A 72089-nucleotide genomic window follows, 5' to 3' on the forward strand; every position below is an offset into this window, starting at 1 on the left:
ATCTCCTTTTCTCACCAACCCTCAGACACAGGAAATAAGACAACATCCACAAAGAACAAGTATACCCATAGAAGCTATAACTTCACCCAGAATAGTTACAACAATAGTTTTCCATTTATCAAATATGTTATCAAACCAACCGTTTAGGGAGCTATCAATACCAGAGTTCTCAGCCAGTTCGTTCGTCAGCGTGGTGAGTCCCTGAAGCGCTTTGGTCACGGACCCGTCCGGTGCTGTATTGTTTGAGGATGAAAGTACAGCACATATATCCAAACAGAACACAAACTCCGCCCCGCTCAGCCAAAAGCATATCTAAAGCTATTTTATTCTGTCATGTCATTAAGCTAGTTGCCGCTGTCTGCTCAGCTAATCCCTTTATTGCATCACGAGTGTGGTTTATAAATCTTTGCTGGTTATAGTAAATATATTTCATCCAATCTACGTTTTTATTAATTGTTGACCACCAGAAAAGACTTGATTCAAACCCAGCTGCGATCTGATTCCTAGCTTTGAATTCTTCTGGAACCCCTCGAGGTACTCCTATCCCATCAATATATATCCTTTCATCAAAGGATCCCGGGAGGAGGTCCCACTTTCTACGTGACAACTCACCAGTCTCTGACACATTTGATTGTTTGCGTATGTAGGTGAGTTCACAATCTGTTATCACCACACAACCATCAGATGTCAGCACGGGCCTGGTTTTGGTTCCTAAAATCCTCTGGCTGCAACAAAGAGGAGAGATTAGTCATGGTCTCTTTAGTTGTGATATTCTCTGTGTGGGAGCATGAGCTAAGATGCCCTACCCTGTATCCTTTCTTACTAGTCATAGAAAAACAATTAGAATCCCCTGAGACTTCAAACGGAGGCAACCTAGGTCGGGGTGACTTTGTTATCGGGGGATACAGATAGTGCAAGTTACTACAAGACTCTTTCACCACATTCCCAGGTGGCTTGCATGGAGGATAAACCTGACAGAGAGTCAAAGCCTGTCAAGGGGAACAGAGTAGTTGTTAACCTTGGTTTGGCTGTCCCACAGGCATAACAGTCCTCTTTAGACATAGTTCTTGCCGTATACTGAACCCATTCCAACCCCAGGTTAAGATTTCTACACCCCGTCTCCACCTGTCCTACTATCTTCAGGTCTATAGTTTGCACTATCTTCACCACAGCCCCGGTCTTACTACCTCCCTCAGAGAGGTTTACTCTATAGGGTGCCCCAGTTGAAGAAGATATCTCACTTGTCAGGTCTGTAACCTGTTTTAGCGTAATTCAGACTTTCAGACAGTACCTACCCTTATATGGGTCGCACTGCCATTTCTGGTAATTCCCTACTTTCACAATACTACACCTGTCCCTAAACTGTGTATGGAGATTGACATATCCCCCCCCCCCCCGCTTGGTATGAGCAACTACATAGTCCCAGGATGTACATGGTGACATACATATGGTGATGTCCTTCCCTAAAGTCCCTAGTACTTCCCCTTTCCCTACGTCTAGCTGTCTCCTATGCCTTCGTAGACTGTGCTCAGGTATTATTTTATCAACTTGTGTTAGGTTAACTACTACTTCTGGCTGATCAGGAGGGTTTGAGTGTGTTAGGAATATGGCCCCCACAATCAGACAGCTACCTACCGTCGGGAGACCTGTGAATCCCCACCCTCGCCCTGAGAACATGTCAGACGCCAGAGGCCAACCCATTGCTTTACCTTCTATCGAACTCACACAGGGATGATCAGACAGGGTAAGGGAATCTTCATTAAGGAGCCAACCCCCGAGCCCTAGTGGTGATCGGTTCTTTCTCCTAACTCTGTGTTTGTTCGTCAGGTGTAACTGGGTTTACCTTTTTGCAGTGTTTTGCAGTGTGTGACATGCACCCAGGTGGATCTAATAGGACTTGATAGGGCCCTTCCCAACAGGCCTGCTTCCAGTTTTTCTTCTTTTAGGGACTGGATCCACACCCAGTCTCCTGGTTAGATAGAGTGGGTCACCTTCTCCTTTAGTTCACCTGTGGGGCACAAAACCTCTGACATACGGGTGTGGTTAATAAACTATCTTCACATATACATGTTCAGCTCTCAATTTCTGTTCTTGTTTTTTTTTTTTTTTTTAGTTAAGTATTTTGTCCTCTCCTTCGTATATATTTATTATTTAATCCTACCACTCCCCTTTTGACACATGATTTGCCCATGTGTCAATATTACCACCTACCTAAACAATCACTTAGGTAATATTGGTAATTCATTATCCAATTGCCATCCCTCCACTCTCTCTTCTGTTATTTAATGGTTCAAATCATATATATTATTACCAAATTATAATCTTCTTCACACTTTTTCATAAATTTTAGTTATCTCAAGTGTTCATTAAGTCCTCATGACATTCATTCTCATAAGAAATCATGTATACCCCAAACTCAGCCAAAACCTAAAAAACTCCATAATATTCACTGTGTGTGCTCCTCTAAGACCTATCACCCTTGACCTGCTGAAAACCCCCAAAAATTGAAACGACAAGGCTTTATAAACATCATACTAGGTGTGTTGTTTTTTGTTTGAAAAACCCAATTTGAAAAACAACAACCACAAATAGCCAGGCCTCACTTAATTTGGTAGCTCACTTTTATGACCTAAATACTGCCTAACTGAGATGAGCTAATCTCTTTCTCCTGGTTATAATCTAAAGATGGTAGTACACACAAAACATGATACAGATATCCCCAGTCTTAACCCATCAATAACTGTTTGTATCAATCTAATTCCTCATAACTAATCCATAAAACCACTCAAAATTCCCTGAGTATACAATGATTATTTAATTGATTACCCTAACTCTGCTACATGTGATCTCATCTGAAATTATCCATTATCAATTATTTGTTCAACCCCCTAGGAAAATCTGTCTCCCCTTCTATTGTTCCTGTCACCCCTGTAAATGTCATATTTGAGTTTTTAGCCAATACAATCACGGTTACATCAAATGTTCCCTCAGTTAATGGTATTTTCTCCCTAATATAACTTCCCTAAATGAGATTTAATCCCCTGCCTTTACTGTCCTTCTATCATTACTGGATCAATGATAATAACTGTAATAACTATCAATAATAATTGTAATAACTATTTCACATTAAATTGTGCCTTTTTTCTGATAATGTTATAATTGTAGCCTATTCCATCACTTTAGTTTAAAATATAAGTTTATGTAACAAATCCATAACCCACCACAGGCTGGCGCTATTCCCCCAGCACAACAGCCAATGCCACTTGCATCCCCGTAACCAAAATAAATTATCGTTCTAAAATGTACCAACAATTTATATTTTCCCGGCTAACCCATTTCAGTTCGCTATTCAATTTCTTTAACTGTTCTCTCTGATTAGGCCCTAATTAATAAAACAAATACTTGCTATCGTTGATAAGCATACATTTAATGATGTTCCTAACATTTGAACTCTCTCTCACTCCTCCTCTAGCTCCTTCGGGGAAAGCGCATGGGGACCTTGTAACATATTTTCATAGACCTTTCTAGAATACTTCTACTTAAGCTATCTAATTCAACCGTTCACATTTCTCAATCCACATAGTAATCTAGGTATATAGCCCCACTGCGAAAGCTTTACTCACTGTCCCTACCTGTTTTCGAACCAGGAACCATCTACATACATCGCCAGGCACTCCACACCATCTGCGATGCTCTCAAAGTAACTACTTCCAGTTCATAGAGCAAGTGACGTCACCAAATGAAAATCGCACTAGCTTTCACCTCAGCAAAAAACTCTCTCTCCCTTCACCCATTCCCTATTGAATAAGTGAGTTTTTCTATTTAACCCCAAAACACGCTACAAATAGTCCATTCAACGTTACCAAACTAAATACTCAGTAGCATCCGGTCACCACCCACACCAGCTGTTGAATTCACTCATACACACAGACTTCGCCTCATGCCACCGAAATGCCAAATAAACCATAATAGTTCAATGGAGCCCCCTATTGGCTCTCCACTATTGATACATTACTTCCATAACCACATTAGTTATGGTCCGATTACCCATTAAACCTTATCACATGATCAAACAACGGCACAACCTTAAACTCATATGGGGCGGCAGGCAGCTTAGTGACCAATAGCGCCGCGCCAACAACCGAGAGGTCGCCGGTTCCAATCCCCGAGCCGACCAGGCGAAAAATCTGCCGATGTGCCCTCGAGCAAGTCACTCAACCCCAATCGCTCCTGCAAGTCGCTCTGGACAAGAGCGTCTGCCAAATTACCAAAAATGCAAATGTAAATATTCTCTACTTTCTCACCCATGATGCACGTCTACGTTCGGGTGAGCAAGCCCATACATATATATCGTTATAAATTTATAGGTACCTCTCAAACAATCGCCCCGTGATGTTCCCAGCCAACTCCCAGTCTTTCCTGGCTCCAAAAGCCACACTTTTGCTCTCTCCAGCCCCTCCCCTCGCAACTCTCTCTTCAGTGTTCAGTGGGAGTAGGCTCTTTTGAAGAGCTGTTTTTCGTTTTAGTGTTCCCAATATTCTGCCGTTATTTAAAGTACTTTAGTCTATTTATTTAAATCAAATCATTCCCACCTAATTAGTTAAAGTTGGTGCATATTTATATTTCAACGATAAACCGAATTATTTCAGTCTAATTGTTTAACCAGTATTTTGCAGGGTCAAACATCAAACGTTACATCAAATAATCAACCAAAAAGCCTCAACCCAAGCACCTAAAACCAGTATTATGCTATGTCAAACATCAAACATTGAATCAAATAATAAACCGAATTGCTTCAACACAACTATTCAAAACCAGTGTTATGCTATGTCAAACATCAAACATCACAGTTCAATCATATCAGCTCAAACGTTTCAGTTCAGTCACACTAGCCATTCATCACTTTACATTTTATGTTTTCGATTGTCACTGACGGGTTATACGGTTTGAGTAACCACAAACCCAACAGTTATTCACAAATTATACAGTTTGGACAGCCACAGACGTCTTTTAATTCCCAATTAGTTTTCTATCAAGGTATACAGGTTTATCATTCACACTCTCATGCATACGACAACACTCTGATCTTAGCCGTACCTAGCCTTTGCTGATACGTGTCAATAGCGTCGCACTGCCTAACTATTTAAAGTACCTCCTATGGGTGTCTTTTGTTAACGTTTGCACAATTTAAACTTTATTTCCTAATTGTAATTCTCATTATTTACTGTTTTAAAATATTATTTGTATTCACAGCCAAAAATGGTACACAGTTATTACACAGTTAAACGTAGTATACAGTTATCACACAGCAAAAATAGTACACAGTTATCGCACTCACTCACAATACACAGTCATAATCCTATCACACAGTCAAATATGTCACACAGTCATAAATGACACACTTACACTCGACACACAATCTATTTGGGCACACAGCCTCCTCTGTTTGGACACACAGCCTCCTCTATTTGGGCACACAGCCTCCTCTATTTGGGCACACAGACTCCTCTATTTGGGCACACAGCCTCCTCTATTTGGGCACACAGCCTCCTCTATTTGGCACACAGCCTCTTCTATGGGCACACAGCCGCTTCTATTGGGCACACAGCCTCTTCTATGGGCACACAGCCGCTTCTATTGGGCACACAGCCTCCTCTATGGGCACACAGCCGCTTCTATTGGGCACACCGCCTCTTCTATGGGCACACAGCCGCGTCTATGGGCACACAGCCGCTTCTATTGGGCACACAGCCTCTTCTATGGGCACACAGCCGCTTCTATTTCCCATGGGTTTAACCATCAGAATTATCAAACATTTGCATGGTATCTTATAAAATTGAATTAGTATTCTATAATCGTTATTTATAGCGTAATAGAGTTCACTTACATCAAACAGGTGCTTCACAAAATTAATTTGGAAAAAGCCAATGTGCAGAACTTTAGTTACATAACAATAGGTGTCTGCTTACCTGTTTTAGAAGCCCGGGCACTTTGTGAAACACACCGTTCGGCGACAGCGATGTCCAATAGGCTGGATGAATTCCAGCGAAGTTCCGCTACCAGATCACAGTCGGAGGTCACCAATTGTTAGAAATTGCGTAATTCAAATCTGGTATTGGAATGAGAGAAAACATAATCAAGAGATATTCAATCCAAGCTAAATTTATTATATGCAAAATGTATGTATGATAAGTATGTTGGTTCCTATACGGGCTCACTGAAATACCACGCAGGGCAGACAGAGAACTGATCCATTGTTACAGGTTCTTCCTCAAATACTCTGACAGAGAGAGAGAGTTCCCACCTCTCTGCTGGCCAATCAGAGTAGAGACTGAGCGTGGTTTAGACTTACTCAGCCAATCCGTTGGCGCACGGGCTGGTCCCATCCCCTTGGCGCATCCCTGTTGCCAGGTGTCTAGTTGTTTTGCAACTTATACAGAAAGTCAGCACTTTTGCAGTACACGTCCTTGGACGGTTCACAGATCACAAAGAGAGAGTGTTCGGGTATTGTGAGACACAAGTTCTTATCTGTCCTACCCCCTAACGTTCCTTACATGAATCACAGCCTGTTATGTGAAACAATTTATATCAGTATAGTACAAACCTTCTATGCTTATCATTAATGCATTCCTTCTAAGCTATTCATCACATACAGATCCAATTATGAGAAAACAAATCCCAACACTACGGAAGGAGTGTTGTATGGCATTGAAGCTTGTTTGGAGGTTTGATAACACAGTGTCCAATGAAGGGCCAGATGTATACAAAATGGTGTTGTCTGCGTAGAGGTGGATCTGAGAGTCACCAGCAGCAAGAGCGACATAATTGATACAGTGGGGAAAAAAAGTATTTAGTCAGCCACCAATTGTGCAAGTTCTCCCACTTAAAAAGATGAGAGAGGCCTGTAATTTTCATCATAGGTACACGTCAACTATGACAGACAAAATGAGAAAAAAAAATCCAGAAAATCACATTGTAGGATTTTTAATGAATTTATTTGCAAATTATGGTGGAAAATAAGTATTTGGTCAATAACAAACATTTCTCAATACTTTGTTATATACCCTTTGTTGGCAATGACACAGGTCAAACGTTTTCTGTAAGTCTTCACAAGGTTTTCACACACTGTTGCTGCTATTTTGGCCCATTCCTCCATGCAGATCTCCTCTAGAGCAGTGATGTTTTGGGGCTGTCGCTGGGCAACACAGACTTTCAACTCCCTCCAAAGATTTTCAATGGGGTTGAGATCAGGAGACTGGCTAGGCCACTCCAGGACCTTGAAATGCTTCTTACGAAGCCACTCCTTCGTTGCCCGGGCGGTGTGTTTGGGATCATTGTCATGCTGAAAGACCCAGCCACGTTTCATCTTCAATGCCCTTGCTGATGGAAGGAGGTTTTCACTCAAAATCTCACGATACATGGCCCCATTCATTCTTTCCTTTACACGGATCAGTCGTCCTGGTCCCTTTGTAGAAAAACAGCCCCAAAGCATGATTTTTCCACCCCCATGCTTCACAGTAGGTATGGTGTTCTTTGGATGCAACTCAGCATTCTTTGTCTTCCAAACACGACGAGTTGAGTTTTTACCAAAAAGTTATATTTTGGTTTCATCTGACATTCTCCCAATCCTCTTCTGGATCATCCAAATGCACTCTAGCAAACTTCAGACAGGCCTGGACATGTACTGGCTTAAGCAGGGGGACACGTCTTGCACTGCAGGATTTGAGTCCCTGGCGGCGTAGTGTGTTACTGATGGTAGGCTTGGTTACTTTGGTCCCAGCTCTCTGCAGGTCATTCACTAGGTCCCCCTGTGTGGTTCTGGGATTTTTGTTCACCATTCTTGTGATCATTTTGACCCCACGGGGTGAGATCTTGCGTGGAGCCCCAGATCAAGGGAGATTATCAGTGGTCTTGTATGTCTTCCATCTCCTAATAATTGCTCCCACAGTTGATTTCTTCAAACAAAGCTGCTTACCTATTGCAGATTCAGTCTTCCCAGCCTGGTGCAGGTCTACAATTTTGTTTCTGGTGTCCTTTGACAGCTGTTTGGTCTTGGCCATAGTGGAGTTTGGAGTGTGACTGTTTGAGGTTGTGGACAGGTGTCTTTTATACTGATAACAAGTTCAAACAGGTGCCATTAATACAGGTAACGAGTGGAGGACAGAGGAGCCTCTTAAAGAAGAAGTTACAGGTCTGTGAGAGCCAGAAATCTTGCCTGTTTGTAGATGACCAAATACTTATTTTCCACCATAATTTGCAAATAAATTCATTAAAAATCCTTCAATGTGATTTTCTGGATTTTTTTTTCTCATTTTGTCTGTCATAGCTGACGTGTACCTATGATGAAAATTACAGGCCGCTCTCATCTTTTTAAGTGGGAGAACTTGCACAATTGTTGGCTGACTAAATACTTTTTTTCCCCACTGTATACACAGAGAAAAGAGTCGGCCCAAGAATTGAACCCTGTGGCACCCCCATAAAGACTGCCATAGGTCCAGACAACAGGCCCTCCGATTTGACACATTGAACTCTATCTGAGAAGTAGTTGGTGAACCAGGCGAGGCAGTCATTTGAGAAACCAAGGCTATTTAGTCTGCCAATAAGAAGTGGTTGACAGAGTCGAAAGCCTTGGCCAGGTCGATGAAGACGGCTGCACAGTACTGTCTATTATCGATCACGGTTATAATATCGTTTAGGACCTTGAGCGTGGCTGAGGTGCACCCATGACCAGCTCGGAAACCGGATTGCATAGCGGAGAAGGTACAGTGTGATTCGAAATGGTCGGTGATCTGTTTGTTAACTTGGCTTTCAAAAACGTTCGAAAGGCAGGGCAGGATGGATATAGGTCTGTAACAGTTTGGATCTAGAGTGTCACCCCCTTTGAAGAGGGGGATGACCGCGGCAGCTTACCAATCTCTGGGGATCTCAGACGTTACGAAAGAGAGGTTGAACAGGCTAGAAATAGGGGTTGCGACAATTTCGGCTGCTATTTTTAGAAAGAAAGGGTGCAGATTGTCTAGCCCAGATGATTTGTAGGGGTCCAGATTTTGCAGCTCTTTCAGTACATCATCTGTCTGAATTTGTGTGAAGGAGAAGCGGGGGGGGGGAGGGGGGGGGGGGGCAGTGTCCTTCTTGGTCAAGTAGCCCTTACACAGCATGGAGGTGTGTTTTGGGTCATTGTCTTGTTGAAAAACAAATGATAGTCCCACTAAGCGCAAACCAGATGGGATGGCGTATCACTGCAGAATGCTGTGGTAGCCATGAAGGTTAAGTGTCCCTTGAATTCTAAATAAATGACACAGTCACCAGCAAAGCAGCAAAGCACCCCCACACCATCACACATCCTCCTCCATGCTTCACAGTGGGAACCACACATGTGGAGATCATTCGTTCACCTGCTCTGCGTCACAGAGCCAAAAATCTCAAATTTGGACTCATCAGACCAAAGGACAGATTTCCACCGGTCTAATGTCCATTGCTCATGTTTCTTGGCCCAAGCAAGTCTCTTCTTCTTATTGGTGTCCTTTAGTATTGGTTTCTTTGCAGCAATTCAACCATGAAGGCCTGATTCACGCAGTCTCCTCTGAACAGTTGATGTTGAGATGTGACTGTTACCTGAACTCTGTGAAGCATTTATTTGGGCTGCAATTTCTGAGGCTGGTAACTCTAATGAACTGTTAATTGAAATGCATTCAAGGTGACTACCTCATGAAGCTGGTTGAGAGAATGCCAAGCGTGTGCAAAGCTGTCATCAAGGCAAAGGGTGGCTACTTTGAAGAATCTCAAATATAAAATATATTTGGATTTGTTTAACACTTTTTTGGTTACTACATGATTCCATATGTGTTATTTCATAGTTTTGATGTCTTCACTATTATTCTACAATGTAGAAAATATTAAAAATAAAGAAAAACCCTGGAATGAGTAGATGTGTCCAATACATTTTCCGATGCATTTTCCGATGCATTTAACATACAGTGGGGGAAAAAGTATTTAGTCAGCCACCAATTGTGCAAGTTCTCCCACTTAAAAAGATGAGAGAGGCCTGTAATTTTCATCATAGGTACACGTCAACTATGACAGACAAATTGAGAAAAACTAATCCAGAAAATCACATTGTAGGATTTTTAATGAATTTATTTGCAAATTATGGTGGAAAATAAGTATTTGGTCACCTACAAACAAGCAAGATTTCTGGCTCTCACAGACCTGTAACTTCTTCTTTAAGAGGCTCCTCTGTCCTCCACTCGTTACCTGTATTAATGGCACCTGTTTGAACTTGTTATCAGTATAAAAGACACCTGTCCACAACCTCAAACAGTCACACTCCAAACTCCACTATGGCCAAGACCAAAGAGCTGTCAAAGGACACCAGAAACAAAATTGTAGACCTGCACCAGGCTGGGAAGACTGAATCTGCAATAGGTAAGCAGCTTGGTTTGAAGAAATCAACTGTGGGAGCAATTATTAGGAAATGGAAGACATACAAGACCACTGATAATCTCCCTCGATCTGGGGCTCCACGCAAGATCTCACTCCGTGGGATCAAAATGATCACAAGAATGGTGAGCAAAAATCCCAGAACCACACAGGGGGACCTAGTAAATGACCTGCAGAGAGCTGGGACCAAAGTAAAAAAGCCTACCATCAGTAACACACTACGCCGCCAGGGACTCAAATCCTGCAGTGCCAGACGTGTCCCCCTGCTTAAGCCAGTACATGTCCAGGCCCGTCTGAAGTTTGCTAGAGTGCATTTGGATGATCCAGAAGAGGATTGGGAGAATGTCATATGGTCAGATGAAACCAAAATATAACTTTTTGGTAAAAACTCAACTCGTCGTGTTTGGAGGACAAAGAATGCTGAGTTGCATCCAAAGAACACCATACCTACTGTGAAGCATGGGGGTGGAAACATCATGCTTTGGGGCTGTTTTTCTGCAAAGGGACCAGGACGACTGATCCGTGTAAAGGAAAGAATGAATGGGGCCATGTATCGTGAGATTTTGAGTGAAAACCTCCTTCCATCAGCAAGGGCATTGAAGATGAAACGTGGCTGGCTCTTTCAGCATGACAATGATCCCAAACACACCGCCCGGGCAACGAAGGAGTGGCTTCGTAAGAAGCATTTCAAGGTCCTGGAGTGGCCTAGCCAGTCTCCAGATCTCAACCCCATAGAAAATCTTTGGAGGGAGTTGAAAGTCCGTGTTGCCCAGCGACAGCCCCAAAACATCACTGCTCTAGAGGAGATCTGCATGGAGGAATGGGCCAAAATACCAGCAACAGTGTGTGAAAACCTTGTGAAGACTTACAGAAAACGTTTGACCTGTGTCATTGCCAACAAAGGGTATATAACAAAGTATTGAGAAACTTTTGTTATTGACCAAATACTTATTTTCCACCATAATTTGCAAATAAATTCATTAAAAATCCTACAATGTGATTTTCTGGATTTTTTTTCTCATTTTGTCTGTCATAGTTGACGTGTACCTATGATGAAAATTACAGGCCTCTCTCATCTTTTTAAGTGTGAGAACATGCACAATTGGTGGCTGACTAAATACTTTTTTCCCCCACTGTATATATTGTGATGTACATTTTACATACATTTTATATATACATATTAAATACATTTCGTAATATATGTTGGAATGTATTTAAAATGTATTAAATGTAGATATGACATACAGTTGAAGTCGGAAGTTTACATACACCTTAGCCAAATACATTTCCTGACATTTAATCCTAGTAAAAATTCCCTGTCTTAGGTCAGTTAGGATCACCACTTTATTTTAAGAATGTGAAATGTCAGATTAATAGTGGAGAGAATGATTTATTTAAGCTTTTATTCCTTTCATCACATTCCCAGTGGGTCAGAAGTTTACATACACTCAATTAGTATTTGGTAGCGTTGCCTTTAAATTGTTTAACTTGGGTCAAACGTTTCGGGTAGCCTTCCACAAGCTTCCCACAATAAGTTGGGTGAATTTTGGGCCATTCCTCCTGACAGAGCTGGTGTAACTGAGTCAGGTTTTTAGGCCTCATTGCTCACACACGCTTTTCAGTTCTGCCCACACATTTTCTATAGGATTGAGGTCAGGGTTTTGTGATGGCCACTCCAATACCATGACTTTGTTGTCCTTAAGCCATTTTGCCACAACTTTGGAAGTATGCTTGGGGCCATTGTCCATTTGGAAGACCCATTTGCGACCAAGATTTAACTTCCTGACTGAAGTCTTGAGATGTTGCTCCAATATACCCCCTTTTTCTTTCAAACATAACGATGGTCATTATGGCCAAACAGTCATATTTTTGTTTCATCAGACCAGAGGACATTTCTCCAAAAGGTACAATCTTTGTCCCCATGTGCAGTTGCAAACCGTAGTCTGGCTTTTTTATGGCGGTTTTGGAGCAGTGGCTTCTTCCTTGCTGAGCGGCCTTTCAGATTATGTCGATATAGGACTCGTTTTACTGTGGATATAGATACTTTTGTACCTGTTTCCTCCAGCATCTTCACAAGGTCCTTTGCTGTTGTTCTGGGATTGATTTGCACTTTTCTCACCAAAGTACGTTTATCTCTAGGAGACAGAACGCGTCTCCTTCCTGAGCGGCATGACGGCTGCGTGGTCCCATGGTGTTTATACTTGCGTACTATTGTTTGTACAGATGAACGTACCTTCAGGCGTTTGGAAATTGCTCCCAAGGATGAACCAGACTTGTGGAGGTTTACCATTTTTTTCTGAGGTCTTGGCTGATTTCTTTTTGATTTTCCCATGATGTCAAGCAAAGAGGCACTGAGTTTGAAGGTAGGCCTTGAAATACATCCACAGGTACACCTCCAATTGACTCAAATGATGTCAATTAGCCTGTCAGAAGCTTCTAAAGCCATGACATCATTTTCTGGAATTTTCCAAGCTGTTTAAAGGCACAGTCAACTTAGTGTATGTAAACTTCTGACCGACTGGAATTGTGATACAGTGAATTATAAGTGAAATAATCTGTTTGTAAACAATTGTTGGAAAAATTAATTGTGTCATGCATGAAGTAGATGTCCTCACTGACTTGCCAAAACTATAGTTTGTTAACAAGAAATTTGTGGAGTGGTTGAAAAACAAGTTTTAATGACTCCAACCTAAGTGTATGTAAACTTCTGACTTCAACTGTATGTCCAGTAGTATAGGAGGAACAGCCAGGTAACTCAAAGGTGCAACTGCCAATGGTAGACTGTCCTAAAAAACGATTTGGTGTTTTGATTTTATGACTTGCCAACAATACTGGCGTACTATTTACCCATTGAGCGTAACGTATACTGAACAAAAATATAAACGCATGTAAAGTGTGTCCCATGTTTCATGAGCTGAAATAAAACATCCCAGAAATTTTCCATACGCACAAAAAGCTTATTTCTCTCAAATGTTGTGCACAAATTTGTTTACATCCTTGTTAGTGAGCATTTCTCCTTTACCAAGATAATCCATCCACTTGACAGGTGTGGCATATCAAGAAGCTGATTAAAAAGCATGATCATTACACAGGTGCACCTTGTGCTGGGGACAATAAAAGGCCACTCTAAAATGTGCAGATTTGTCACACAACACAATGCCACAGATGTCTCGAGTTTTGAGCGTGCATTTGGCATGCTGTCTGCAGGAATGTCCAATTTCATTTTAGAGAAATTTGGCAGTACGTCCAACCGGCTTCAAAACTGCAGACCACGTGTAACTACGCCAGCCCAGGACCTCCACATCCGGCTTCTTCATCTGCGGGATCGTCTGCGACCAGCCACCTGGACAGCTGATGAAACTGTGAGTTTGCACAACCAAAGAAGTTCTGCACAAACTGTCAGGAATTGTTTCAGGGAAGCTCATCTGCATGCTCATTGTCCTAACCAGGGTCTTGACCTTACTGCAGTTCGGCGTCGTAACAGACTTCAGTGGGAAGTGTGCTCTTCACAGATTAATCCCGGTTTCAATTGTAGCGGACTGATTGTAGCGTTGTGTAGTTGAGCGGTTTGCTGATGTCAACATTGTGAACAGAGTGCCCCATGGTGGCGGTGGGGTTATGGTATGGGCAGGCATAAGCTAAGGACAACGAACACAATTGCATTTTTATCGATGGCAGTTTGAATGCACAGAGATACCGTGACGAGATCCTGAGGCCTATTGTCGTGCCATTCATCTGCCGCCATCACCTCATGCTACAGCATGTAAATGCACAGCCCCATGTTACTAGGATCTGTACAAAATTCCTGGAAGCTTAATAATTTCATACTTACTCATACTAGAAAAAAAATGTTTTCAAAAAAGTACTAGTCCTGTATTAGCGGACCGATATACAGTGCATTCGGAAAGTATTCAGACCCCTTGACTTTTTCCACATTTTGTACAGTTACAGTCTTATTCTAAAATAGATTAAATTGTTTTTTCCCCTTATCAATCTACACACAATACCCCATAATGAGCAAAAACTGGTTTATACATTTATAAAAAATTACAAACTGAAATAAGTATTCAGACCCTTTAATCAGTACTTTGTTGAAGCACCTTTGGCAGCAATTACAGCCTCAAGTCTTCTTGGGTATGATGCTACAAGCTTAGCACACCTGTATTTGGGGAGTTTCTCCCATTCTTCTTGCAGATCCTCTCAAGCTCTGTAAGGTTGGATGGGGAGCATCCTGTTGGAAGGTGAACCTTCGCCCCAGTCTGAGGTCCTGAGCGCTCTGAGGCAGGTTTTCATCAAGGATCTCTCTGTACTTTGCTCTGTTCATCTTTCCCTCGATCTTGCCTAGTCTCCCAGTCCCTACCACTGAAAAACATCCCCACAGCATGATGCTGCCACCACCATGCTTCACCGTAGGGATGGTGCCAGGTTTCCTCCAGACGTGACACTTGGCATTCAGGCCCAGAGAATCTTGTTTCTCTTGGTCTGAGAGTCTTTAGGTGCCTTTTGGCAAACTCAAAGCGGGCTGTCATGTGCCTTTAACTGAGGAGTGGCTTCCGTCTGGCCACTCTACCATAAAGGCCTAATTGGTGGAGTGCTGCAGAGATGGTTGTCCTTCTGGAAGGTTCTCCTGATCTCCACAGAGGAGCTCTGTCAGAGTGACCATCGGATTCTTGGTCACCTCCCTGACCAAGGCCCTTCTCTCCCGATTGCTCAGTTTGGCCGGGCGGCCAGCTCTAGGAAGAATCTTGGTGGTTCCAAACTTCTTCCATTTAAGAATGATGGAGGCCACTGTGTTCTTGGGGAACTTCAATGCTGCAGACATTTTTTGGTACACTTGCCCAGATCTGTGCTTCGACACAATCCTGTCTCAGAGCTCTACGGAAATTCTTTCGACCTCATGGCTTGGTTTTTGCTCTGACATGCACTGTCAATTGTGGGACCTTATATAGACAGGTGTGTGCCTTTCCAAATCATGTCCAATCAATTGAATTTACCAAAGGTAGACTCCAATCAAGTTGTAGAAACATCTCAAGGATGATCAATGGAAACAGGATGCACCTGAGCTCAATTTCGAGTCTCATAGCAAAGGGTATGAATACTTATGTAAATAAGTTTTTTTATTTTTTTATTTTTAATACATTTGCAAAAATGTCTAAAAACCTGTTTTTGCTTTGTCATTATGGGGTATTGTGTGTAGATTGATTAGGGGAAAAAATATTTAATCCATTATAGAATAAGGCTGTAACATAACAAAATGTCTGAATACTTTCCGAATGCACTGTAGCCGTCTGTAGCTAAGTCAAAACAAACTCTCTCTCTCTCAAAAAAAAAGCACCCCCACCCCCAAACATCTTCCCGCAGGTATGGTCCCAGTTCTTCCATGGCCTACATACTCCCCAGACATGTGAAGAGGAGTGGGACAACATTCCACTGGCCACAATCAACTCTATGCAAAGGATATGTGTTGCGCTGCATGAGGCAAATGGTGGTCACACCAGATACTTACTGGTTTTCTGATCCACGCCCTTACCTTTGTTTTTAAGGTATCTGTATTCCCAGTCAATTGAAATCCATATATTAGGGCCTAATACATGTATTTCAATTGACTGATTTCCTTATATGAACTGTAACTCAGTAACATTTTGGAAATTGTTGCATGTTGTATTTATATTTTTGTTCAGTGTACATTTTTATTATGAGTACTTTGTTTTTGTTTGTTGTTTATTTCAGCGACGTGAGATCCCTGTATGAACGAAGAGAAAGACAAAGACAACCCCAACATGAACCCTAACTACTTCTACCCATACACATCACTTCAACCGAGCTATGTATCCCACTGCCATCACCCCACAGGTGCAGTGGCACAACAACTACAGTCCCTACCTTCAATCTTTCCCTACCGAGCATCAATTCCGTTTAAACCTGGTCTCCAGGAGCATGAGGAAACCCCAGGGACCTGATCCTAGGGCGTTCCACCACTATCATCAACTTTACCACCTGCCCTGGTGTAACTGTAGACTTACAGTGAGCTCCAAAAGTATTATTTTTGGCTCTGTACTCCAGCACTTTGGATTTCAAATGATACAATGACTGTGAGGTTAAAGTGCAGACTCTTTGAGGGTACTTTCATCCATATCGGGTGAACCGTTTAGAAATTACAGCACTTTTTGTACATAGTCCCCCCATTTTAGGAGACCAAAAGTATAATTAGGTGGTGTGCTACCATGTAGTACTACAATGTTCTGTAATATTAGCATTAACATTAGCAAGTTTGCATAAGGAGAGGGGATTACTTGTTTTATTGTTTGCTTTGCCACTCCTTTTATAAACCCGTCATTTGCCTCTTATTTCTTACTGTATAACCCACGTCATGCATTTAAACCCTCTCATACATAACCCGCTGTCGTTCTAACCCTTGTCTTTCATATATGTCACCTATGATTGATCTCTTTTACTGTATAACCCTCTGTCATATACTGTATTAAAGCCAGTCCAATCTCTCGTATCTCCTCACTCCTCACATTAGACTCTGTCCATCAGCATAGAAATATAAGTACTAGAACACACATTCCCATTCAAGTCACTAACTGGTAACTCTGACTAGTACGACTAGTCATTCTGTGTCTGTCATATGGACCCTGATCTCCTCTGTGTCATCTCCAATACTCCAGGTCCCATGGAACAGGCTCTGGGTCTGAGTCACCTTTCCCAGTGAATGGTTCATCCTATTACTCTAGTTTAGAATGTTCCCTGAACTGTACCATTTACAGTCAAATCTATGTGCTTGAGCACACACCCTGTTTCTCTATATCACTGATGATTTTACTATACATGAACGTTTGACTGTCAATATTAATCCAGTTCACAGTGTAAATAAACATGAATTATGATGAGATTGTAAAGATTAATGAGACATAGTGTATTCTCTGAAGACACATTTATTAATTTACATGATATGTATAATGATATGTATACATACAAAATACATACCCCAATTACAGACTTTAGCAGTTTATTACATAACAAAGCTGAATTGTAATGTGCTGACTACATGTAATCTACAGAAGGACACAATAATTATTTTATTTGAAACCACAAGTTTGCCATGGAAAGCCAGAGAATCCATATTCCTCATATAGAAGCATAGGTGCTGTCTTGTTATGCTGATAAGCAGTGCCTTGCCAGAAGAACTGAGCCCATAGATGATATCTCCAGTAGCCACCATCTATGGAATTCAGTTCTCAGGGCACAACACCTCTCATTCTCCTCCCATACTGTGTCTTCCTGAGCTTCTCTCTCACTCTCTACGCTTTAGCATTTTTTAAAATCCATTCAAATGGCTGCTGTAACACTTGGCTCAAAATGGTATTTGTTTTTGTTCAAAGTAAATCTGTGACACTTTAGTATGATATATTACGTTACATTAGGTTACATTATGAATGGAATAACAGTCGTACAATATTGTACGAATTATAAGACACATAGTTCCATACTTCTTACCCGGTCCTACAATAGCATATGAAATGGATGATTAATATATCATTCATTTTGGAGGACGTTTAGTATTATACGTCTTTCTCTAAGTCCAGGTTGCTTGTTGCGTACTCATAACAACGAAGGAGAATTACAAATTACGAGAATAATTTATGTTGGCTGTTAGGGGAACTAACGACAAAGGTTAGGATAATTTACGTTGCAGGTTATATGAATTGGGTTAAATTTAGAATAAGGGTTAGGGGAAGGGTTAGCTAAAATGCTATAATTGTCCCAGAGGCAACTAGAACACGGTACCTTTGGATTTCTCGACGGTCGCGGATTATGCCCACCCGGATTGCTAGATGGTCGCGGATTATGTCCACCCGGATTGCTAGACGGTCACGGATTATGCCCACCCGGATTGCTAGACGGTCGTGGATTATGCCCACCTGGATTGCTAGATGGTCACGGATTATGCCCACCCGTACACCCCTCCCTATTTTTGTTTCTGTCTAAAGTAACTAGACCATTTGTAGGCATCATACGTCTTGGAGGTGCTCAGAAATATGTAAAGTATGTTTTGTATGGCTCTGTGGCCAGGCTGGTTGTGCGAGGTTTGCACTTTTGGGACTATTCAACTAGTCCCATCAGGTAAATTCAATCAAGTGTACCTCAAGTATTTCAATGACAACTAATACTATCCAAAACTATTTTGACCAAGGTATTGAACAATAGCATAGTAAATATTGTATCAATAGCATAGTCTCTAACTTCTGTGTCAACTTCTTTACCACGTTGAAACATCTTTTAAAACCTCAGTAAACGGAACTGGTCTGACTCCTATTCAGAATGAAACCTCTGTACAGCTGAGTGATAAAAGGCAGTGAAACGACGAGCAGTATATCAGTGGAGAGATTGTTCAACCTCTTATCACCCCCAGCTTCACTCTGCGGTGACCTTCCCTATTTCTATAAAAAGCTAAAATGGATGTGAGAAGATGGTGATAGAAGATACCAGCACCTCTTCCTCCTAAGAGTACAACGCTATATGGTTGAGCATGTTCCATCTTCATCTAAGACTGAACGATGAGCCAGTTTGTTAGAGGGGTACACAGTTCCTGATCCTAGATCTGTGCCTAAGGGTTATTCCTAATCTTAACCTTGTCAAAGGATGTTTGAAGGATCCATCTGCAGCAGCCAAGATTCCTGAGAGCGTTTCACAACTTCTGTGATGGCAGTTGGCGGGGAGGAAAGGGAATCGTCTGTGGTGGGCGGATGCAAGGCCTGATTCAGATTGCACGGACAGATACTGTACAGCAGTGGTCAGCCACAAAGAAGCACACACACACACTAACAGATACAGCACTGGTCAAGCCGAGAGATGACTCATCACATAAAACAGTTCCACAGAAACAAGGGGGAGTATTCAGGAAGGTGAAACGTTCAGATAAAAATAAATCGTCGATTCACTATATGAAAGACAATCATACTGTATCTGTACACAATACATATCTATCTTAATGTTCTGTAACGTAGAACCCTTCCATGTACAAGCCCCAGACGTGTGATACAAACACACAATACTCATTTATATTGCTCAGTATATCTTTAAATCCACAATAATATATATGGTTTGCCACTCATCGTCATCTGAACAAATTATATTGCAGGAATATAACCCATTCAAATGACTAGAGTCAATATTGACAGTGTGAGTACAGTTCGAGGAATCTTCAGTGTTATCCCCGGGTGGTTTACAGTGCATTCCTGAGTGGACATACGCACACACAAACACCACACGCAAAATTGCAGTCTTCCCATCAATTAGTTGAACTGAGCAACAACCTGTTGAACTGCCTGGAATTTAACTGGAATAACCTTGCCTGAGACCTGGAGTCTTATGTTAGCTCCCAGAGCTAATGCCTTTAACCCAGTGGGGTTAAACACAGTCAAACCCATTCAGTCATTGACTAGGAACTATTGTTATTCAAAAGTATCAATGGAAAGATATGAATCACAAACATATAGAGTAGACTAAAGCAGGGACAGATCTGGCTACCAGGCAAAGTCTGAGCACAGTAATCTCTAATCAACCTCTAGCATATGTAACCCAGACAGATACGGTTCAATGGCCCCTCATATATCAGATACTCTAACTCCACACAGCCTTTGTAGCCTTTGGGTTTCTGCCATGTTGCTTACATCCATCCAATTCTCACAGAATGTTGAAAGGACAACAAGTGTCCAAGAGTTTAATGGTTAATTTCAGACTAGGCGATTCACACTACTTTGTGTGATACATAATGTTGAATAGTAACAGCTCCACATAATCTCTTATTCCAATACTGAAATTATACTCACACAGATTAAGACATTTGTTACTCAAATACTTACATCAGACTACAGACATTGTCCCATTGCTTAAGTACCACTCAGAAATTATTCATTGTGTCTTTCCCAGAAACAATGTTCTGGCTAATTAAAAAACTAAACTCACAATAGTGACCTGGCCCTCAACCAACAAATAGAGGTATCTCCCATTTTGGCATCTGTATGTCCAATTAAAACACCATTGAGGATATTCTGTTTCAGTCCGAAATCTTACTGAAGTTGAGCCCATCCTCCACATTTCTCCGTCCACCAACCTCCACTGATATCCACCTGGACTGTCCAGCCAGGTCCCCACTGTTCCCTGTCCCACAGTCACACCACTCACTGTCTGACATTGAGTTGAGACTCACTTAAATACCACTCCCCTCCACACTAGCCTCCCCCTCCTTGTTTTTCTAGCCTTCTCTCTGTACGATAAGCCAGGCAGTCACTTCCCAGTAAGGAAACAGTGGGAGTGAGGCTCACGCCCCCACACACACAATGATTCAACAGAGCTGCTTCTGAGGAACTCCATCAGACCAGCCCTGCCCTCCCTCTCTCCCTCACTTCCCATCAGAAAGCCTGGGGAGAGGCTAGGGGTTGCTTAATAGTCTACAGTGGCTTCCTCTGCTTGTCTTCTCTTTTCTCTCACCTTCATCTCTCTCTTCACTGATCTAAAAACATTGGCAAAAAAATAAGCTGAATTCCTATGAGGAATTGTGTTGTCACGTCCTCTCTAGTCAGATGAAGAGGAGACAAGGGTAAGAGAGGAGGAACCCGTGTTAGAGTATTGATATGCCGCCCTAGTCTGGTGGAGGAAACAGGAATTCCCCCTCAGCCTCAGAACAGCTGCTGAGTGTAGGTGAAGAGGCATGCATTGTTTGGTGTCTGTGTGTTTGAGTGAAAAGGAAGTGGATATTTTATGTAGTCACATTTTGCCCTTTTTTAACAAAGAGGCATGCTTCAAGAGTTGGTGGAATACAATTAGGTTTCCACAAAACCACAAATAAAAGTTTTTTTCTCACATGTCAATTGTGGTTATTGCGTCATTGATTCTGATTAGTGTGTGTGGAGAGGGGGGTCATCTAGACCAATCTAGAAAAATAACAATGTCTCCACTGTTAGGTCTACACTATGTGCATGATTGAACCGATGATTAGCCTAGCGGTTAGAGAGGCGAGCCAACAACTGGAGGGTTGCCAGTTCGAGTCCCGGGTCTGATGGGAAAAATCTGGAGGGAAGTGAGCTAGCAACCAGACGTTGCCGGTATCAAATCCTAGATGACATTGCCTGCTGTTGTGCCCTCAAACACACAGATACCAACCAATGCATGTTTTCCTGTGCAGCAGCTCCCAGAGTGGCAACCCCCTGCACCTTTCCAAAACCTGTATATGTACAGTGCCTTCAGAAAGTATTCACACCCCTTGTCTTTTTCCACATTTTGTTGTGTTACAGCCTGAATTTCAAATCGATTCTTTTGAGATTTTTTGTCACTGGCCTACACACAATACCCCAGAATTTAAAAGTTGAATTATGTTTTTAGAAATGTGTACAAATTAATTACAAAGGAAAAGCTGAAATGTCTTGAGTCAATAAGTATTCAACCCCTTTGTTATGTCAAGCCTAAATAAGTTCAGGAGTAAACATTTGCTTAACAAGTCATAATAAGTTGCATGGACTCACTTTGTGTGCAATAATAGTGTTTAACATGATTTTTGAATGATTACCTCATCTCTGCACCCCACACATAATCTGTAAGGTCCCTCAGTCAAGCAGTGAATTTCAAACACAGATTCAACAACAAAGACCAGGGAGGTTTCCCAATGCCTCGCAAAGAAGAGCACATATTGGTAGATAAAAAAATTAAATATCCCTTTGAGCATGGTGAAGTTATTAATTACACTTTGGATGGTCTATCAATACACCCAGTCACTACAAAGATTCAGGCGTCCTTCCTAACTCAGTTGCCGGAGAGGAAGGAAACCGCTCAGGGATTTCACCATGAGGCCAATTGTGACTTTAAAACAGTTACAGAGTTTAATGACTGTGATGGATCAACAACATTGTAGGTACTCCACAATAGTAACCTAATTGACAGAGTGAAAAGAAGGAAGCCTGTACAGAATAATATCGCAAAACATGCATCGTACTTGCAACAAGGTACTAAAGTAATACTGTAAAGAATGTGGCAAAGCAATTCACTTTTTGTCCTGAATAGTGTTGTTTAGGGCATATCCAATACAACACATTACTGAGTACCACTGTCCATATTGTCAAGCTTAGTGATGTTATGGGTATGCTTGTAATCGTTAAGGACTGGGGAGTTTTCAAGATAAAAAAGAAACGGAATGGAGCTAAGCACAGGCAAAATCCTAGAGGAAAACCTGGTTCAGTCTGCTTTCCACCAGACACTGGGAGATTAATTCAAATCAAATCAAATTTTATTGGCCACATGCGCCGAATACAACAGGTGCAGACATTACAGTGAAATGCTTACTTACAGCCCTTAACCAACAGTGCATTTATTTTTAATAAAAAAGTAGAATAAAACAACAAAAAAGCGTTGAGAAAAAAAGAGCAGAAGTAAAATAAAATAACAGTAGGGAGGCTATATATACAGGGGGGTACCGGTGCAGAGTCAATGTGCGGGGGCACCGGCTAGTTGAGGTAGTTGAAGTAATATGTACATGTGGGTAGAGTTAAAGTGATAAATAATTAACAGTGATAAATAATTAATGCATAAATAATTAACAGAGTAGCAGCAGCGTAAAAAGATTGGGTGGGGGGGGGCAGTGCAAATAGTCTGGGTAGCCATGATTAGCTATTCAGGAGTCTTATGGCTTGGGGGTAGAAGCTGTTGAGAAGTCTTTTGGACCTAGACTTGGCACTCCGGTACCGCTTGCCGTGCGGTAGCAGAGAGAACAGTCTATGACTAGGGTGGCTGTAGTCTTTGACAATTTTGAGGGCCTTCCTCTGACACCGCCTGGTATAGAGGTCCTAGATGGCAGGAAGCTTGGCCCCAGTGATGTACTGGGAACATTCACCTTTCAGCAGGACAATAACCTAAAACACAAGGCCAAATCTACACTGGAGTTGCTTACCAAGAAGACAGTGAATGTTCTTGAGTGGCCGAGTTACAGTTGACTTAAATCTACATGCAAATCTATAGCAAGACCTGAAAATGGTTGTCTAGCAATGACCAACAACTCATTTGACAGCGCTTGAAGTCTTTTGAAAAGAATAAATGGGCAAATGTTGCACAATCCAGGTGTGGAAAGCTCTTAAGAGACTTACCTGGAAAATACTCACAACTGTAACGACTGCCATAGGTGCTTCTACAAAGTTTCTGGATTTTATTTGCAATACATTTGTTAACATTTCTAAAAAAACATGTTTTCAATTTGTCATTATGGGATAGTGTGTATTTAAAAAAATATTTAATCAATTTTGAATTCAGGCTGTAACACAACAAAAATTGGAAATATGTCAAGGGGTATGAATACTTCCTGAAGGCACTGTACATGTATCTTTCTGATGGCTTTGGGGGAAGTCAAATTTCAGTTGGAATTGACCAATAAAGTGATCTTAATCTTAATGGATGAAACAGGGCACTCAAGGTAGTGTGCAAGTGTCAACGACTGGAACCAATCAGTCATACATAGAGATGAATGCGACACACAACAACATTTAGATGAAAGTGTACTCAAACTATTAGTAAGCGGAAGATGACATATGATAACCATAAAACCCACGTTAATCCTTCTTCCTCGTCATGTTATATTGACAGCCACACATGTGTTACCCGCTTAGGTGGTGCTGCCCTGTTTATTATTCTTCCTAGGAAATCCCCCTTTCTCTCCCACTGGTTTTACATTTTTAGTCATTTAGCAGACGCTCTTATCCAAAACGAACCCACAACCCTGGCGCTGCAAGCGCCATGCTCTACCAACTGAGCTACAGGGGACTTACTGTGCATTTCCCTCCCGTCTCTCAGTCTGTGTTACAGTATTTCCACAAGCTTTAGATTTCCATGATAAAGCTAAAAGGGGATTCCTCTAGCTATACCAGTATGTCACCATGCTTGACTTCTCTTCAATATAATCTACCCTGGTTGGTTCCAACTCATAGGTTTACCGTAATAAGTTAAGTGAATCTTTTCAAGTAAAAGTGTCAATCATGATGCGACACTTTACAATATTTATTCGATGACACATCCAATATGGTCACCCTTCTAGAAGATTGCCACATAAAAACAGACATTTTGATGAGTCTTTATCTTTGATAACATTAGATTGTAACATGATGACATTGCCAAGTCTTTAAAGTTTATACAAAAGAATATGGATAATGGGCAACGAAATGTGAAAAGGTGAATTAGGAGACACAGAGACCACATAAAGCCCCACTGTAAAATAGATGTGCTACACTACAGTGATGCCAGACTCCACTTTCAGACCGTGTCCTTGGGCAGGTGGGATAAGTTGCAATTGACATTTTGTGGCGGACATTAGAAACAAGCCTGGCTTTCATCGTGCTGTTTAAACACTTGGGAATCACATGCAAAGGTCAGTGAGCCCATTTCCTTTCCTTCCCCCCTCCCTACCCCCTGTAAAAAGACCTTTATTGCTTTATTTCCTCTCCACTTTTCTCCTGCACTTCAGTTAGTGGCACTAGCCCTATTCTAATAGTCTATATAGAACGTGAGAGAGGTATGTGAACAAAGGGTAAAGTCGACATGAAACGGTATCTTCTTTTGGGTAGTATATTGCGCCTACTTCAACTACCACTTATGACCCCATAATCAAAAATGAATACAAACTCAGCTTTTCTTTATAGTGTATTTCACAAACATACACATAACAAATGGTAACTGAGTTGAATACATTTTCACATGTTAACATTGAGTACTGTACAGAAACTTGTACAGTATGTACTTGCAAACATAAGAAGCAATGTCCTGTTAAAAACAGACCTGCGCCAAATACATTTGCCGAAATACTTGATTGGCCTAGTTTGCACACTACAATGGAACCAATGGAATAGTGCCATGGTAATGGGATATAGAATATCTGCTCATCGCCTCAATCTTCTTTATCATCAGACTTCTGCTTCTTTCCCTCCATCAGTGCAGCTATCCTGCTGTCCTCTTCAACTGGTGAAGCTTCACAAACTCCTCCTTAATCTGCCTTTTCGTAAATCAAGCACACCTCCAGTATTTGACATACAAGGTTATACCACCAAGGTTACAAAAAGCCAGACTGTCATACCTACTTACTAGACTACAGCAAGTCTTTTTTATATATATATTTAAATATTCTGTGTCTTTTCATTATCTGTCAAACAATCAAACATACTGTCATTTTAATTATGTGGAAGTCATGTTTCTTTGCAGCATGTCCCAATTGACACACAGGTGGTCTTCTTTATAGGAAAAGGTTTATTTGAAATAGATTGAAAAGAGGGTCGTTAGCACACCTTATGTAGCATAGAAGTTCCAGCTGCATTGAGTAAAAACTAATTTGAAAAATATTTTCTTTTTCAGTTCATTGAAACTGTACACAAAGTAAAAAGTCAAGACTTGTTTGTTGTTTTGAAGTGCATGGCCACAACATGTCTCTGTAGCCCCTGGTCCACGTCCCACAGTTTCTCCATATCAAACACTCCCTTGTCCTCCATAAACTGTTCAAACAGGTGTAACCCACCCCCCACCCCAAAGTAGTGGGCCTTGGTGGCCAGGTAGACCACTCCCCCCGGGGCCAACAGTCTGTGGAGGGTGTCGTGAAGAGCTGAGTAGTATGCCGTGTTGTAGATGGTCTCTGAGGTGAAGATGATGTCATATTTAGGGGACAGGTCTTCCTTGAGGACCAGCGCAAGGAACGTTGTCCAGTCACCCGAGAAGAAACGACAGCAGGCCAGCTTTGAGTGCTGGGATGGGTCCAGGGCTTGCCTCTTGGGCGACGGGCTGCCATCCTCTCCCTCTATTTTCTGTTCATTCTTCTTCTCCTCTGACTTTGCCTCTTCCTTCTTTTTCGTCTTGTCCTCTTCTATAATTGTCTCATCATCCTCCTCCTGCTGCCCCCGTTTCTTTCCCTTCCTCCCCTTCTCCTCTTCTTCCTCCTCCCCTTCCAGCTGACAGTTGAGCAGTGCGTTAGGCAGTGTGAGCTGTTCTATAACAGTTCTATTATAGTCCTGGAAATGGACCTGAATTGCGCCTCTCTTTAGCGCCAGAAGGCCCAGCAGTCCGGCGCCACAGCCCAAATCCAGAACCCTCTTCCCCCCGAACGTCTCCCCCTCTCTCTCTAGCAGCTCCAGGAGGTCATAGGTACACTCCCACACCTTTAACCCTCCCTCGTACACCCCAGAGATGAGGTCCGAGCTCTGGGCGGCGGTCCGAGACAGGATCCTCTCGTCGTCATCTCGCTCACTGGCCGTCTGCTCGAACACAGACTCATTCAGGAAGTGGAGGGGTGGAAGCGTTCCTATGGTAACAGTCTCAGAGACAGCATCATTGAGGAGAGAGTGGGGCTCTGCAGGGGGATGGTGTTCAACAGCTGCTTTGACATTTTCTGCTGGAGTGGTGGTGTTGTTGCCGGGCACCTGTTGAATACACACAGGTAAAAGATGCCCATTGTCATGTACAATGCAAAGTACAATCTGCATGCATTCACAAGTGTTGTAACTGTCCTGTCTCCTGGCAGTCAAATACATACACAGCGAAAACATGAATAGAACAGACATAGAAGCATCCTAATGCTTATGCACAATCAAAGATGCCGAATGTCATGAAGGATACAGAATAACACGGACTCCCTCCTGTGGCTGGCTGCACACTGTTCCAGTGTCTGTGTATTAGAGATGTCGACGAGGAGTATGACGTGTCTCGTCTCTAACGCCCAGGAAGCTCCAATTCAAACTTCCATTACACAGCTCTGCAAACGTTGTCAAAATATGTTCGTTACTCACCAAATATGGCGTTTCGCTGAGCAACTATCTTCATTTACTACCGTTACGGCAGATATGTATTTCCAAAAAAAGTCTAAATAAACATGTACAAGCAACCGAAAAACTGCCTCTTTGGCACCTCCAATGTATTGAGCGGTTGCAGACTTTCGACCTGTGCGTGGCAGTAATGGAGGTGCCGAACAGGAATTGTTTTCAGTTGTTTGTACATTTTTATTTAGAGCTTTTTGGGAAGTACATAGCGAAAGTCGTTATTAGCGCAACTCCATAGCTAAACTCCATATTTGGTGAGCATCGAAGGTATTTTGACATAACGCTTGCAGCGCTGTCTAATGGGAGTTTGAATTAGAGAACGACCGATAAATCGGCAGAGACGATATATCGGGCTGATGTTGGCCTTTTCTAGTCTATCGGCCCTTCTCTATCGGCTTTGCTGATATTCCCGCTAAATAGCAAAGCTGCCGCTATGCTAGCCGCCACTCACGCCTGAGCCACGAGCACTGCACAACGCAGAGGAATGTCTAGCTGGGAAAATCAGCAGCAAGCTAGCTCATTTTCCAACAGAAATGTGCAGTATTGCGAAATGGATGAATTGACAGTAAACAAAACGTAACTCCTGTTGCAAATATTAGTTGAGTTAATTCACTAATAATAAGGCTCACGTCGACGTGCCCGGACATGCATGCAATAAGCAAGCTAGCTAAGCAGATAGCTCTGTGAATTGTTAACAAAGATTATGATAACTAATCCTTTCATCTGTGGTGATAGCTAGCTACAGTGGATATAAAAAGTCTACACACCCCCGTTAATATGCCAGGTTTATGTGATGTAAAAGAACGAGACGAAAATACATCTTGTCAGAACTTTTTTCCACGGTTAATGTGACCTATAATGTGAACAATTCAATTGAAAAACAAACTGAAATCTTTGAGGGGGAAAAATGAAAACCTTACAATAACCTGGTTGCATAAGTGTGCACACCCTCTTATAAATGGGGATGTGGCTGTGTTCAGAATTATCCAATCACATTCAAACTCATGTTACATAGAAGTCATTACACACCTGCCATCATTTACAATGACTCTGATTAATCACAAATAAAGTTCAGCTGTTCTAGTAGGACTTTCCTAAAAGTTTCTTAGTTGCATCTCAGCGCAAAAGCCATGGTCCGCAGAGAGCTTCCAAAGCATCAGAGGGATCTCATTGTTGAAAGATATCAGTCAGGAGAAGGGTACAAAATAATTTCCAAAGCATTACATATACCATGGAACACAGTGAAGACATCATCAAGTGGAGAAAATATGGCACAAAAGAGACATTACCAAGAACTGGACGTCCCTCCAAAATTTATGAAAAGACGAGAAGAAAACTGGTCAGGGAGGCTTCCAAGAGGCCTACAGCAACATTAAAGGAACTGCATGAATTTCTGGCAAGTACTGGCTGTGTGCTACATGTGACAACAATCTCCCGTATTCTTCATATGAATGGGCTATGGGGTAGGGTGGCAAGATGGAAGCCTTTTCTTACAAAGAAAAACATCTAAGCCCGGCTGAAGTTTGCAAAAACAAACATCAAGTCCCCCAAAAGCACGTGGGGAAATGTGTTATGGTCTGATGAAACCAAGGTTGACATTTTTGGCCATAATTCCAAAAGGTATGTTTGGCGCATAAACAACACTGCACATCACCCAAACACCATACCCACAGTGAAGCATGGTGGTGGCAGCATCATGCTTTGGGGCTGTTTTTCTTCAGCTGGAACCTGGGTCTTAGTCAGGGTGGAGGGAATTATGAACAGTTCCAAATACCAGGTAATTTTGGCACAAAACCTTCAGGTGTCCGTTAGAAAACTGAAGATGAAGAGGAAGTTCATCTTTCAGCACGACAACGACACAAAGCACACATCCAAATCTACAAAAGCATGGCTTCACCAGAAGAAGATTAACATTTTGGAATGGCCCAGCCAGAGCCCAGACCTGAATCCAATTGAACATCTCTGGGGTGATCTGAAGAGGGCTGTGCACATGAGATGTCCTCGCAATCTGACAGATTTTGAGCACTTTTGCAAAGAAGAGTGGGCAAATATTGCCACGTGAAGATGTGCCATGCTAATAGACTCCTAACCAAAAAGACTGAGTGTTGTAATAAAATCAAAAGGTGCTTCAACAAAGTATTAGTTTAAGGGTGTGCACACTTATGCAACCAGGTTATTGTGAGTTTTTTATTTTCCCCCTCAAAGATTTCAGTTTGTTTTTCAATTGAATTGTCCACGTTATAGGTCCCATTAACAGTGGGGAAAGTTCTGACATGATTTAACCTGGCATTTTAACAGGGGTGTGTAGACTTTTTATATCCACTGTATATATTTATCGTATCCGTAAATTGACAGTTGACAGTCGGAGAAGATGATTGTCTTAATAGGGAAAGGAGGAAGCGTTTTAAAATGCCAAAATAAAAAAAGGTTGGCAATAGGTTTAGCTACAGTGCCTTCACTGTATTCACACCCTTTAACGTTTTCCACATTGTTCTGTTACAAAGTTGGATTAAAATGGATTTGTCCTTTTTTTGTCAACGATCTACACAAAATACTCTAATGTCAACGTGGAAGAAAAATGCGTACAAAATTTGAAAAATAAAACACTAATATAACTCGGCCACCCAAGAACATTCACGGTCTTCTTGGTAAGCAACTCCAGTGTAGATTTGGCCTTGTGTTTTAGGTTATTGTCCTGCTGAAAGGTCAATTAATCTCCCAGTGTCTGGTGGGAAGCAGACTGAAGCAGGTTTTCCTCTAGGATTTTGCTTAGCTGAATTCAGTTTCTTTTTTATCCTGAAAAACTCCCCAGTCCTTAATGATAACAACCATACCCATAACATGATGCAGCCACCACTATGCTTGAAAATATGGAGAGCGGTACTCCGTAATGTTTTGTTTTGCCCCAAACAAATGCTTTGTATTCAGGACAAAAAGTGAATTGCTTTGCCACATTATTTTGCAATATTACTTTAGTGGCTTGTTGCAAACAGGATGCACGTTTTGGAATATTTTTATTCTGTACAGGCTTCCTTCTTTTCACTCTGTCAATTAGGTTAGTATTGTGGAGTAACTACAATGTTGTTGATCCATCCTCAGTTTTCGATCACAGCCATTAAAATCTGTAACTGTTTTAAAGTCACCATTGGCCTCGGTGAAATCCCTGAGCGGATTCCTTCCTCTCCGACAACTGAATTAGGAAGGACTTATCTTTGCATTGACTGGGTGTATGCATACACCATCCAAAGTGTAATTAATAACTTCACCATGCGCAAAGGGATATTCAGTGTCTGGTTTTTTACCAATAGGTGCCCTTCTTTGTGATGCATTGGAAAACCTCCCTGGTCTTTGTGGTTTAATCGGTTTGAAATTCACTGCTAGATTTGAGGGACCTTACAGATCATTGTATGTGTGGGGTACAGGGATGAGGTAGTCATTAAAAAATCATGTTCAACACCATTATTGCACACAGAGCGATTCATTTGCAAACATTTAGAAAAACATAATTCCAGTTTGACATTATGGGGTATTGTGTGTAGGCCAGTGACTAACAAATTCGAAATTCATTTCATTTTTAAATTCAGTCTGTAACACAACAAAACGTGGAAAATGTCAAGGGATGTGAAAACTTTCTGAAGGCACTGTACCTAATAATCTTCCTGCATGTTTATGGACCAAGAAAGCTGTAGATCAGCACATGTGTGCATTCTCACTTCTCAAACTATGGGCAGATTTGAGTCAGACAGACAGTGCATCATAGCTTCATATTTTTTCCTACCCTCGCTCTCCTTGTTAGATATTATTCACATTTATGGCTTGGTAGCAAATGTCGCTTTGGATAAAAGCGTCTGCTAAATGGCATATTATATTTATCATTGACATCTCTAAAGGGCTGTCCACACCAAGGACAATAACTATTAAGATAAAAATGTTTTCTAATTCAAGTGAACAGGAGCGTTCACACCACAAAAATGTAATTTTTTGGAGTTGGTATAATTGTTTTGATTTATCAGGGGGTGATGCAGGATACTCAGCACCCCTACTTCCTGCAGGTATGTGATCAAGGGCTACTTATTAATAGGCCTACAGCATACAGTAGGATGCGTTGATCAGTTGATTTACAGGTATACTGCAGAACGATAAACGATCCGCTGGTGAGGATACTCGCCAAAGTTTATAGTTATGTTGCTATAATTTATCGTTATAGTTATAGGAGTGGGCGATATACCGGTTTGATAGTAAAAACCGGTATTGTGCCGCGCCATGATATGGATTTAGCAATATCATGGATACCGCGATTTATTCAGAATTCATAAATTCGAATTTTGCATCAATATTTTTTTGTTCCAAATTTCAACTGAGTGATAGTACTAAGTAGCTACATCTTTTTTTTTTTTTTTTTATCCAACCTTTCTTGGTTCTTACGAATAAAAGAATGTATGTTAATATGTTGACCTATTTTTATGAGCGCACGTCGCATGCACTTGTTGCACGCATGTAGTGCTAGCAACAAAGAAGTGTGCAGGCAGCTGCAGTTAGGAGGCAGGTTAACTATTGGGGGAAAACTTTACAATCCAGGATGAGCGAAAACACAGAAATTGATGTTGCTCAAGAGCAGGAGGATAAATTGGTTAAGAAGAAAGGGGGCACCTCTGTTGTTTGGAACTGGTTTGGCTTTAAAATCTCCGACCCCGACCAAAACACTACCCTATGCAAGTTGTGTCGTCGTGTTGTCTTAGCAAAAGGTGGAAACACGACCAACCTGTTCAATCACTTAAAAAACATACATGTCCGTGAGTATGAACAATGCACCAGAATGCGTGAGACAGTAAGCCCAGGAGCTCGCCCGAAGACAAGCCAGACTCGCACTCAACAATCAATTATATCATCATTTGCTGCCGGTACTTGCTATGAGAAGACGAGCAAAAAATGGATAGACATCACAGCTGCGATTACAAATCACATAGCGAAGGACATGGTACCGATTCAAACTGTGGAGAAAGAGGGGTTCAGAAAGTTGATTCAAACTCTGGACCCAAGATATGAGATCCCGAGCCGCAAATATTTTAGCCAAAAATGCCTGCCACAGCTTTACACAGAATGCTGGGACAGAGTTTACAGTGAGATAAATAACATTCCATTCTTCTCCACTACTGCCGATCTATGGTCAAGTCGTACCACAGAACCTTATATAAGCCTCACAATCCATTACATAGACGGTGACTGGAAACTGAAAAGTAAGTGCCTACAGACGTCTTATTTCCCAGACGACCACACCGGGGAAATAATTGCAGGTGGGCTGAGGGACATACTGTCGTCCTGGGGATTAAAAGAGTCGCGTCAAGTTTGTATGACGACCGACAGCGGATCGAACATGATCAAGGCATTGCAGCTGAACAAGTGGGCAAACCTTGGATGTTTCGGACACAGGCTGCACAATGCTATTGGTAAGTTTCAGGACTGTAGCCTAGGCCTACCCTGTATGATGCTTATTATTAAGAAAAAATACAGCTCACATCAGCCATGTACCGTAGGCTAAATCTAAGCACATCAGATTTGTAAAATGTGTAACAGTTGAATGTAAATGCCGTAAATCCTCAAACAAAGATTAAAAGTTATATTGTATTGTGATTTCTATATAAAAATGCATTATTATTAATTATTATTGTATTGTGATTCGATTATTTTTCACCCTATTATTTTGATTTCTTATTCCCAATTTCCAGAGAGGAGTGTCCAAAACGCTCCCGGGCCACAGGGGTGTGCGATTTCCCGGGCCACAGGGGTTTGCAAAAAGGTGGTTAGCACGTTCTCATACAGCTGGAAAAAGCAGAAGGCCCTGATGACAGCACAGAATGAACTAAGCCTGCCCCTGCACAAGCTCATCACATAATCTCCGACAAGGTGGGGATCTCGTCTGAAAATGATGGAAAGAGTCCTGGAGCAGGAAAAGGCCATTACACAGGTCCTGGCAGGGGACAAAAAGACACGGCACCTTGTACCTACCTGGCAAGACATCCAGGTCTTGGAATCAGTCACAGCAGCACTGAAGCCACTCCAGGACTTTACAGATGCCCTGTCAGGAGAAGCGTATGTGAGCGTGTCCTATTTGAAGCCTGTCATCAATCTGTTAAATGCAGAGGTTCTAAATCTGAGCAAGGACGATACAGAACTGACCAAAGAGATCAAGATCAAGGTTCTTGATTACTTGAATAACAAGTACACTGACCCTGCAACAGATGAGCTGCTCTCCATGGCTACCTTTCTAGATCCAAGGTTCAAGACCAGGTACATGTCCGCTGAGAAACTGGAGGACATTAAGGTATTTATTCATTTGTTCTTGTTTTATTGCTTCAAATGTAAAGCACTTTGGGCTGCATTTTATGTATGAAAGGTGCTATACAAATAAAGTTTAATTATTTTCATTTTTTAAGGTGAGAGCTGCCTCAGAGACCGAAGCCCTCCTGGTGGAGAACACAGCCCTGGGAAAATCGTCTCTTGCAGAGGATCACACTGACAGGGAGAAAGAAGCTTCCACTGCTCATCAATCAGGCAAGAAGCCCAAGAAGAGCCTTGGGAGCTTCTTTAAGCAGACCAGCAGTGCACCTGCCTCATGTTCAGAGAGGCAGATCATTGAGCAAGAGCTGAATAGCTACATTCTGGCAACGGCAGCAGACAGCGAGTCTGATCCTTTGGAGTGGTGGCGATTTCACGGATCTAATTTTCCACGTGTGAGTTGTCTGGCAAAGAAATACTTATGCATCCCTGCCACAAGTGCCCCCTCTGAGAGGGCATTCAGCACTGGGGGCAATGTGGTGACATGTCACAGGGCAGCACTAAAGCCAGAAACAGTCAACATGCTGGTATTCCTGGCACGGAACTTGTGAAGAAAGTTCTAGTGAAGATTTGTTGATATTGTTGATAATTGATGGTTGAGGCTTGAAAGGTTTAGTTTCAAACGGTTAGTTTTTTACATATCTACGGACCGTAGCCAAAACAAACACACGTATTTGAATTTGTAATTACCTTATTTTCTTTATCTCCTGTTATTTTTTATTTAATTTTACTTAATATCTAATATATATATATATATATATATATATATATATATATAGGCCTACCTACCTCATGTTTACGGAATGCATGTTTGCACAATACAAATAAAAACTTTTCAGGTCCATACGGTCCAATGCCTCACTCTTTCTGGTTATATAAGGTTCAAATACATATTTTTCCTTAACTAATATAATTTAACCAAGAAGGGATATTAAAATGTGATTCATATTTTTTTACGTCATATATCGTGATATCATATCGATATCGTCTGGACAGTGGAAAATATCGTGATATGAATTTTAGCTCATATCGCCCACCCCTATATAGTTATCGTCCTTGGTGTGGATGGCCCTTAACGCAGATACTGGGTCAGCTGCACACCATCCCTTTAAAAAAGAATATAAAGCCAAGGTTACTTCTATTTTATAAAAAAAGTTCCATTTATTTAGCAGGAATTCTGCTCTTGGGTAAAAGCCCAAAAAGCCTGGGGAATTATTTGGGACCGCTCAGAACTGACGTTAGTGGCTCGAGCTAGCTAGCTCTGTTACTCACAGGTTTTACTGCATAGTCCTGCTTTCCAGTTTGTGGTTGTCTTTCTTCACCTTGTTGCCCCTTTGTCGTTAACTGCACATCGAAGTTGAAACTGAACGACATAGTTCTGACGAAGCAGTGTATCTAACTACCGTAGCTAGCAAAGGCAGGGAATCGGTTCAGCATGAACTACACGCGGAGTGGAAAGAAAAGGACTTAGCTAAATACCCAGAATACCTTGCAGCACTGAGTCTGCGCAGTAAAGGAGAAGCGTTTGTGCTAAACGAAGCTCGCGCCAGTGTATCTCTCTTTCAATTATTCGCCTCCGGATAATTAAAACCTTCTTCAAATCGGTATAATGGACAGAGATAACACATTTATCGCGGGTGCCGTGCGATCCTAAAAAAGTGAGTAAATACATTGTGTATTTGTGCAATGGTAGCTAGAAAGCAGCATAAAACGCTATGTTACTGGTAGCTCATGACACTGCTGGTCAGTGCCAGTGGTCCTTTCATTTCAACTGATGATCTTTTGCAGACAGGGCGGTGAGGAAGAGAGAAGGTTGAGGAAGATGTCAGCGTTTAAATTGATATGAATGTATGCATATTATTGTTTAGTTATCTTTATAAACAGCCTTCAGTCCGTCGTCATAAACATATAACATTGTATCACAAAAAAGCTTGATTCTTTCTATGGCACTGGCAGATGGTTTAATAAAGAGGGGGATTAGGTGGTGGGCCATAAACTATCTGCTTTAGTTTTCGAGATGATCGATCACTGCCGAGGGAGGAGCTGGTTATTACATATTGTGTATATTTATTTCGGCCGAACACATTTCCGTTTGTTGGCAATGTCAATTATTACATTTCCCCCCCAAAATACTTACTTTTATGTTCACTAGCTGGAGGAAAAGGGTGCAACTGCGGTTCCTGCATTTGGGCATTCCTGCATCTGCAGGAACCCCTCTTTATACTTATATTGGTCCATTTTTAAGATAGGACTCCGGTACACAGGCGGGGGGCGCTTTAGTACAGTAGGTGGCGGTAATGCACCATACCATTGCCGATAAACCCCACAGAAGAAGAGGCGTGGTCAAAAGGGAAGAGGCCACACTTCTTAAACCCTTCCACCACATAGGCATGTCCTTGCAGCTCTGGTACGGGTAGCGGAATACTCTGGCAAATTCTTTAAAGGGCCAAAGTATGCCACGTCCAGTGGCTGCAGGACATGGGTGCAGTGTGGTGGAAGACAAAGAAGTATAACCCCTTCCCTTCTAGTTCCAAGATGGCGTAGCAGTGCGCTCGTGTTCTCTGTTGGTGTCTGTGTAAATTGCCTGTTTTTTGTATTTTTTTTGTTGTATTTTACGTATATATTTCCCTATCACACTTTTCATCCTTCTACTAAATATACTTTCCTGCAACCCGCCTCACTCACTCAATATGGAACGGATTCTATTATTTACTCACCTTTTATCTAGAATCTCCAGCTGAAACTAGCTAGCCAGCTAACTAGCTACTTGCTATTAGCCACCGTTAGCGGTTTTCACACAGAACATCTGATTTTCTGCTGGAATAACTGAATCACTGGACCTTAACACTGGATCGCAACTAGCTAGCCGCAACCGAATGGATGTTGCTGTAGGCTAATCACCTCTGCCCCCGAAGCAAGCACCAGTTAGCCTTGAGCTAGCCTCGAGCCAGGCCCATATCCCGGCTATCTACCTCTTTGTCTACCGGACGGGAATAGCCAGCTACCTAGCTACTTGCTATTAGCCACCGTTAGCGTTTTTTCACCATTGTCCGTGGCCTGCACTACCTACCAGCCAGCTCTAGCCTGGACTATTATCGGCCAGTTTGCACTGTCTGCACAGCGCGTTATCGACCCAGAACATATTGGATTTTCTGCCGGAATCACTGAATCACTGGACCTTTAACACCGGATCATCGCAACTAGCTAGCTGCAACCAAATGGATGTTGTTGTTGGCTAATCAGCCTTGAGCTAGCCTCGAGTCAGGCACATCTCCCGGCTATCTACCTCTCTGTCAACCGGACGGGACCTCCTAGAGTAGACACGGAGCCCCGCCGATCCATCATGACTGGTCTGCCGACGTAATCGTCTGTGGTTTCAACAGGCTTCCCGTTGCGACGACCACGAAGATCCATCTGCTAGCCCTGGCCCGCTAGCACATGCAAACAACAGCCGTACTTCCTGCTCGCTGTGCTGTAGCACCAATTCGAACTGCTCTCTGACTCACATATTGCTGTTCACTGGACCTTATGATCACTCAGCTGCACAGCTGATGCCTGCTGGACTGTTCCTATACACGGTACCCTGTCCTGTTTATCTGTTTAGCCTCAGCCCAAACTTTCATTGCCATTACCAGCTGTTTTCTTAGCTCTCTCTAATAACACCTGTGATTGCTTTATGCCTCTCTCCCATGTCAATATGCCTTGACTATTGCTGTTCCAGTTAGTTCTTGTTATACAATTTCACTGTAGAACCCCAAGTCCCTCTCAAACTGCCTCAAATAGCTCCTTTGTTCCACCCCCCATACACGCCGAGACCGGCTCAATCGGTGCCTCCAGTGATGCTATCTCTTTCATTGTTACCCAACGCTTAGGTTTACCTCCACTGTACTCATATCCTTCCAAATGGCATATTATTATTATTATTATTATATCCTTGTCTGTACATAATGCCCTGAATCTATTCTACAACGCCTGGAAATCTGCCCCCTTTATTCTCTGTACCCAACGCACTAGAAGACCAGTTCTTAAAGCATTTAGCCATATCCTTATTCTAGTCTTCCTCTGGTGATGTAGAGGATAACCCAGGCCCTGCAGCCCCCAGTATCACTCCTACTCCCCAGGAGCTATCATTTGTTGACTTCTGTAACCATAAAAGCCTTGGTTTTCTGCACATTAACATCAGAAGCCTCCTTCCTAAGTTTGAGTTATTCACTGCGTTAGCAGACTCCGCCAACCCTGATGTTCTAGCAGTGTCTGAATCCTGGCTTAGGAAGGCCACCAAAAATTCAGAAATGTCCATCCCCAACTACAACATTTTCCGTCTAGATAGAACTGCCAAATGGGTTGGAGTTGCAATCTACTGTAGAGAGAGCCTGCAGAGCTCTATCATACTATCCAGGTCTGTGCCCAAACAGTTTGAGCTCCTACTTCTAAAAATCCACCTTTCCAGAAATAAGTCTCTCACTGTTGCTGCTTGCTACAGACCCCCCTCAGCCCCCAGCTGTGCCCTGGACACCATATGTGAATTGGTTGCCCCCATCTATCCTCAGAGTTCGTACTGCTTGGTGACCTAAACTGGGATATGCTTAACACCCCGGCCATCCTACAATCCAAACTAGATGCCCTCAATCTCACACAAATTATCAAGGAACCTACCAGGTACAACCCTAAATTCGTAAACATGGGCACCCTCATAGATATCATCCTGACTAACTTACCCTCTAAATACACCTCCGCTGTCTTCAACCAGGATCTCAGCGATCACTGCCTTATTGCCTGCGTCCGTAACGGGTCCGCGGTCAAACGACCACCCCTCATCACTGTCAAACGCTCCCTAAAACACTTCAGTGAGCAGGCAAAGCCTCCTTCACTCATGCTGCCAAACATGCCCTCGTAAAACTGACTATCCTACCGATCCTTGACTTCGGCGATGTCATTTACAAAATAGCCTCCAACACTCTACTCAGCAAATTGGATGTAGTCTATCACAGTGCCATCCGTTTTGTCTCCAAAGCCCCATATACTACCCACCACTGTGACCTGTACGCTCTTGTTGGCTGGTCTTCACTACATATTCATCGCCAAACCCACTGGCTCCAGGCCATCTATAAATCACTGCTAGGCAAATCCCTGCCTTATCTTAGCTCATTGGTCACCATAGCAACACCCACCCGTAGTATGCGCTCCAGCAGGTATATCTCACTGGTCATCCCCAAAGCCAACACCTCCATTGGCCGCCATTCCTTCCAGTTCTCTGCTGCCAATGACTGGAACAAACTGCAAAAATCTCTGAAGCTGGAGACTCTTATCTCCCTCACTAACTTTAAGCATCAGTTGTCAGAGCACCTTACCGATCACTGCACCTGTACACAGCCCATCTGAAATTAGCCCGCCCAACTACCTCATCCCTATATTGTTATTTATTTTGCTCATTTGTACCCCAGTATCTCTATTTGCACATCATCTCTTGCACATGTATCGTTCCAGTGTTAATACTAATTGTAATTATTTTGCACGATGGCCTATTTATTGCCCTCCCCCCATACGCGCCGAGACCGGCTCAATTGGTGCCTCCAGTGATGCTATCTCTTTCATTGTTACCCAACGCTTAGGTTTACCTCAACTGTACTCATATCCTTCCATATCCTTTTCTGTACATAATGCCCTGAATCTTTTCTACAACGCCCGGAAATCTGCCCCCTTTATTCTCTGTACCCAACGCACTAGAAGACCAGTTCAAAAAAGCCTTTAGTCGTATCCTTATTCTACTCCTCCTCTGTTCCTCTGGTGATGTAGAGGCTAACCCAGGCCCTGCAGCCCCCAGTATCACTCCTACTCCCCAGGAGCTATCATTTGTTGACTTCTGTAACCGTAAAAGCCTTGGGTTATTGCACGTAAATATCAGAAGCCTCCTTCCTAAGTTTGAGTTATTCACTGCGTTAGCACACTCCACCAACCCTGATGTTCTAGCAGTGTCTGAATCCTGGCTTAGGAAGGCCACCAACAATTCTGAAATTTCCATCCCCAACTATAACATTTTCCGTCTAGATAGAACTGCCAAAGGGGGTGGAGTTAGCCTGCAGACCTCTATCATACTATCCAGGTCTTTGCCCAAACAGTTTGAGCTCCTACTTCTAAAAATCCACCTTTCCAGAAATAAATCTCTCACTGTTGCCGCTTGCTACAGACCCCCCTCAGCCCCCAGCTGTGCCCTGGACATATGTGAATTGATTGCCCCCCATCTATCCTCAGAGTTCGTACTGCTTGGTGACTTAAATTGGGATATGCTTAACACCCCGGCCATCCTACAATCTAAACTATATGCCCTCAATCTCACACAAATTATCAACCAACCTACCAGTTACAACCCTAAATCTGTAAACATGGGTACCCTCATAGATATCATCCTGACTAACTTACCCTCTAAATACACCTCTGCTGTCTTCAACCAGGATCTCAGCGATCACTGCCTTATTGCCTGCGTCCGTAACGGGTCCGCGGTCAAACGACCACCCCTCATCACTGTCAAACGCTCCCTAAAACACTTCAGTGAGCAGGCAAAGCCTCCTTCACTCATGCTGCCAAACATGCCCTCGTAAAACTGACTATCCTACCGATCCTTGACTTCGGCGATGTTATTTACAAAATAGCCTCCAACACTCTACTCAGCAAATTGGATGTAGTCTATCACAGTGCCATCCGTTTTGTCTCCAAAGCCCCATATACTACCCACCACTGTGACCTGTACGCTCTTGTTGGCTGGTCTTCACTACATATTCATCGCCAAACCCACTGGCTCCAGGCCATCTATAAATCACTGCTAGGCAAATCCCTGCCTTATCTTAGCTCATTGGTCACCATAGCAACACCCACCCGTAGTATGCGCTCCAGCAGGTATATCTCACTGGTCATCCCCAAAGCCAACACCTCCATTGGCCGCCATTCCTTCCAGTTCTCTGCTGCCAATGACTGGAACGAACTGCAAAAATCTCTGAAGCTGGAGACTCTTATCTCCCTCACTAACTTTAAGCATCAGTTGTCAGAGCACCTTACCGATCACTGCACCTGTACACAGCCCATCTGAAATTAGCCCGCCCAACTACCTCATCCCTATATTGTTATTTATTTTGCTCATTTGTACCCCAGTATCTCTATTTGCACATCATCTCTTGCACATCTATCATTCCAGTGTTAATACTAATTGTAATTATTTTGCACTATAGCCTATTTATTGCCTTACCTCCATAACTTGCTACATTTGCACACACTATATATATATATTTTGTTGTATTTTTGACTTTATGTTTTGTTTTACCCCATATGTAACTCTGTGTTGTTGTTTTTATCGCACTGCTTTGCTTTATCTTGGCCAGGTCGCAGTTGTAAATGAGAACTTGTTCTCAACTGGCTTACCTGGTAAAATAAAGGTGAAAAAATATATAAAAAAATAAAGTGCCGCCGCGAGCACCTCTGGGTCCATGTGGCTCTTGTGCCCATCGAAGAGGAGAAAGAGAGGGCGCTCCTTTTCTCTCTTTGCGTATTCTGACATTGAACTTAAGCATGAGAATGGCATCCTTAAAAAAAAAAGTACAGCGTGCTATTCACCCGCTATTCGTTTTGGGGTGGACTAAATGAAGGTATGGCGGAGGTGTGTCTACAGATACACTGTATTCTGACCTTGACTTAATGCCACCACCTTTACGCACGAGGAAACCATGAATAAGGCCTAGCGATCCTACCGGTTCCAAGTGAAAAAATAATCTACTTTGTTTTATCTAATAGAAATAACACCATTCTTCATGCACTGTAAATTACAACAGCTAGGTAAATTAGTAATCTGTTTGGATAAGGGAATTGTAAATACAATTAGTTGTTTTAGATCTATTTTACCTTATAATCGCCAGAGACAAATATGAAACCATTCATATGGCAGCAAACTAAAGCATAACATGTAAAGTTTATGAAATTCTGTGCCATTATGCAGAATTGAAATTGTACAGCCTTTTAACTTGCAGGGATGGGCACTCTCGAATGTCTTAATTATAGGCTACCCCGACTTTCTATGTTTCCTACTTCTATCATGTTAAATATTAGCCACTATCAGTATCGACCGTCAGTAGGCCTAATAAGCACACATATTCAACTGCCAATTTACTGTTAGTTCCCTTCAATTGGTATAGCCTACATTATCATTCCATTTAATTACTTTGTTTCGTTGACCTTAATTTGCTTCCTCTGTAAACGCTGTCACTGCTGTGTGGTTGTTGCTGAGGATCATTAGTAACGGTTGATAATATAAAAAAAGACATTTAGGCTAATTAAATCGTTATGGAGCGGAGTGCAGACCAAGCCATAAGAATTTGAACCCGACGCATGGCGCAATACTTGGCCGTGTCATCACACAGTTCCATGGTTAGTGCAGGCAATAGACGAGGGTATAGCCTACTATTGTACACTATTTTTCCTATTATAATTCTATGTACACTAATTTTCCAACATTACCATGGGTTGAAGAACTGTATGTGGCAATTTTCAGAATGAATCAAACCACCGTTTTCTTTCTTTCATGCGTAAAGGCTCTCCAACCCATTTTTTTTTGAGTGCCTAGGGTTCAGCCTAGCTAAATATATTATTGTTATACATTTGCGGGGATGACATTTGGAGATCCAAGCTATAGGCTTGGGTAGCGCCGAACCTACTGAGTTGATTTATGCGCAATATAATGTTTTAATTATACAGTGCATTCGGAACGTATTCTAACCCCTTTACTTTTTCCACATTTTGTTACGTTACAGCCTTATTGTAAAATTGATTAAATTAATTGTGTTCCTTATCAATGTACACACAATACCCCATAATGACAAAGCGAAAACCGGTTTTTAGAGATTTTTGCAAATTAATTGAAAGTAAAAAACAAATACCTTATTTACATAAGTATTCAGACCCTTTGCTATGAGACTCGAAATTGAGCTCAGGTGCATCCGGTTTCCATTGATCATCCTTGAGATGTTTCTACAACTTGATTGGAGGTCACCTGTAGTCAATTCAATTGATTGGACATGATTTGGAAAGACCTGTCAATATAAGGTCCCACTGTTGACATTACATGTCAGAGCAAAAACCAAGCTAGAGGTTGAAGGAATTGTCCTTAGAGCTCCGAGACAGGATTGTGTCGAGGCACAGATCTTGGGAAGGGTACTAAAACATGTCTGCAGCATTGAAGATCCGCAAGAACACAGTGGCCTCCATCATTCTTAAATGGAAGAAGTTTGGAACCACCAAGACTCTTCCTAGAGCTGGCCGCCCGGCCAAACTGAGCAATCAGGGGAGAAGGGCCTTGGTCAGGGAGGTGACCAAGAACCTGATGGTCACTGTGACAGAGCTCCAGAGTTCCTCTGTGGAGATGGGAGAACCTTCCAGAAGGACAACCATCTCTGCAGCACTCCACCAATCAGGCCTTTATGGTAGAGGGGCCAGACGGAAGCACCTCCTCAGTAAAAGGCACATGACAGCCCACTTGGAGTTTTCCAGAAGGCACCTAAAGGACTCTCAGACCATGAGAAACAAGATTATCTGGTCTGATGAAACCAATATTGAACTCTTTGGCCTGAATGCAAAGCGTCACGTCTGGAGGAAACCTGGCACCATCCCTACGGTGAAGCATGGTGGTGGCAGTATCATGCTGTGGGGATATTTTCAACGGCAGGGACTGGGAGACTAGTCAGGATCGAGGGAAAGATGAGCGGAGCAAGGTATAGAGAGATCCTTGATGAAACCTGCTCCAGAGCGGTTCACCTTCCAACAGGACAACGCTGGAGTGGCTTCGGGACAATTCTCTGAATGTCCTTGAGTGGCCCAGCCAGAGCCCAGACTTGAACCCGATCTAACATCTCTGGAGAGACCTGAAAATAGCTGTGCAGTGACGCTCCCCACGGGGGGCCAGTATGACAAATGTATGCACTCACTAACTGTAAGTCGCTCTGGATAAGAGCATCTGCTGAATTACTTAAATGTAATGTAATAACCTGACAGAGCTTGAGAGGATCTACAGAGAAGAAAGGGAGAAACTCCCCAAATACAGGTGGGCCAAGCTTGTAGTGTCATACCCAGGAAGACTCAAGGCTGTAATCGCTGCCAAAGGTGCTTAACAAAGTACTGAGTAAAGGGTCTGAATACTTATGTAAATGTGATATTTCAGATTTTTTATAAATGTGCAAAAAAATGAATACTGTTTTTGCTTTGTCATTATTTGGTATTGTGTGTAGATTGATAAGGGGGCAAAAAAACTATTTAATCAATTAAGGCTGCGGTTGTGAGGCAGGTTGGACGTACTGTCAAATTCTCTAAAATGACGTTGGAGGCAGCTTATGGTAGAGAAATTAACATTAAATTAACTGGCAACAGCTCTGGTGGATATTCCTGCAGTCAGCATTTTTAAAAATTTTAAATTTCACCTTTATTTAACCAGGTAAGCCAGTTGAGAACAAGTTCTCATTTACAACTGCGACCTGGCCAAGATAAAGCAAAGCAGTGCGATAAAAACAACACAGAGTTACATAGGGTAAAAAAAACATAAAGTCAAAAATACAACAGAAAATATATATACAGTGGTGCAAATGTAGCAAGTTATGGAGGTAAAGCAATAAATAGGCTATAGTGCAAAATAATTACAATAGTATTAACACTGGAATGCTAGATGTGCAAGAGATTATGTGCAAATAGAGATACTGGGGTGCAAAAGAGCAAAATAAATAACAATATAGGGATGAGGTAGTTGGGTGGGCTAATTTCAGATGGGCTGTGTACAGGTGCAGTGATCGGTAAGGTGCTCTGACAACTGATGCTTAAAGTTAGTGAGGGAGATAAGAGTCTCCAGCTTCAGAGATTTTTGCAATTCGTTCCAGTCATTGGCAGCAGAGAACTGGAAGGAATGGCGGCCAAAGGAGGTGTTGGCTTTGGGAATGACCAGTGAGATATACCTGCTGGAGCGCAGACTACGGGTGGGTGCTGCTATGGTGACCAATGAGCTAAGATAAGGCGGGGATTTGCCTAGCAGTGATTTATAGATGGCCTGGAGCCAGTGGGTTTGACGACGAACATGTAGTGAGGACCAGCCAACAAGAGCGTACAGGTCACAGTGGTGGGTAGTGTATGGGGCTTTGGAGACAAAACGGATGGCACTGTGATAGACTACATCCAGTTTGCTGAGTAGAGTGTTGGAGGCTATTTTGTAAATGACATCGCCGAAGTCAAGGATCGGTAGGATAGTCAGTTTTACGAGGGCATGTTTGGCAGCATGAGTGAAGGAGGCTTTGTTGCGAAATAGGAAGCCGATTCTAGATTTAACTTTGGATTGGAGATTCTTAATGTGAGTCTGGAAGGAGAGTTTACAGTCTAACCAGACACCTAGGTATGTGTAGTTGTCCACATACTCTAGGTCAGACCCGTCGAGAGTGGTGATTCTAGTCGGGTGGGCGGGTGCCAGCAGCGTTCGATTGAAAAGCATGCATTTAGTTTTACTAGTGTTTAAGAGCAGTTGGAGGCTACTGAAGGAGTGTTGTATGGCATTGAAGCTTGTTTGGAGGTTTGTTAACACAGTGTCCAATGAAGGGCCAGATGTATACAAAATGGTGTCGTCTACGTAGAGGTGGATCTGAGAGTCACCAGCAGCAAGAGCGACATCATTGATATACACAGAGAAAAGTGTCGGCCCAAGAATTGAACCCTGTGGCACCCCCATAGAGACTGCCATAGGTCCAGACAACAGGCCCTCCGATTTGACACACTGAACTCTATCTGAGAAGTAGTTGGTGAACCAGGCGAGGCAGTCATTTGAGAAACCAAGGCTATTTAGTCTGCCAATAAGAATGCGGTGGTTGACAGAGTCGAAAGCCTTGGCCAGGTCGATGAAGACGGCTGCACAGTACTGTCTATTATCAATCACGGTTATAATATCGTTTAGGACCTTGAGTGTGGCTGAAGTGTACCCATGACCAGCTCGGAAACCGGATTGCATAGCGGAGAAGGTACGGTGGTATTCGAAATGGTCGGTGATCTGTTTGTTAACTTGGCTTTCAAATACTTTTGAAAGGCAGGGCTGGATGGATATAGGTCTGTAGCAGTTTGGATCTAGAGTGTCACCCCCTTTGAAGAGGGGGATGACCGCGGCAGCTTTCCAATCTTTGGGGATCTCAGACGTTATGAAAGAGAGGTTGAACAGACTAGTAATAGGGGTTGCGACAATTTCGGCGGCTAGTTTTAGAAAGAAAGGGTCCAGATTGTCTAGCCCAGCTGATTTGTAGGGGTCCAGATTTTGCAGCTCTTTCAGAACATCAGCTGTCTGAATTTGTGTGAAGGAGAAGCAGGGGGGGGGCATGGGCAAGTTGCAGCGGAGGGTGCAGAGTTGGTGGCCGGGGTAGTGGTAGCCAGATGGAAAGCATGGCCAGCTGTAGCAAAATGCTTGTTGAAATTCTCGATTATTGTAGATTTATCGGTGGTGATAGTGTTTCCTAGCCTCAGTGCAGTGGGCAACTGGGAGGAAGTGCTCTTATTCTCCATGGACTTTACAGTGTCCCAAAACTTTTTGGAATTAGTGCTACAGGATGCAAATTTCTGTCTGAAAAAGTTAGCCTTTGCTTTCCTGACTGCTTGTGTATATTGGTTCCTAACTTCCCTGAAAAGTTACATATCACGGGGGCTATTTGATGCTAATGCAGTACGCCACAGGATGTTTTTGTGCTGGTCAAGGGCAGTCAAGTCTGAGGAGAACCAGGGGCTAAATCGGTTCTTAGTTCTGTATTTTTTGAATGGGGCATGTTTATTTAAGATTGAGAGGAAATTACTTTTAAGGAACAACCAGGCATCCTCTACTGACGGAATGAGATCTATATCCATCCAGGATACCTGGGCCAGGTCAATTAGGAAGGCCTACTCGCTAAAGTGTTTTAGGGAGCGTTTGACAGTGATGAGGGGTGGTCGTTTGACCGCGGACCCGTTACGGACGCAGGCAATAAGGCAGTGATCGCTGAGATCCTGGTTGAAGACAGCTGAGGTGTATTTAGAGGGTATGTTAGTCAGGATGATATCTATGAGGGTACCCATGTTTACAGATTTAGGGTTGTACCTGGTAGGTTCGTTGATAATTTGCGTGAGATTGAGGGCATCTAGTTTGGATTGTAGGATGGCCGGGGTATTACGCATATCCCAATTTAGGTCACCAATCAGTACGAACTCTGAGGATAAATGGGGGGCAATCAATTCACATATTCACAGGGCACAGCTGGGGGCTGAGGGGGGTCTGTAGCAAGCGGCAACAGTGAGAGACTTATTTCTGGAAAGGTGGATTTTTAGAAGTAGAAGCTCAAACTGTTTGGGCACAGACCTGGATAGTATGATAGAGCTCTACAGCTAGCTCTATCTCTACAGTAGATTGCAACTCCACCCCCTTTGGCAGTTCTATCTAGACGGAAAATGTTATAGTTGGAGATGGAAATTTCAGAATTTTTGGTGGCCTTCCTGAGCCAGGATTCAGACACTGCTAGAACATCAGGGTTGGCGGAGTGTGCTAACGCAGTGAATAACTCAAACTTAGGAAGTAGACTTCTGATATTTACGTGCAAGAAACCAAGACTTTTACGATTACAGAAGTCAGCAAATGATAGCGCCTGGGGAGTAGGAGTGATACTGAGGGCTGCAGGGCCTGGGTTAGCCTCTACATCACCAGAGGAACAGAGGAGGACTAGAATAAGGATACGGCTAAAAGCTTTAAGAACTGGTCTTCTAGTGCGTTGGGTACATAGAATAAAGGGGGCAGATTTCCGGGTGTTGTAGAAAAGATTCAGGGCATTATGTACAGACAAGGATATGGAAGGATATGAGTAAAGTGGAGGTAAACCTAAGCGTTGGGTAACAATGAAAGAGATAGCATCACTGGAGGCACCAATTGAGTCGGTCTCGGCGTGTATGGGGGGTGGGACAAAGGAGCTATCTAAGGCAGGTTTAGCTGGGCTGGGGGATCTACAGTGAAATAGTACAATTAGAAATAACCGAAACAACAATAAGCTAACCATGTTTGGGCTGAGGCTAAACATAAACAGGATGTAGTACCGTAAAAAGGAACAGTCCAGCAGACATCAGCTGTATAGCTGAGTTATCATAAGGTCCGGTGAACAGCAATAGGATAGTTCGGAGGCTGCTAAAGCACTAGCGAGTAAGAGGCCACGGCTAGCGTGTGCTAGCGGGCCGGGGCTAGCAGATGGGATCTTCGTGGTCGACGTCGTAACCACATCAGACGATTTCGTCGGCAGACCAGTCGTGTAGGATCGGCGGGGCTCCGTGTCAACACTAGGTGGTCCCGTCCGGTTGACAGAGAGGTAGATAGCCGGGAGATGGGCCTAGCTCAGGATGATTAGCCAGACCACAGCGTCCATTTTGTTGCAGCTAGCTGGTAGCGATGAATCCGGAGTTAAAGGTCCAGTGATTCAGTGATTCCGGCAGAAAAACTGATATGTTCTGGGTCGATAACGCGCTGTGCAGACTGGCCGAATAATAGTCCAGACTTGAGCTGGCTGGTGAGTGGTGCAGGCCACGGACAATGGTGAAAAACCACTAACGGTAGCTGATAGCAAGTAGCTAGTTAGCTGGCTACTCCCGTCCGGTACACCTAGAGGTAGATATGAGCCTGGATCTAGGCTAGCTCGAGGCTAACTGATGCTTGCATCGGGGGCAGTGGTGATTAGCCAGACAGCAACATCCATTCGGTTGCGGCTAGCTAGTTGCGATCCGGTGATTAATGTCCAGTGATTAAAATTAATCCCGCAGAAAAAAAAATCCAATGTTCTGGGTGAAATACCGCTAACTGTGGCTAATAGCAAGTAGCTAGTTAGCTGGCTAGCTAGTTTCAACTGGAGATTCTAGATAAAAGGTAAGTCAATAATAGAATCCGTTCCACATTGAGTGAGGCGGGTTGCAGGAAAGTATATTTTGTAGAAGGATGAAAAGTCTGATAGGGAAATATGTACGAAAAATACAAAAAAACAGGGTATTTACAGGCTATTTACAGACACACGACAAAAACAGAACTGCACTACTACGCCATCTTGGATGAAGCATGCATCTGTGGCATTGAGTTGTGTGACAAAACTGTACATATTAGTGGCCTTTTATTGTCCCCAGCACTAGGTGCACCTGTGTAATGATCATGCTGTTTAATCAGCTTCTTGATATTCCACACCTGTCAGGGGGATGGATTATCTTGACAAAGGATAAAATGCTCACTAACAGGGATGTAAACAAATTTGAGATAAATAAGCTTTTTGTGCGTATGGAATATTTCTGGGATCTTTTATTTCAGCTCATGAAAGATGGGACCAGCACTTTACATGTTGCATTTATATTTTTGTTCAGTGCATTTTTTTAAAACTCAGACACCTGTGACCCATTCAAAACCGTGGAGAACCGCTGATTTTAAACCACCTAATATACTCACATTCACTGAACATTTAGTATTTGAAACTAAAACATTCATTTCCCAACTGATTTCTCTATAATCCTACAGGCTCTTTTATCATTCTCCATACCTTATATTCTAATGCATCCAACATTATGCATGCCCACCATGGTATTGGGCAGCTGCTATTTGAGAACTCATCTGGTTTAGAAATCAAACTCTGGATATCTTATTGCAGAGCACATTGTACAACTGTTTTTAGAGAATATTGTGTTGCTAGGTATGCTATATGTGTAGGCTATGCCATATGTATTGGTTAATATGCATTTACAGCTTGTCATTCTTAAACCTCCATTCTAAACCTCTCTGCCAATAACCACTAGTTTTCAGTTTTCCCCACCCCACTCAGACCACTCCCAGTCAGTCCTAGTAAAATTATTTCTTGAGAAATGGCTCTTGCAAAGAAGCTATTTTTGTTACTTTTTGACCATTTTGATTGAGAACAATCACAGTAAGGTACTTACTTGTTACCCAGAAATTATTTGATATTGAGATTTTTAAAAAATGGCTTCATTGGGCCTTTAAGAACATCTGGATAGTATTGCAACAATGTAGCTAGCTCCATTCTTTAGGAATCTGTCATTATTGGCTGTGTCACACTCACTCTTGTGCTCCGCCCTGCTCATATCCCTTGATTGAAATCAGAGGAAGAGGCGAGAGGGTTTACTCCGCCCAAAATGTTGCCACGAAAATAAGACCACAATGTGAGGAATCTTTGCAACAACAAATGTAATTGCTAATTTTCTACGCAAGGCTTATTTGATCGAATATAAAAGTTTCCTGATGGTTAGGTTGTTATGAATGCACTGATATAAGTGGACGCACGTGGCATTTCGGCAACTTTGAAAAACAAACTTTATATCGGAGTTCTCATTGGCTTGAATGGCTTCACCTGATGTCCATCTTTAAGGACATGTATTTACATTGTTAGCGCGGTTGGAATGCAGAATAGCAAGAGTAGAGTTGCCGTAAATTAAGTGTCAGGATTTTTTTTTTTTTTACTGCAGTAGGCCTAGCAGTTGGTGGTTCAATCCCAAATCTACCCTATGCACTTGTCTGAGATGATTTGACAGGTGATAGCAATTTGGTAATAGGACCAACTTGCTCTCTGATAGGCTAGGTGGAAGTTTCACCATATTGCTTTGACCTATCAAATTATCTCAGATGTCCTCAAGTGCATTGGACGTAGGATCTAGGGATCGATTTGGGATTGGGCCGGTGATTTATAAATGTCAATTTGGCCTGTTTCCACATGATCCCTTTACTGAGTCCCCTTTCATTTGGACTGTTTAATCTAATCCTAAATTGGAATTATGGGTAGGCAGAAGGGCCAGCCGGCAGGTCCAACATATGCCGTTATTCCCAGGGAGCCAGGGGAATGTCGGAACATAGATCCCAACGTCATAATTTTTTATTTTATTTTATTTATTTCACCTTTATTTAACCAGGTAAACCAGTTGAGAACAAGTTCTCATTTACAACTGCGACCTGGCCAAGATAAAGCAAAGCAGTGCGATAAAAACAACAACACAGAGTTACATATGGGGTAAAAAAAAAAAAAAAAAAAAAAAAAAAAAAAAAAATACAACAGAAATACAATTAATATACAGTGTGCAAATTTAGCAAGTTATGGAGGTAAGGCAATAAAATAGGCTATAGTGCAAAATAATTACAATTTAGTATTAACACTGGAATGATGTGCAAGAGATGATGTGCAAATAGAGATACTGGGGTACAGATGAGCAAAATAAATAACAATATAGGGATGAGGTAGTTGGGCGGGCTAATTTCAGATGGGCTGTGTACAGGTGCAGTGATCGGTAAGGTGCTCTGACAACTGATGCTTAAAGTTAGTAAGGGAGATAAGTGTCTCCAGCTTCAGAGATTTTTGCAATTTGTTCCAGTCATTGGCAGCAGAGAACTGGAAGGAATAATTGCTACGTCCAGCCGAAGCCCAGAGAAGGAGTAGGCCTGAACCCGGAACCAATACCATTCCTTACACCCAAGTGGTCTTTGTAGCTCTGTGTAGTACATATAGTATTGTTCAGGCCTGTTTGTGTGTGTGTGTGTGTATACCTTCATCCCTGTGTGTGTGTTTCAGGAGTAGAATGCGGCCGTGCCCCACCTTCCTGCTGGTGCTGCTGCGCTGGATGCGGTTGCGCGTGTGTGCCAGATGGTGGCGCTACAGCAATGGCAACAACAGCAGACTACCGCTGTGTGTGAGGCAGAGATGGGTCTACCTCAGACTGATGGTTAACTCCCTCTGTTACAACTCCCTCACCAACTCTGATGTCGTCATGGACTCACTGATGGAACCCATCTTCTGGATGGTGGACCTACTCACCCGCTGGTTCGGGGCGGTAAGTGTGTGTGTCAGAGAAAGAGAGATAGATAGTTGTACAGATGTTCCTGCTCATGAAACAATGTATCCTTCACTTAAAGAGATTCTCTGGTTCTTTTGTATACTTTTTAGCCAGTAGTTCTGAAAGTAGCGCTCACGAGCCAAAAGTAGTCCCTGAAAATGGCATACTCCGTCAAATTATGTGCAGATATGTGCACCACGTCATTGCGCTCTCTCTTGCTCTGCTGTGGGTGCATGATATACCTCTTGCTAGCTGTCACTTATATGGCGATGGGCGGAAGCTCATTGGTTGAAATCAAATTGCTAGGGGGTGGGCCCATCTGGGGGCAAATGTAGGGAAAATGGTACAGCACATCTTTCAGAAAAACAGTTGTTTTCAAACTAGGGATTTCGTGATTAATTGAGGTAAGACTAATTATGCTCATAGATTATGCATGTATGAACTACACATTGACACATCCAGCCCAAAGCGGGCGGTTTAAAAAATACTAAGTAGTCGCCAAAGTTCCGGATCATGTCTTTAATTACCCTCCCTCTCTCTCTCTCGCTCTCTCTTCTCTCTCTCTCTCTCCCTTCTCTCTCTTTCTCCATCTCTCCAGGTGTTTGTGTGTCTGGTAGTGATATTGACCAGTTCTATCCTGCTGATAGCCTATGTGGGTCTGCTGCCCCTGATCCTCAACACCTACTCTCCACCCTGGATAGTCTGGCACATCGGTTATGGACACTGGAACCTCGTCATGATCGTCTTCCACTACTATAAAGCCACCAAGACCGCCCCAGGATACCCCCCTACGGTGCAGACAGACACACACACACACACACACACACACACACACACACACAGTACCAGTCAAAAGTTTGGACACCTACTCATTCCAGGGTTTTTCTTTATTTTTACTATTTTCTACATTGTAAAATAATAGTGAAGACATCAAAACTTTGAAATAACACATATGGAAGTAACCCAAAAAGTGTTAAGTCATGTGGTAACCCAAAAAGTGTTAAACAAATCAAAATATATTTTATATTTGAGATTCTTCAAAGTAGCCACCCTTTGCCTTGATGACAGCTTTGCACACTCTTTGCATTCTCTCAACCAGCTTCACCTGGAATGCTTTTCCAACAGTCTTGAAGGAGTTCCCACATATGCTGAGCACTTGTTGGCTGCTTTTCCTTCACTCTGCGGTCCAACTCATCCCAAACCATCTCAATTGGGTTGAGGTCGGGGGATTGTGGAGGCCAGGTCATCTGATGCAGCACTCCATCACTCTCCTTCTTGGTAAAATAGCCCTTACACAGCCTGGAGGTGTGTTGGGTCATTGTCCTGTTGAAAAACAAATGATAGTCCCACTAAGCGCAAACCAGATGGGATGGCGTATCGTTGCAGAATGCTGTGGTAGCCATGCTGGTTAAGTGTGCCTTGAATTCTAAATAAATCACAGACAGTGTCACCAGCAAAGCACCATCACACCTCCTCCACCGTGCTTCACGGTGGGAATCACACATGCGGAGATCATCCGTTTACCTACTCTGCGTCTCACAAAGACATTGCGGTTGGAACCAAACATCTCAAATTTGGACTCATCAAACCAAAGGACAAATTTCCACCGGTCTAATGTCCATTGCTCGTGTTTCTTGGCCCAAGAAAGTATCTTCTTCTTATTGGTGTCCTTTGGTAGTGGTTTCTTTGCAGCAATTCGACCATGAAGGCCTGATTCCTGCAGTCTCCTCTGAACAGTTGATGTTGAATTGTGTCTGTTACTTGAACTCTGTGAAGCATTTATTTGGGCTGCAATTTCTGAGGCTGGTAACTCTAATGAACTTATCCTCTGCAGCAGAGGTAACTCTGGGTCTTCCTTTCCTGTGGCGGTCCTCATGAGAGCCAGTTTCATCATAGCACTTGATGGTTTTTGCGACTGCACTTGAAGAAACTTTCAAAGTTCTTGACATTTTCCGGATTGACTGACCTTCATGTCTTAAAGTAACGATGGACTGTCGTTTCTCTTTGCTTATTTGAGCTGTTCTTTCCATAATATGGACTTGGTCTTTTACCAAATAGGGCTATCTTCTGTATACCAACCCTACCTTGTCACAACACAACTGATTGCCTCAAATGCATTAAGAAGGAAAGAAATTCACAAATTAACTTTTAACAAAGTACACCTGTTAATTGAAATGCATTCCAGGTGACTACCTCATGAAGCTGGTTGAGAGAATGCCAAGATTGTGCAAAGCTGTCATCAAGGCAAAGGGTGGCTACTTTGAAGAATCTCAAATATAAAATATATTTTGATTTGTTTAACACTTTTTGGGTTACTACATGACTTAACACTTTTTGGGTGACTTCCATATGTGTTATTTCATAGTTTTGATGTCTTCACTATTATTTTACAATGTAGAAAATAGTAAAAATAAAGAAAAACCCTGGAATGAGTAGATGTGTCCAAACTTTTGACTGGTACTTTATACACACACATATACACACACACACACACACAGGTGTAATAGAGATCTATGTGTTGTGTTTATTCCAGGTAAAGAATGACATTCCGTTTGTGTCCGTGTGTAAGAAGTGTATCATCCCCAAACCAGCCAGGACTCACCACTGTGGCATCTGCAACACGTAAGACAAACTCAAGTTGCCCCTAACCACAGATCTATGATCAGATGACCCTATCCCCTATCCTAACCATAACCAATAGTGTGAGGAAATATCTGACCCTGGGCCAGTGGTACGGGAATAACTTATACTTTTACTTACTCGATTAGAACTCATAACCCTGCTACAGTATGGTAGCGTTGTAGATGGCCAACGTTAACATGACATCTTCTACTTCACAGGTGCATTCTGAAAATGGATCATCATTGTCGTATCCTTTAAATGGAGTTGGAGAGTAGCTACATCTTTTACAAGAATGTCTGTTAGGCACAAGAATGAAGACAAAATCACAGGATATAAAAAATTACAACACTTGACAATGTGTACTATTTTGAGGATGGGTGTTAGTGTTTTTGGTTTTCTCCTTAACTACTGTTCCCCCCAGCGTGGCTGAATAACTGTGTCGGCCATTTTAACCAGCGCTATTTCTTCTGCTTCTGTCTCTCCATGACCCTGGGCTGTGTCTACTGCAGCATCAGTGGCCGGAACCTCTTCCTAGATGCTTATAGTGCTATAGAGGTACACACACACACGCTTACAAACTCTTTGAGAGAGACCTGAGTCTGCTGATCTGCTATCTCCTCCATTGTGGGGCTTCTATTGTTGAGAGGGTCATGGTCTACTTTAACCATCTCTGTGTTCAGTTTTAACTCTTGAAGTGTTTCTTCTGTTTGTCTCCTAACGCTTGGTTGTCTGTGTGTGTGTTTTTGTATTGTCCACATAGCGCTTCAAACACATGGACTTGGATAAATCAGGTGTCCCGGTGACAGGGATGGGGCAACTCATAGGAATCTTACCTCCTGGGCAGGTAGTACACACACACCCTGCCCCTTCCACGTCATTCTGCTTCTCGTAGTTACTTTCTTGTTCTTAGTGATGGCAGTTCAATGGATGACTTAGATTTAAAGAGTGATATTGTTAATACGATCTTTGATCTTGTATTATGCTTATTATTGCATACTCATAAAACCGGTGACTTAAGCACAACCTCTGGGTCCCGACTAGGATATGTTTTCCTGTTTAGGTGTTTGTATGACCTCTGTATGTTGTTATCAATCAGAGCACCTACCAGACCCCTCCTCCTCCCTACACGTTCAGAGACAAGATGTTCCACAAGAGTATCATCTACATGTGGGTGTTAACCAGGTGAGATCTACTTCACAATATTACTGTTATTATTACTGTATTTTAATTAGTTTACCACAGTGATCTTTAAAGCTGCAATATGTAACTTTTTGGGTGACCTGACCATATTCACATAGAAATGGTAGATATAGATCTGTCATTCTCATTGAAAGCAAGTCTAAGAAGCAGTAGATACGTTCTATGTGAGCTATTTCTATGCTTCCTGTTCTTCCCGTTTAGTTTTTGTGTCTTCTACTTTCGGTTTTGTACACCAGTTTCAAACAGCTGAAAAAATAATATTTTTGGTTATGGAAAATATTTTTCACAGTGGTTTAGATGCTACAATGATTATCTACACTATACCTGCTTGTTTTGTCACATTAACTGAAATTAGGCGGGGGAAAAAAAAGGAAATGGCGGAGTGATTTCTGCATAGTGCACCTTAAAAAAAAATATATATATATATATGTTTTTTTAAAGTTCCAATTTAAAAGCACATTATTTCCCCGTGATGATAGAACCTCAGCCTCACAGTACCGTGTGTGTTGTCATTGGCTGTTTGTCCTAAAAAACAGTGATTGGTCATTTTAGCACTGTGGCTGTAGCTCTGGGGGGGCTGACTATCTGGCACGCAGTGCTGATATCCCGAGGAGAGACCAGCATAGAGAGACACATCAACAACAAGGAGACTGAACGCATGGCCAAACGTGGCAAGGTGAGGACACACACACACACACACAACTACTCTTACAGTTGGTGGACACAAGCTATTCAAACTGTATTCTCCTCTTTCTCCCAGGTGTACAAGAACCCATTTAACTATGGCAGACTGAACAACTGGAAAGTCTTCTTTGGTGTGGAGAAGAGAAGGTTAGTTAGATGCTTGTCACCAAGCAGTGTGAAGATCTGTTGATCTGTGCAGATATTTAACGCGCAGATATTTTTGTGACTGTTGTGGTCAGAAATAAAACACTATTAATAAATATTATATTGTATTTAGTTGTGGTAACCTCTGCCTCTCTTCTCTCTCCAGTCATTGGCTGACGCGAGTCCTCCTGCCCTCTGGACATGCCCCCTATGGGAACGGCCTGACCTGGGACATCTATCCAATCAGAAAAGACATGATTCCCGTCTGAGACAAATAGAAAAGAACTGACTTGAGACATCTACCCAATGAAGAAACACCTGATGGCTATCTGACCCCTGACCCCACAGACTCTGTCCACAGAGAAAACTACATCTCCCAGCGGCCCCTGCTCCCTACAGGTGCTGAAGTCCATTGACCAGGTTCTATAGACGAGAAGTTGAGGTCTGAGCTGGAGAGTGAATACTCAGAGGACTACAGGGATGGCCAACAGGGAAGAGATGGGGAATGTTTGCTGCTCCCAAGTTAAACAAACCTGGTCATTTCCATGTAAAAGGACCCATGAGCACCAACATATGATGTTCATAGGAGCATGTCAAATTGGGTGTCAAATAAAAGCTAAGAGTCTATATTTTTGAGAAATGAATGCATATAGAAATGTTTAAACCATTTCCCATCGTAAAAATTAGGAATAACAAACGCTTTGATTTCTTGTCAGATGGAAAAGGGGTCTTAGAAAACATCTACCAGAAAAAGTCTTAAAATGTATTAGAAATGCATCAAAATATAATGATGTTGAAGTAAAGACCCCTGCCAAGTAATAGCAACAATTGAGTTTAGGAAAAAAATGTCTGCCTTCTGTAAGTTTAAGAAACATTGCCTTTTGCCTTGAAATTCCGTTACCAAAAACCTACATATCTTTAAGATATTTTCAAATTTCTCTCCTTTACTTGTTACTCCTTCCAGAAGTAACAAGTAAAGGTAGAACTATCAATTAGTGATAGTTTTTACTTATATCAATTTTGTTTATGAATTATTAAGGGATTAAAACTCGAAATTCTGTTACCAAATCGGTAACAGAATTTCTGCAATTGAATTGGCTACAATTGGAAATCATAGTAGTCACAAACCACAGTTGGGTTACCTGCTACAGTCCTCCCTTCCACTGGCATACTGTTATGTTCAGCTGATAACTGGTTTCTTTCTGTCTAGTGGCCAAAGCAAGAGTGAAAAGTCTGGACATCTCTCTCTCGCTCGCTCCTCTTTCCTCTCTCTCGTAACCTCTTCCTGCTTTTACTGACACCTACCCATGAGTACCCTCTCTTTCCATTTACTGTAACCAGCCTCCTCACCCACTGAGCATCGGACGTCCATGGACGTAAAAAGTAGTTAAAATTTGGTTCATTGCGCCCTGGCCTTGATTTCATTGCCCACAGATGTTTTTTGGTCCGGTCCAGACCAGCCTTGATTTCAACGTCCACAGACGTCTGGACAGGCCTTCATTTGACCCAAACATAGTGTTTCACAAGTTTGGACAGTACAGTAGAATCCATTAAAGAAAAGTATAGTTCAGTACATTACTGCACAGTAGATAGAGTACAGTATAGTTCAGTACAGTGAAGAAAAGTAGAGTTCAGTACAGTACACAGTAGAGCACACAAGTTGATTACACTAATGTACTGAACTATAATGTACTGAACTATACTATACTCTACTTGACTGTACTGTACTGAACTCTACTGTTCTAAATTTTTTTACATTTTAGTCATTTAGCAGACGCTCTTATCCAGAGCGACTTACAGTTAGTGAGTGCATACATTTTCATACTGTACTGTACCGTTCTGTACTGTACTCTACTGTATTCTATGATTGGTTCAGATTTGGTCCGGACCAACCAGATTTGGTGGTGTAGCTCATTAAAATAATAGCCAGTGTGTAGAATAATACCCAAGTATGCAAAGAAGGATATTGCATATTTCTACCTTTGGTCTACCTATTTAGGATACATCACCATCAACAGAATGACATTCATATCCATAATTATGCATTTCTGTGTAGTACAGATCAGGGACCCATGATGAAATTCCGTTAACAGGTGTAAATCCATTTAACTTATAAATAGATTTTTTTCAAACTCAAGTTGTTATGTCATAGCTGACACCCTATTCTTTCTGCAGACATCTTTGAATCTTAATTGTGGTCATATAAAGAACTGAGGGCGATTTTAATGAAATTCTGTTACCAAACTTTGCACCTGCACAGTTCTTCCAGTAAGTGTGTTTTTGTAAAATGTTCAGTGTAAATTGTTAAAAGTAGTCCTTGTGCATAGATGTGTATGGTTTGTTAAACTTTGGAATCCAGTGTAAAATCTGAGTCTCAGCGCAATTCTGTTACCGTGGAATTACCCCCCTACAAAATGTTTCAACCCTGGTCCTGGCACTTGGTTTTGGGCTTGCGTAATAAAGGCCTACCACACTCCGGTACTTGTTTTTGTTGTTTTTCTATGTGGGGAGGGTCAGGTGAGAAGGGGATGGAAGGGGGGTGCTGTGCGATTATTAAAGATACTCTTTAAAAAGGTAGGGTTCTACATTTTTTGGGAAGATGGGCAGGGACTCTGCTGACCTAGCTTCAGGGGGAAGCTGGTTCCAACATTGGGGTGCCAGAGCAGAGAAGAGCTTGGACTGGGCTGAGCGGGAGCTGCCCTCCAGTAGGGGTGGGAGGGCCAAAAGACCAGAGGTGGCAGAACGGAGTGCTCGAGTTGGGGTGTAGGGTTTGAGCATAGGCTGAAGGTAGGGAGGGGCAGTTCCTCTTGCTGCTCTGTGGTCTTGTAGTGGATGCGAGCTTAGACTGGAAGCCAGTGGAGTGTGCGGAGGAGCAGGGTGACTTGGGGGAACTTGGGAAGGTTGAACACCAGGCGGGCTTCGGCGTTCTGGGGGGGGGGGTCTTTGAGCGGAAGAAGTCTTTGAGCGGGCAGGCCTTCCCTGGGAGGAAGAGCAGTTCCGTCTTCTCGAGGTTGAGGTGGTGGGCCAAGCTGAGATATCTGCCAGGCACGCAGAGATGCGTGTTGCCACCTGGGTGTCAGAAGGGGGGAAGGAGAAAAGTAGTTGTGTCATCCGCATAGCAATGATAGACCATGTGAGGATATGATAGAACCGAGTGACTTGGTGTATAGAGAGAAGAGGAGAAGGCCTAGAACCGAGCCCTGGGGGACACCAGTCATGAGAGAATGTGGTGCAGACTCAGATCCTCTCCACGTCACCTGGTAGGAGCGGCCTGCCAGGTAGGATGCAATCCAAGAGGGTGCGGAGCCTGAGACTCCCAGCCCTGAGAGGGTGGAGGGGAGGATCTGATGGTTCACGGTGTCAAAGGCAGCGGATAGATAGAGATTTTGCTTTGGCAGTTCAGAGATCTTCTGTGACACAGAGAAGAGCAGTCTCGGTTGAGTGAACCGTCTTGAAACCTGACTGGTTCGGGTCAAAATAAAGAAGGGATACCGGTCTGTAGTTTTTGAAGTCAGAGGAGTCTAGTGTTGGTTTCTTGAGAAGGGGAGCAACTCGGGCCATTTTTAAATCAGAGGGGACGCAGCCAGTGGTGAGGAAGTGAGGAATGGGAGAAGGTCTCCAGAGATGGTCTGGAGAAGGGCGGAGGGGATGGGGTCAAGCGGGCAGGTTGTTGGGCGTCCGGACCTCACTAGTCAGGATTTCATCTGGGGAGAAAGAGGTCAAGGTGTAGGGTAGTTCTGTGTGAGTGGGACCAGTGGACTCAATAGGCTGAGTGAATGAGGAGCGGATGTTCACAACCTTTTTTTCAAAGTGGTTGACAAAGTCGTCTGCAGAGAGGGAGGAGGGAGGGGCAGGTGGAAAATAGTTTATTGGGTTAGAGGCAGTAGCTTGAAATGTAGAGTGATAGAAAGTGGCTTTAGCAGCAGATACAGAGGAAGAGAAGGTAGAGAGGAGGGAGTGGAAGGCTAATAGGTCCTCCAGAAGTTTAGTTTTCCTCCATTTTTGCTCAGCTGCCCGCAGACCTGTTCTGTAAGCTCGCAATGAGTCACTCAGCAGGAGGGGAGGGCCCGGCCAGGAGGAAAGGGGACAGTGCGAGTCATAGGATGAGGATAGGGAGAAGAGTAGGGTTGAGGGGCAGAATCAGGAGGGAGAAGGATTTAGCAGAAGGAAGAGATTAGTGGGAGAGAGAGAGAGCGCATGGCCATCTGGGTAGGGGCTGAGTGGCTAGGGTTGGAGGAAAGGGAGACAGAAAAGGAAACAAAGTAGTGATCAGAGACCTGGAGCGGGGTTGCAGTGAGATTAGTAGGCGAACAGCCTCTAGTAAAGATGAGGTCAAGCATATTGCCTGCCTTATGAGTGGGAGGGGACTGGGCAAGAGAGAGTTGGAAAGAAATGAATCGAAGGCAGACGTTGGGAGGTTGAAGACACCAAGTACGAAGAGCGGTGAGCCATCGTCAGGAAATGAGCTTATCAAAGGTGTCAAGCTCATTGATGAACTCTCCAAGGGCACCTGGTGGGCGATAGATGACAACAATGTTAAGCTTGAGTGGACAAGTGATAGTGACAGCACTGAATTCAAATGAGGAGATGGACAGGTGAGAGAGGGAGAAAATATATGTGATTTAACTGTTAAATTGAGTGTTTTATCAAAATGTACACATAATGTCTGTGGTATGACCCAGGTACACTTTAGGAGAAGATGGAGACTTTTACGTCCCACAATCTATTACGAACACCCTATGCCAAGAGTGTGCAAAGCTGTCATCAAAGCAAAGGGTGGCTACTTTGCAGAATCTAAAATCTAAAATATATTTTGATTAGTTTAACACTTTTTTGGTTAGTATATGATTCCATATGTGTTATTTTATAGTTTTGATGTCTTCACTATTATTCTACAATGTAGAAAATAGTTAAAACCCTTGAATCAAATCAAATCAAATTAAATTGTATTGGTCACATGCGCCGAATACAACAGGTGCAGACATTACAGTGAAATGCTTACTTACAGCCCTTAACCAACAGTGCATTTATTTTTTACAAAAAAAGTAAAAATAAAACAACAACAAAAAAAGTGTTGAGAGAAAAAAGAGCAGAAGTAAAATAAAGTGACCGTAGGGAGGCTATATATACAGGGGGGTACCGTTGCAGAGTCAATGTGCGGGGGCACCGGCTAGTTGAGGTAGTTGAGGTAAGTTGAATGAGTAGGTGTGTCCAAACGTTTGACTGGTACTGTATATAGTAGCAGAGTGAACAGTCCATGGCTTGGGTGGCTAGAGTCTTTGGCCATTTTTCGGGACTTCTGCTGACACCACCTGATATAGAGGTCCTGGATGGCAGGGAGCTCGGCCCCAGTGATGTATGGCTGCACCACCCTCTGTAGCGTTTTGCGGTCAAGGAAAGTGCATTTGCCATACCAAGCGGTGATGCAGCCATTCAAGATGCTCTCGATGGTGCAGCTGTAGAACGTTTTGAGAATCCGAGAACCCATGCCAAATCTTTTCAGCCTCCTGAGGCGGCAGAGACGCTGCCGTGCCCTCTTCACGACTGTGCGGGTGTGTGTGTGGACCATGTTAAATCTTTAGTGATGTGGATGCCAAGGAACTTGAAGCTCTCGACCCGCCCTGTTGATGTGGATGGGAGCGTGCTCTCCCCCCTTTCTCCTATAGTCCACAATCAGCTCCTTGGTCTTGCTGACATTGAGGGAGAGGTTGTTGTCCTGGCACCACACTGCTAAGAGCCTCTGACCTCCCTGTAGGCTGTCCCATCGCCGTCGGTGATCAGGCCTACCACCATCGTGTTGTCAGAAAACTTGATGATGGTGTTGGAGTCGTGTGTGGCCATGCAGTCGTGGGTGAACAGGGAGTACAGGAGGGGACTAAGTACACCCCCTGAGGGGGTCCCGTTACTAGGAGTTTTAAAGGTTGAAGAGGTGGGGTGATGCTTAACTAGTGCAGGGTTGTTGAGACTTTACTAAGTGAGGGGTGAGATCTGAGTAGGAGGAATGACAATGTTCCTAATATACAGTGGGGAAATAAAGTATTTAGTCAGCCACCAATTGTGCAAGTTCTCCCACTTAAAAAGATGAGAGAGGCCTGTAATTTTCATCATAGGTACACGTCAACTATGACAGACAAAATGAGAAGAATAAAATCCAGAAAATCACATTGTAGGATTTTTTATGAATTTATTTGCAAATTATGGTGGAAAATAAGTATTTGGTCAATAACAAAAGTTTCTCAATACTTTGTTATATACCCTTTGTTGGCAATGACACAGGTCAAACATTTTCTGTAAGTCTTCACAAGGTTTTCACACACTGTTGCTGCTATTTTGGCCCATTCCTCCATGCAGATCTCCTCTAGAGCAGTGATGTTTTGGGGCTGTCGCTGGGCAACACAGACTTTCAACTCCCTCCAAAGATTTTCTATGGGGTTGAGATCTGGAGACTGGCTAGGCCACTCCAGGACCTTGAAATGCTTCTTACGAAGCCACTCCTTCGTTGCCCGGGCGGTGTGTTTGGGATCATTGTCATGCTGAAAGACCCAGCCACGTTTCATCTTCAATGCCCTTGCTGATGGAAGGAGGTTTTCACTCAAAATCTCACGATACATGGCCCCATTCATTCTTTCCTTTACACGGATCAGTCGTCCTGGTCCCTTTGCAGAAAAACAGCCCCAAAGCATGATGTTTCCACCCCCATGCTTCACAGTAGGTATGGTGTTCTTTGGATGCAACTCAGCATTCTTTGTCCTCCAAACACGACGAGTTGAGTTTTTACCAAAAAGTTATATTTTGGTTTCATCTGACCATATGACATTCTCCCAATCCTCTTCTGGATCATCCAAATGCACTCTAGCAAACTTCAGACGGGCCTGGACATGTACTGGCTTAAGCAGGGGGACACATCTGGCACTGTAGGATTTGAGTCCCTGGCGGCGTAGTGTGTTACTGATGGTAGGCTTTGTTACTTTGGTCCCAGCTCTCTGCAGGTCATTCAGTAGGTCCCCCCGTGTGGTACTGGGATTTTTGCTCACCGTTCTTGTAATCATTTTGACCCCACGGGGTGAGATCTTGCGTGGAGCCCCAGAACGAGGGAGATTATCAGTGGTCTTGTATGTCTTCCATTTCCTAATAATTGCTCCCACAGTTGATTTCTTCAAACCAAGCTGCTTACCTATTGCAGATTCAGTCTTCCCAGCCTGGTGCAGGTCTACAATTTTGTTTCTGGTGTCCTTTGACAGCTCTTTGGTCTTGGCCATAGAGGAGTTTGGAGTGTGACTGTTTGAGGTTGTGGACAGGTGTCTTTTATACTGATAACAAGTTCAAACAGGTGCCATTAATACAGGTAACGAGTGGAGGACAGAGGAGCCTCTTAAAGAAGAAGTTACAGGTCTGTGAGAGCCAGAAATCTTGCTTGTTTGTAGGTGACCAAATACTTATTTTCCACCATAATTTGCAAATAAATTCATTAAAAATCCCACAATGTGATTTTCTGTAAAAAATATGCTCAATTTGTCAGTCATAGTTGACGTGTACCTATGATGAAAATTACAGGCCTCTCTCATCTTTTTAAGTGGGAGAACTTGCACAATTGGTGGCTGACTAAATACTTTTTTTCCCCACTGTACAGGTAACTGCCAAAATAAAGGAAACACTAACATAAAGTGTCTTAATAGGACATTGGGCCACCACGAGCCAGAACAACTTCAATGCACCTTGGCATAGATTTTACAAGTGTCTGTAACTCTTTCGGAGGGACGTGACACCATTCTTTCACGAGAAATTCCATAATTTTGTGTTTTGTTGATGGTGGTGGAAAACGCTGTCTCAGGCACTGCTCCAGAATCTCCCATAAATGTTCAATTGGGTTGAGATCTGGTGACTGAGATGACCATGGCATATGGTTTACATCGTTTTCATGCTCATCAAACCATTCAGTGACCACTCGTGCCCTGTGGATGGGGGCATTGTCATGGTAGCCAAAATAATGGCCTGCCTAGCATTTTTATACATGATCCTTAGCATGATGGGATGTTAATTGCTTAATTAACTCAGGAACCACACCTGTGTGGAAGCACCTGCTTTCAATATACTTTGTATCCCTAATTTACTGAAGTGTTAAAATGATTTTGGCAGTTAGGCCTACCTGTATATTCCGTAAAATTGAGAATCTCCCTCTTTCACACACGCAGTTCTTACATTTTAGTCATTTAGCTTATCCAGAGCGACTTACAGTTAGTGAGTGCATACATTTTCATACTGGCTCTCCGTGGGAAACAAACCCACAATCCTGGCGTTGCAAGCGCCATGCTCTACCAACTGAGCTACAAGGAACCACACACCACCAGAGGACAGTGTCGGACTAGGGTTGTCAGAAACGTCTACATCCCACAGACATTGAAAAAATACCAACCCCCATGCTACACTGGGTCAATTAGTAAAAATAAATAAAAATACATTCTTTATCTAAAATATTCTTAATCAAAATAAAAATCGGGAAATATGATATTGTCTTGACAATTTTCTATTAGACGTAGGGTACTTAATTAACTACATTTACAGACATGAATGTATCCCATTTTATGGCTGGCTCTTTTATGAGAAATGGTTGATTTAGCTGGACATTCTATTTGTTGACCGTTGTTGTTTCTACTGCGCATGCGTTTCCGAATAATTTGTCGTCGGGACAGTGAACGCCGAGTGAAAGGCGATTACATTTATAAATAAGCTTCAGACTGATTGCATGGATGAATCCATATGTTTACTTTATCAGTTTGAGAGGAAGACGTTTTCAATCTATTGCAAGTACATCAACTCTAGCTTTTCTACAGTAGTCTTTTTTATTCGAACGAAAAGAGAATCTAGTTTTGAACGCAGCGGGCAGAGCAGGCACAGGTTTGGACCTGTGTAAAGCTAGCCACAATAAGGATTAGCCACACTAGTGGAATTTGCGGGTTGCCTTCAAAATAAAAGTCCCCCATTGAAAGTGATTCAAACGGAAACAACAAATATTGGAATTGTTCCATATTTTGACTAGATAATGCTTAACAAGGTCAGAATGTTGATATATAAATTAAACAAAATACAATAATTACTTAATTTGTGTAGATTGATGAGCGAAAAAAACAATTCAATCCATTTTAGAATAAGGCTGTAACTAACAAAATGTGGAAAAAGTCAAGCCTCCTTCACTCATGCTGCCAAACATGCCCTCGTAAAACTGACTATCCTACCGATCCTTGACTTCGGCAATGTCATTTACAAAATAGCATCCAACACTCTACTCAGCAAATTGGATGTAGTCTATCACAGTGCTATCTGTTTTGTCACCAAAGCCCCATATACTACCCACCACTGTGACCTGCACACTCTTGTTGGCTGGTCCTCACTACATATTCGTCGCCAAACCCACTGGCTCCAGGCCATCTATAAATCACTGCTAGGCAAATTCCCTTCTTATCTTAGCTCATTGGTCACCATAGCAACACCCACCCGTAGTATGCGCTCCAGCAGGTATATCTCACTGGTCATCCCCAAAGTCAACACCTCCTTTGGCCGCCATTCCTTCCGGTTCTCTTCTGCCAATGACTGGAACGAACTGCAAAAATCTCTGAAGCTGGAGACTCTTATCTCCCTCACTAACTTTAAGCATCAGTTGTCAGAGCACCTTACCGATCACCTCACCTGCCCATCTGAAATTAGCCCACCCAACAACCTCATCCCAATTTGTTATTTATTTTGCTAATTTGCACCCGAGTATCTCTATTTGCACATCATCTCTTGCACATCTATCATTCCAGTGTTAATAATAATTGTAATTGTTTTGCACTGTGGCCTATTTATTGCCTTACCTCCATAACTTGCTATATTTGCACACACAGTATATATATTTTCTGTTGTATTTTTGACTTTATGTTTTGGTTTACCCCATATGTAACTCTGTGTTGTTGTTTTTATCGCACTGCTTTGCTTTATCTTGGCCAGGTCGCAGTTGTAAATGAGAACTTGTTCTCAACTGGCTTACCTGGTTAAATAAAGGTGAAATAAATAAAAGGGGTCTGAATACTTTCCGAATGCACTGTAAGTCCCCAATGCAATTCTAAAGTCTAATACATCCAGAGTGTGAATTCAAATGATTTTTAATTCTTGTATTTTGTTGAATTTGTATACAGCATTCCAACCTTGTTTAACATGATCTAGTTCAAATATGGCATGATTCCACTATCTGTATCCGTTTGAATCACGTTCAATGGGGGACTTTTATTTTTAAGGCGAACCGCAAATTCCACTTTTGTGGCTAATCCTTATTATGGCTAGCTTCACACAGATCAGGCTTGACACAGCGGCTGTGAGAATAGGCACCTGTTGTTGCAAAGGTGACAGGACAGACAGTGGAAGGCTGTTGACTCCACCGTGTCTCCTCTCACGTATCGCTGCAGCTGAATCCAGAAATAACTTTGGAGCTTAAGTCTTCGGATGTGGCAAGCCAACTGCAGACGAATGCTCAATTTAACGAACTGGATATCTGGTAAATAAAGTCCTGTTTTGTTGAATTGATTGTTTACCAATGCAATAATTGCAACTAGCAGCGCTGACAGAATTTGTTGATGTGTGTAGTTTTTAATCCACTGTTGCATTGATTTGATAGATACAAAATCAAGACATGTGGAAACAGCCTGAAGACCCGACGTTGAATTGCATTCAATTCTACGTTGGGCATAAATTAGCATTTGGATCAGGAAAGTTTCCTCTCACCACCACAATCCAGAATGTTGAATACAATTTGCCTGGGCAGCCACTAGTGGTCTTTATGGAGCTCCACTATCATCTTGGCTTGATGTGTACAGCTGGTAATACACTTGTGACACCCAGCGACCGGTTCATACATAAAACATTCTCCATTCATGCAAAGGCTTCAATTTCCTCCTTAACTAGATTTAATGGTGAGAAGGCAGAAAAGAAAGCGGGAAATATGCTTATTTTCTTCCCCTTCAGCCAGACTGATGCAACCTGATTGGCTGAATGCAAAACGCAACATCTGGGACTAGCATTCCTAGGCATTAGTGGCTGCCCAGGCTAGAATAAAATGATATTGTAACTTACATTACTGGTTGTCTGTGTGGTTGGTCCTTTTGCAGGTAGGAATGTGAGACAATATATCCATAGGACAGTATAATTACATGAACTTTTCAAAGCACTATGCGTTCAGGTTTCTATCACCTGAAGCATCAGCAGGAGCTTGTGCATGTGTTTACATGGTTCTGTGCATGCTTCAGGTGATAGAAATCTGAAGGCACTACCGGTGCTTTTGAAAAGTTCATGTAATCATACTTTCCTGTGGATATATTGTCTCACATTCTTAACTGCAAAAGGACCAACCGCATGGACAACCAGTAAAAATAATTGTATTAAACATTCTGGGTTTGCAGAGGTTGTGAGAGGAAACTTTCCTGATCCAAACGCACATTTATGCGCAACGTTGAATCCAATCCAATGCAATTCAACGCCGGGTCTTCAGGCTAGTGGAAACATCCATCTTCCTAGCCTAGCTAGCTAGCTATCTTAATTGCAGTTTGTGAGCTCGAGCTGTCAGACACGTTGACAGCTCTTGGTACACGTGACATGTAAACATTGCCATTACAGCAGGCCAAATAAACAATGAGCCAATGTCATTGACCATCCAAATATGGGATGTGTTTTGCAGGCATATATCATACTGACAAGTATTGTCTTTGGATAAATTTAAAAAACTCTAATGTCTATGATTTGTTTTGTTTCTATATTTGAGTAGCGTGTGTGTGTGCGTGTTTTCCTGGTGTTATGTAGCTACTGATGTTATGTCATTGTATGGCTCTGCAGAGACAGTCATGGGCGGGTGTGTAGGGAGGGATCGGCTGGACGGACCTGCCAGGAACTCTACATGGGGCAAAAAACGAGGAGGTAAGAAGATTTGATTGCATAATGCTCTGCAGACAGTGGTGTAGTGTATGGTATACGCCATATACCCACTTTTTTTCAGTGGGCATTGTGTATACTCACTTCTTAATCCACCAAAACCTTCTCAAAGTAGCCTATGCCTACCTGGCAGAATGATATCACAATTATTTGCATCAATCCAGTGGCCATTTGTATTGCAAACTCCATCTCATGTGCGCTACAGAAACACCGGTAACTAGGGCTGTTATGGTGACCATATTACCGCCACACCGGCAGTCAGGAGTCATAACCGCAGTGAAATTCCACGTGACCATTGAGTCACTGTAACTAGGCTTCTCCAAAACTGTTCTCTGATGCCTCCGATGATCATTAGTAGTATCCTACCAAACTTGCTAACGGCCAGTCGCTAATGTCCCTCTAATCACTCTGACTCCAATGCAAATGCAATCAAAAATCAAATCAAACACTTCATTAGAGCCCTGTTATTCAGAGTTTGAGCAGAATATAATCACCTGTTGTGCAGCGAGAGCCAGTTCCTCATAGCTGGTTGATGCATAGAATGAAATGTGTTCCTGTTGCGCAACATTTCTATAGGCTATGCTATGCAATTGTGTGACAAAATAGAGTTTTGATGGCCTCTATTAAAAAGAGGAGGATCCCATCAGCTTTCAAACAGGGTTTAAACTTTGAGCACCTTTATCTCCTAAATGTTTTGGCATTCAGGTCCAAAAAGTCACTTTCTGACCTTCTTCTATGGGCAAACATGTATTGAAAGTTTTGTTTAAATGAAAACGGGTGCGGTCAAAAAGTGATTGAATTCAAATGGATTTACCCATAGACTACATTATTTGTTTACGATGTCGCCTATGACAACAAAAACATATGGTCCTTTTTTGTTATGATTGTCATATGATCATATGTGGTCCTCTGTAGCTCAATTGGTAGAGCATGGAGCTTGCAATGCCAGGATAGTGGGTTCGATTCCGGGGACCACCCGTACGTAAAATGGATGCATGCATGACTGTAAGTATACAGTATATGATGGTTAACATAATGTAAGACGCTTGTTCTAAGCATTGTTCTACTGAAGCTATAGTCTCTGGTCTAGGCAGGTCTACAATACCTGGAACTTTCCAAGGCCAAGTTTGTCTCTTAACAAACAGGTAACCTATACAACGGACTATACCAAGAAGTAGCCCCCCCCCCCCCCCAGAGTTTAAAGTCTATAATGGGGTTGTGGTGTTGACTTGGGTTATTCAAGACCTCTTCCACCTCTTCCCCTAAATAGCTGATTGGATTAGTGCTGTTGTGTAAAGCATTAGCTGCCTACCTACCAATCTGGATAGGACACTATTGATAGATGTTGTTTATGGCATATGCAGCCAGATATTCGATCGTCATATATAGATCCTGTGGTGGTATTTTGGTTGGCTGGGTGTGTGTTATTAAGGCATTCATTAGTAAAGAACTGGGGAAGTGTCACAACAGCTAGCTAACCTAGCTCTGACACCACACGGATAACTGTAGTCGTCACGGATAGCCAAAGCGTGGTGGTGGGATCATACCCTTGACCACTGCAACCTTCTTAGACAGAGAGACGTAAGCTCCAGTTGCTGGTTGGAGTCTCTGAAAGGCAGTTTTTTCTGATGTTGAGTCAGTGTCGTGTTTGATTTAAACATCAGTCTCTGGAACACATACATCAAATCTCTGGGAGAGAGAAAGAGAAGAACATGGGAGTCGCTAACTCTAGGGACTACCATCCGTACCACCCCTCACAGTCTCCCATCAAGGTGGTGCTGAAAAGTGAGTATGGGTGCAGATGAACTATGGATCGTTTAATTGCTGGATGACTGTGTTAGTGAGCGTCATCTTTCTAGAGCTGCAATTGCCAATAACATAACAGTGTTAAGTCTGTGTCTAGTTTGTTTTCCAACATGTTGAAGTAGTGTAAGATGTGGTCATTAGATATTAGAAACAACTTGTTATTAGGTTGTAATACATCTGTCTTAAGCTATATTGTGACCTGTTAATATAACCTACCTCTTTTCATGAATTCAGTTAACAGGGAATAGGTAAGGGGACAGGGGACGTTTATGAAGGGATATGAGGAGAAGGAAGTGTGTAATGTGAATAAGGGGACTTAGACTAATTATTATGGGAATATGCTGTAGTAGTATCAGGAGTCAAACTTGTGTAATAATTATATAATAGTGACTCTTAAAGGGCAATTCCACCACTATTCAACCTAATTTTCATTATCTCAAACACAATACTAGTGTCAAAATTTGTGAAAACGGCACATTTCTACATTTTGTAGAAATAAATATAAAGTAAAAAAGATCTACCCAATGACATCATCAAAAGTTAAAACATTTTAAAAACGGTGATTTTAAAACACTATGAGATTCACGATGACGTGGGGAGCAACAAAATACCATCCCTCTCGCAAATCCTACCCTGTGGTGTCACAGAGAAGCATTTTTTAGGACCTTTTCTTTAAACACAGATCATAGAAATGCTCTGTTTTCACATATGTAGGCACTGGTTTGGTGCTGGAGATAATGAATATGAGGTTGAAAAGTGGCGGATTCGCCGTTAAACTCTAATATAGCCTAACCTGCAGCACACAAAGGATTTGTATGTTTCCCAGTGATGTTTGACTGTTGATGTGTTGTGCACCATCTGTCAGGGCTGGAGACCAGCTTCAAACCTACATTATAGTCACTGCCTGTATGAAGGAAACATCAATTCTTTAGATTTGCATGAAATATGAATGCATTGATGCAAGGATTTTTGTTGACTGGTATTCAAGGGAGCCACAGTATTACACGTTATGGGTCATTGTGCTTTTGGCTGTACAGTAAGTACTATCCCATTCATCAGAACCATAGGCATTGTAATGCCTATTATGTGATTCTAGGGGCAAATCAGCACTTTGTTCAATGTTTTGCGGACCCTGATGGACACTCCATAGCATTCACTACGTCTCTTTATGAAATCGTTACGTTTCAATATGGCCATTACAGAATAGAAGGCCATGTCTCAAATATGGCTTTTCAGACAATCATATTTCACGGCTTTTAGAAAGTTCTCACAGAGCTTGTTTCCCACTCACAGTTGTCCGCCAGTGTTTGTTATGAAGTTGAGATTTTGATGAAGTAATACAGTGTCTTGATTTTTATTTGCTAGTTCTTCAGTCTTGTGAAGATAGGGGGGTGATTGGGACAGGAAATGTTTCATCCATGTTTTTGTAAAATATGCCTCTTACATCAGATCATCTTGCAAATGTCTCTGCAAAGCTATCTTTCATCAAGGTTTTATATGGTCTATAATTGGTCTCTTTATAAAAAAAATATTGTTGGTATCCTTTTTCAGCGTTATGATACAGTGGGGAGAACAAGTATTTGATACACTGCCGATTTTGCAGTTTTTCCTACTTACAAAGCATGTAGAGGTCTGTAATTTTTATCATAGGTACACTTCAACTGTGAGAGACGGAATCTAAAACAAAAATCCAGAAAATCACATTGTATGATTTTTAAGTAATTCATTTGCATTTTATTGCATGACATAAGTATTTGATACATCAGAAAAGCAGAACTTAATATTTGGTACAGAAACCTTTGTTTGCAATTACAGAGATCATACGTTTCCTGTAGGTCTTGACCAGGTTTGCACACACTGCAGCAGGGATTTTGGCCCACTCCTCCATACAGACCTTCTCCAGATCCTTCAGGTTTCGGGGCTGTCGCTGGGCAATACGGACTTTCAGCTCCCTCCAAAGATTTTCTATTGGGTTCAGGTCTGGAGACTGGCTAGGCCACTCCAGGACCTTGAGATGCTTCTTACGGAGCCACTCCTTAGTTGCCCTGGCTGTGTGTTTCGGGTCGTTGTCATGCTGGAAGACCCAGCCACGAACCATCTTCAATGCTCTTACTGAGGGAAGGAGGTTGTTGGCCAAGATCTCGCGATACATGGCCCCATCCATCCTCCCCTCAATACGGTGCAGTCGTCCTG

The 72089-nt window shown here is 42.5% G+C and overlaps 3 protein-coding genes across 3 annotated transcripts in view; 2 read left to right on the forward strand and 1 right to left on the reverse strand.

The window, feature by feature from the left end:
• Positions 1 to 25124: 25124 nt before the first annotated feature.
• On the reverse strand, positions 25125 to 35055 carry mettl18 (methyltransferase 18, RPL3 N3-histidine). The gene is made up of 2 exons (XM_084159236.1): positions 34887 to 35055; positions 25125 to 26882 (listed from the first exon to the last, which is right to left on the reverse strand). Exons 1-2 carry the CDS (start codon positions 34986 to 34988, stop codon positions 25857 to 25859), a joined length of 1128 nt encoding a protein of 375 aa, XP_084015362.1. The 5' UTR covers positions 34989 to 35055; the 3' UTR covers positions 25125 to 25856.
• A 58-nt stretch (positions 35056 to 35113) lies between these two features.
• zdhhc16a (zDHHC palmitoyltransferase 16a) lies at positions 35114 to 58613 on the forward strand. The gene is made up of 11 exons (XM_084157201.1): positions 35114 to 35272; positions 51224 to 51482; positions 52084 to 52278; positions 54019 to 54107; positions 54326 to 54354; positions 54529 to 54662; positions 54868 to 54951; positions 55204 to 55289; positions 55860 to 55983; positions 56068 to 56138; positions 56302 to 58613. The coding sequence occupies exons 2-11, from the start codon at positions 51231 to 51233 to the stop codon at positions 56402 to 56404; spliced, it is 1167 nt and encodes a 388-aa protein (XP_084013327.1). The 5' UTR covers positions 35114 to 35272; positions 51224 to 51230; the 3' UTR covers positions 56405 to 58613.
• A 7998-nt stretch (positions 58614 to 66611) lies between these two features.
• The window catches only part of ubtd1a (ubiquitin domain containing 1a), a gene marked incomplete at its 5' end in the record, with an annotated part of 16563 nt that continues 11085 nt past the window's right edge, over positions 66612 to 72089 (forward strand). The window contains 2 exons of the mRNA XM_084185863.1: positions 66612 to 66663; positions 67995 to 68075. Of these exons, the coding sequence (XP_084041989.1) occupies positions 66612 to 66663; positions 67995 to 68075 (133 nt within the window). The remainder of the gene's footprint in view (positions 66664 to 67994; positions 68076 to 72089) is intronic.

The sequence above is a fragment of the Coregonus lavaretus genome (assembly GCF_964263955.1).
Source record: "Coregonus lavaretus genome assembly, chromosome: 1".
In the NCBI taxonomy this organism is placed as follows: domain Eukaryota; kingdom Metazoa; phylum Chordata; class Actinopteri; order Salmoniformes; family Salmonidae; genus Coregonus; species Coregonus lavaretus.

What these genes read in the sequence shown, in the direction of transcription:
- mettl18 (XM_084159236.1), bottom strand. Translation starts at nt 34,988, where the DNA reads ATGTCGTTCAGTTTCAACTTCGATGTGCAGTTAACGACAAAGGGGCAA. An exon ending in AGGACTATGCAGTAAAACCT is followed by an intron (nt 26,883 to 34,886) that starts GTGAGTAACAGA and finishes TGTATTCAACAG; the next exon opens with GTGCCCGGCAACAACACCAC.
- zdhhc16a (XM_084157201.1), top strand. Translation starts at nt 51,231, where the DNA reads ATGCGGCCGTGCCCCACCTTCCTGCTGGTGCTGCTGCGCTGGATGCGG. An exon ending in TCACCCGCTGGTTCGGGGCG is followed by an intron (nt 51,483 to 52,083) that starts GTAAGTGTGTGT and finishes CCATCTCTCCAG; the next exon opens with GTGTTTGTGTGTCTGGTAGT. An exon ending in ATGCTTATAGTGCTATAGAG is followed by an intron (nt 54,663 to 54,867) that starts GTACACACACAC and finishes TTGTCCACATAG; the next exon opens with CGCTTCAAACACATGGACTT.